Source organism: Primulina eburnea, chromosome 17 (genome assembly GCF_022965805.1).
Source record: "Primulina eburnea isolate SZY01 chromosome 17, ASM2296580v1, whole genome shotgun sequence".
In the NCBI taxonomy this organism is placed as follows: domain Eukaryota; kingdom Viridiplantae; phylum Streptophyta; class Magnoliopsida; order Lamiales; family Gesneriaceae; genus Primulina; species Primulina eburnea.
In genome coordinates this window covers 8,515,616-8,587,704 of record NC_133117.1, presented here as the reverse complement: position 1 = coordinate 8,587,704, position 72,089 = coordinate 8,515,616, and the positions used below count along the sequence as shown (strand labels likewise).

Genomic DNA, 72,089 nt, shown 5'->3' with positions numbered 1-72,089 from the left:
TTTCCTGAGCGTAGAGACCCAAAAAGGGTTTTAAGCCTGCTGATTCCAGTTGCTGAAATACTTTCTTTACATCAGCGTCTGTAATGGTCATAACTGAATTGAAGTTGATAGCCATGGCGTTCAAAAGATGTGCTGGAATCTGGTTTGCCATTTGAAAGTGTTAAAAACTCTGATATCTCTCAAGATGAGAATTCTTTAGAAAGATAAAGTGTTCGTAAAGAAAACTGAAATGAAGCGGGGAATTGTACTAATGTTTGTGACTGTTTGAATTTTCGGACACGTGTCAGTCCAGTAAAATTTTGAGTAAAAATATGTGTACGTGTGTTGTAATCGTGTGTGTAAAATAATGAGCGGTTAAAAATGTATACACGTTTTAAACTGAAATTCATCATGAATTAGCAGACAGTCACGTCATTTGATGTGGAATATAATAGGTTTAATTATTTAACTTATGAGAAGATTAGTTGAATAATCAACTGAATGATCAGTTAGGAAAAACCGATTCCTTTCAGTTCAGAATCCACTAACAACTGTCTTCTCAGTTAACTTTTTAAACCTTCATTCCCCCTAAATAGATGCATTAATTAAAATAATCCTGATTAAGCGAATCCCAAGGCTTGGTAGTGTAATCGTCTTTCAAAGAAGTGTCCTTTCATCTTCTTTGTCCTGGCCTATAAATAAGAATAGAGAAGTTAGTCACAAGCATTAGCAGAAGAGTTTCAAGGATAAATGGCAGGAGCAAGTAGTTCAAACGTTGATCCTTTGTCACTGGAAGCACAGAAAGCTGCTATAGAAGACAAAGTTTTCTATGCTAGTCTTCCCTACTGGGAAGAATTACTGGAGCTCGAGCTCTTGTATAATTCAGGAAGAGTGACTACGTTCAGGCGGATGGCTCAATTGAGAGAAGTGCGAGAGCACTTAAAAATTTCTGCAGAGGTGGATGCCTTTAAAGAAGGCCATCTCTATGAGCTGATGTTGTCTCCTTAACAGCATCGCTTCTTCACACAGTTTCTGCAAAACTTCGTCCTCAGCATTAGCTGCTTGGATGAATTTGTGGATAGCTAGTGTGAAGGAAACTTATGATCATGTAATCCTGTCAAATATTTATGGATGAATGAAATATTTATTTTATCGTTTTGCTTTTATTTCTTCATACAATTATCCTGTTATATGATCTAATGACATGCTAACAGTCATCAGTTTTGATAAGTAAACAAATGAACTGATGAAAAACTAATTTTTATAAATTGATAAACAACTAATAAAATTCAAACTATTATTAACTGATATCTTAAATGTCCTCGGTAAATGTGAGAGTCGCTTTAATTGACTTGTGATTCTTCAACTTCTTCAACACCTTTTTCTTATAAATGAGATGATAGTGGTGAAAATGTGATCAGTTCAACATGTCTGATTCTGATGCATGCAGTAGCACTCACGTTCATGTGACTGATCAGTCTGCCCCTCTTTTAGCTGAAATTAAAAGAAAAATGGAGAAATATGTCTTCCAGAAGGTATTGACAACCTGGGAAAAGATTTATGAGTTGAAGATGGTGAGTGACAGTGGTGTCATTCCTACTCGTGCTTAGGAGGCAAGAGCACTGAAATACCTTGCTCGTTTTGAGGTTAGGCACGTTAATGATTTGGTTGAAGATAAATGTCTTTTAGAAGCAATGCTATGGAAGGAGTGGCATGTTGTTGATAAGATCTCAAAGTCAAGGGCATTTGCTGGAGTTTGAATTTATGAGTTGAATGATTGGGTTAGGACATGGCTAGATACAGTTGGATCTATGATTTCTTCTGTAAATTGGGATCGTTGGTATTCTTAATGAAATATTATTCTCAATTTGTTTTGTTCTTATTTCTGCACTTAATTCTGTTAGTGAAGTTATATTACTAATAATTTCTTAAGATAAATCAATTAAACCAAGAATATTTCGGAAATAAGAAAACTTAGCCTCTGGTAACGGTTTTGTGAAGATGTCTGCTGCTTGTTGTTCCGTTGAGACGTATTCTAATCTGATATTCTTCTTCAGTGCATGATCTCTGATGAAATGATGTCTGACATTTATATGCTTAGTCCTGGAGTTAAGAACTGGATTGTATGTAATAGCAATTGTACTCGTGTTGTCACAGAATATTGGTGATTCCTTTGCATCAACACCATAATCTTTCAGTTGTTGCTGAATCCAGAGTAGTTGGGCACAGCAGCAAGATATTCTGCTTCAGTTGTGGAAGTTTCTATGGATGTTTGCTTTTTACTAAACCAAGAGATCAGTCTGTCTCCAAGAAACTGACATGATCCACTTGTACTTTTACGATCAAGCTTGCATCCTGCATAATCTGCATCTGAATAGCCAACTAAATTGAAAGATGAGTCTTTAGAGTACCATAATCCAACATTTTCCGTGCCTTTAAGATATCTCAAGATACGTTTGGCTGCAGAAAAATGTGATTGTTTAGGATTAGCTTGAAATCTTGCACATATACATACAGCAAACATAATATCAGGGCGACTAGCAGTTAGGTACAATAAAGAACCTATTAAACCTCTGTATAGTGTCGTCTCAACTGATATTCCCCCTTGTTCAGTGTCTAATTTAACTGATGAGCTCATTGGAGTGCTTGCTGCTGAACAAGATTCCATGCCAAATTTCTTCAGCAATTCCTTGGTATATTTGGTTTGACTGATAAATGTTCCTGAATCCAGTTGCTTCACTTGTAAACCAAGAAAGAATGTCAGCTCACCCATCATGCTCATCTCGAACTTATTCTGCATCAACTTGGAAAATTTCTTGCATAATTTGGGGTTAGTTGACCTAAAAATAATATCATCAACGTAAATTTGAACAAGTAAGATATGATCACTTTTCGAAAATTTAAACAAAGTCTTATCAACTGATCCAACAGAAAAATCATGATCAGTTAGGAATTTTGAGAGGGTTTCATACCAAGCTCGTGGAGCTTGTTTGAGACCATATAACGCTTTGTTCAAATAATAAACATGATCAGGGAAATTATGATTGACAAAACCTGGAGGTTGTTCAACGTAGAATTCTTCTTGCAATTGGCCATTTAGGAATGCACTTTTCACATCCATTTGATAAACTTTAAAGTTTTTGATGGATGCATAGGCAAGAAATATTCTGATTGCCTCCAGTCTTGCAACTGGTGCATATGTTTCATCATAATCAATTCCTTCTTCTTGTCTATACCCTTGTGCCACTAGCCTTGCTTTGTTGCGCACAACTGAACCATCTTCGTTCAGTTTGTTTCTGTACACCCATTTTGTACCTATAACAGTTTTAGAAACTGGTCTTGGAACTAAGTTCCAGACATTGTTATGAACAAACTGATTTAGCTCTTCTTGCATTGCATTAATCCAATTAGGATCACCAAGAGCTTCGTCAGTTTTTGTTGGTTCAATTTGAGATACAAAAGCTGAATGAATAAATAAATTAAGCATTTGATTTCTTGTTCTTACTGGATCAGATGGGTTACCTATTACCAGTTCTGGAGGGTGTGATTTCTTCCATCTAAGTTCAGCATTTGTTGCTTCACAGCCAGCAAATTCTTCGTTAGGTAACTGAATGTTCTCAGTTTGAGTTGGAGCTGATTCAGTTGTTAATTGATTTCCATTAGTTTGCTCCACTAACTGATTGTCGAGATTTGCTTCCAATTCAGCTGGTTGATCCAATATCTCAGGTTCAGGTGTATGAAAGATATTCTGATTATTACGACTTTCGTCTGAGTCATCATCTTCCAGACTGATATCTGTAAATCGATCAGCTAGCTCAACTTGATCAGTTGGCTTATCGATTAGTGCAGTTTCATCAAAATCAACATGTGCAGATTCTTCAACATTTAAGGTTTTCTTATTAAATACTCTGTAAGATATGCTAACTGATGAATATCCAAGGAATATTCCTTCTGCTGATTTGACATCGAATGCTTTTAGATAATTTTTACCATTGTTATGAATAAAACATCTACAGCCAAATATTTTGAAGTAAGTGATTATGCTTTTTCTTCCATGCCAGATTTCATATGGTGTTTTCATGTGATTTTTATTAATCATTGATCTGTTCTGAGTGTAGCATGCAGTGTTTACTGCTTCAGCCCAAAATCTTTGAGAAATACCAGAATCAGCAAGCATTGTTCTAGCAGCTTCTTTAAGAGTCCGATTCCTTCTCTCAGCTACACCGTTTTGCTGAGGTGTTCTTGCTGCTGAGAGCTCATGCTTGATTCCAGTATTTTCTAAAAAGTTTGAAAGTGTTTGATTGATGAATTCAGTTCCTCGATCAGATCTGATTCGATCAATCCCAACTGATTTTTCATTTAAAAGTCTTTTGAAGAGTTTAATCAGTTGTGCAGCAGTATGGTCTTTGGATTTGAGAAATATAACCCAAGTAAATCTTGAAAAGTCATCTACGACCACCAAGGTGTATTTCATTCCCCCTAAGCTCATGACTGGTATTGGACCAAAAAGATCCATGTGCAATAATTCTAAGCATCGGGATGAGGATTTACAGCCTTTGTTTTTGAAAGAGGATCGAACTTGTTTTCCATACTGACATGCTGAACAAAGTTTTTCTTTTGAAAAATTTATTTTGGGCAAACCAGTTACAAGTTCATGCTTACTCAGATAGGAAAGAGATTTAAAATTTAAATGATTTAACCTTTTATGCCATAACCAGTTTTGAGATGATTTAGAGGCAATAAAGCATACTGGTTTATAAGGTTGATCATTCCAGCTGACTTTGTAAGTGTTTCCACACCTTTTGCCAGTTAGAATAATCTCTTCAGTTGAGTTTTTGACTGAACAAGAGTGTTTGTCAAACTGAACTGAGAATCCATTATCGCATAACTGACTAATGCTTATCAGATTATACTTAAGATTCTCGACTAATAAAATATCATTAATGGTGAAGTTACCATGGATAAGCTTACCATTACCCACAGTTTTACCTTTGGAATTATCCCCAAAACTGATGTTTGGACCAGTGTATTTGACCAGTTGAGATAATAAATTTGAATCTCCTGTCATATGTCGTGAACATCCACTGTCCAGATACCATATTGATCCAATGCTTGTACCTACTATCTGCTCATAGCTGGATTGATCTTCTATGTTATCAGCCATTAGACATGTTACTTCTTCCTCATCCTCACTTGAACTGCAAGAACTTTCTGGTTCTGACTCTTCGCTGTCAGTTTCTGCCCATTTGGCTTTGCTATCTTCAGCTAGGAGTACTTCATGTTTCTTTCTGTAAGGCTTCTTTTCGTCCTTAGATCTCCTCTTGTGCTCATACACTTTCTTCTTTCTTTCAGTTGAGATTTGATTGTCCTTTTTAGGCTTGGGACAGTTAGCAATAAAGTGACCAGATTTGCCACAATTGTAACATACATTAGACTCTTCTCTGGAGTTGTTTCTTTGATAATTCTTCTGAAAATTTCCTTGATTTTTCCTCATGAATCTTCCAAATTTCTTAATGAATAGTGACATGGCATCATTGCTCAGTTGATCAGCAGTTTTCTCAACTGAACCAGTTGATTCATTTCTAACAGCAGTCAAAGCAGTAGTTGCTACTGGGGTAGATAGTTCTCCTTCTCGAGTTTGAAGTTCAAACTCATATGCTTTTAGATCAGCAAATAAATCATGAAGTTCAACTTTGTTAAGATCTTTGGATTCCCTCATTGCCATAGTTTTGACATCCCATTCTTTGGGAAGTCCTCTGATTACTTTCAACGCTACTTCTTTATCTGTATACACTTTTCCAAGTGCATTCAATTCGTTGATGATACAGCTGGTTCTTTCATCATATTCATGCATTGTTTCTCCCATCTTCATTCTGATGTTGTCGAACTTCTGCACAGCAACTGAAAGTTTGTTTTCTTTGGTTTGTTCATTGCCTTCGCAAAGTTGAATTAACTTCTCCCAAATTTCTTTGGCGGTTTTGCACATTTTGATTTTACTGAACGTTACTTTGTCCAGTGTCTTATACAATATGTCTTTTGCAACGTTGTCTAGATTTGCTTTTCTCTTGTCCTCTGTTGTCCAATCATCTCTAGGCTTTTCAATTCGGTGAGGTGCCCCTTCAGTAATAGCAACAGCTGTGTTTGCTTTCAAAATTTTCATGGGTCCGTCAGTTATAACGTACCACATGTCATCGTCTTGTGCAGCTAGATGAGCCTGCATTCTGATTTTCCAATCATCAAAATCTTCTCTGGAGAACATTGGAATCTTATTGAATGAGGACATAGTGATTAGATTGAGTATAGATAGTCTTTGATAGGATATGCCTCGCTCTGATACCACTTGTTAGGATCGGTTATTGACTAAGGAGTGTTTAGAAGGGGGGGTTGAATAAACACTTCTAGGAATTTAAATGTTGAAAAGGTAGTTCAGCTTTGTTACAAACTGAACTAAGTAACCCGTCGGTCAATATCAATCAGTTAAACTGAATAAGCAGTTGCGGAAAATAAACAAATTGAAAGATAGAATATCTAACTGAAAATGAAAAGCTGAAGTAAAGACAACACAATATGTTTCTGGATGTTCGGAGAATTGAATAACTCCTACGTCACCCCTTCTATCTCAAGGATAGGATATTCACTAAAAGACTTTGATCGAGTACAACACTTGTACAGACCCTCTTCAGTTAGGACTTATCTATTGCCTGAACTGAAACTCTTAGTATAATACAATGATCTCTGTAAGTAACTGAACTTAGCACTTATCGAATTATCAATATTACAGAGTGCTAGTTTGCTCAACGTGTAGCCTTGATTGCTACGAATAGATCTAATAAGTGTGAGCTGAGATTTTGACAGAGTAATAGCAAGTTTGAGATTAATCGATCGTGTATTTTTGTCAACTGCTCTTTAGTCATATTTATAGACTTATCTTTCAACGGTAATTTTGAATTTACGTATCCGTTGATTGCCACCTCATCATTTCTTAGACAATGTTCTTGATTGCCACTTCATCATTGATTGTAAGACGGCGTATTAATTTCAATAGCCGAAATACGTTGTTCTATGCAGTGCGGCTTTCCATATTCAGTTGCTGTCTGATATGTCTATCTGTCTATTGAATGATCTTTCCTGAGGTATCTTCAGTTGAGAAGCTTTAATGTTTTCGGCTGAATGTTTTAACTGATCAGTTCTCAACTGATCAGTTTGTGTCAACTGATTTCAGTTGAATGTCCAGCTGCCGAATTTGCTTTCATGTACTAGTTGATTTAATCGATTGATTTATGTTTTGTCAAACTCCAGAATTTAGTTTCCAACAGAGGTTGCTTATTAGCAGCTGTTTTAAACTGAGTAGTTTTTTTATAATATTTAGAAGGAACAATTCCTTCACTGATGCAATTTACATCAGCTCATGTATCTAATAATGCTTCAATTGTAATTTTAAATTTTTTATTAATAATTAAGGTTACTTTTGGATACCATTTTTTAGAAATAATCTGATCAATTTTATTGATCCAAACCATTTGATTTATTTCATTATCATTTTCATTTTTGGATAAAATTTCTTCTTCTTCTTCATCAGAAGTAGAATCTTTTTCCCAAATATGATTATTATTAATACTAAGAGTATTTACTCTTTCTTTTAAATATTTAATCTCAGATTTTATCTGATCTATTTCTCCTTTTAATTCGGAGATAGTAGGTTCTCTTTCTTTTTGTTTAGCTTTTTCTAATATTTTGTTATAAGAATATAATTCATGTTCTTGTACAGTATGTATTGGTCCTTCACATAATGAGGACTCTACTATTCCTAATAAAGAATCTTCAAATTTGTTATGCCTTTGGTCTCGTACTAAGATTAAGGCAGAATTATTTAAACCTAATCTGGTATGAGGTTTTAAACTTACTTGAATCATGTCCAGATGCATAAATCTATAAGATTTCATGAATATTTATAAGATTTTGAGATAATAAACTGAAAGAATCACAACCTCCTTTTAGGGGAATAGCTTCTTCTATGGTTTTTATAATATAATCAGATTTTAAATTAAATCCTTTGGATCTATATATCTTCGTATTAGAAGATACTGGTAATTTCCAGTTTTGAATATTTTTCTCGAAATTTTCAGAAATAATTAATTCTTTATTTTTAGTTTTACTACTTGAAGATTTATTTTTTTTAAAAGATCGTATTATTTTATTCATTCAAGAATTTAGTAGATACGTTCAAGGATTTACCCCTACCCTACCCTTTGGCTTTACAGGATTTATGGAACCCGATTTGTAGAGCTACTGCCTTCTTTAATAAGATAAAAGAATATGATATATTACAAGAATAAAACTTTATTGAAGTTTTCTTCAAGATTTGTGCCTCTGATACCACTTAGGAACACACACAATCAAAAACTTAGGAACACGCCTTTAATTAGGAACACACCTTTAAGGCTTTTACAATCAACAACTACCTTAATAAGGAATTAAAATAAAAATTGATCTTCAAATCTTCTTTAGCTTTAAGCAGCGAGTTGTGAACCTTGCTTCTCGTATGCCTTTAAGGTTATCTTGGATCTTTCCAAATGTGGATAAACAAACCACTGTTTATAAACAGAATTTATCTCTGGATCTTTTAATCGATTTTCAAGATCTTAAATTTGAGTTTTGATTAATTTAATTATGTTTTTTAAAATTAAAAGATAATTTGCAGATGGCATGATATAATCGAAAGGTGGATCATAAATATAATCATAAGACATATACTTACATAATTTTTGAAGCTGGAAAATTGCAGAGATAACTTCGAAACTTTTACTGCTAGAAAGATGTAGTAGTGTTTTCAGTGTGTGGTTCACAGAGGGCAACCACTCCTCTTATAGATTCTAAAAACAAACAGTACACCCATTTTCTATATTACTTAAACCAATACAATAAAGACACGTACACAATGAAAGATAAGATTACAGACTCAATTGATCACAATAATACACTCTTTTTACAAAAAGGTTTTAGTTGGTTATGGCATCCAGCTCACATATCCACTAAATTATGCATTAAGTAATGCAAAATTGTCATCCCCATCATAAGGATCTTGTGCATCTTGATCTTGATCTTGATCAACATTTTCTGTCATAGGAGTGTCGCTTCCATTTTATCTTTTCCTTTTGATGAGGTAGATGCTTGGGTGGATATATTTGATTTTTCACCGAATACTTCTGAAAACATTGAAGTAATAGTGTCTTTATCCAAATGTTGGAAACGTTTTTTTAAGTAAGGTGGTCTGAGTCAGGGTGTCATGATTCATGTTTCTCATAGTCTCTTTAGCTGGTCCGAGAGCAATTATTCCATGTCGATCATAAGTTTTACGTTCTGCAAAGAAATCTTCTTTGCCTCACCATTTTATTAAAAAATTTTCTAATTAAAATAGTAGGGGCGAATTTTATTTCAAATTTTTATTTCGCCATTTCCTGAAGTCCATATTCTCATCTTATTATCCAGGGAACATTATAATTTATAGCGAATTGAATCATTGCGGTCATTCCGTCAAACTGTGGATTGGCTTGTTGGAACTTAATCCATACGTTTTTAACATTTTTTGGAAGAATAGAGGGCATTACCCCCCACAAAAAGAAAAAAATTTTAAACCATGTAGGTATAAGCTGGTGAATATCATCTAATTGGAATTTTATCCACCAAGAATGTTTTCTTCGAGAATTCTCATAAATAATGGTTGTATCCCAAGCCATGATATAATCATGATAATTAAACATATTTGGCATTGCCTGAAAAGTGTTTAATTGCCTAGCTTGACCAAGAGGTAAACCCCAATTATTAGCTGGGATGATTTTCTTAATAATCATTTTAGAGAATGCAAAATCACGATTTTGGTCCATATGTTTTATTTCAACAGAACCGGTTTCGACTAAGATTGTTTCAAAATACACTCTAGTTTTTCTACCCAATATGGTTTGTAAATCTTTAATTAAATAGCTTTGAGCTATATGGATTGGTGATAGACCTTTTAGGTCTTTATCAACAGGACAACAATTAAGACATCCTGATATTAAATAAGGATATTTTAATTCTTCATTTGACCGTTTTAGGGAAAATATTGCATTACTATAATAATGAATTTCATAAGCAGTATCATCATCTGCAAATTCTTTAATTGGGTCAAATTTTTCTTCTTCTGCAGTAGCCACATTAGACTGGGGAACATTTGCACCTCTTTTAAAAGGTGGCTTATTCATAGGCTTTGTCCTCGTTGCTGGCCTTTTGAGGACTGTCTTCCAAGGTGGATCCCTGCAAAACTTCTCTAGTTAAGAAATCTGGCAAGGAATTAGATTTTCCAGAGATATTTTCAATATCGAAATCAAAACATGCTAATATAGATTGCCATCTAGCAAATATTTGTTTTGATGCTATTACTTTAACATCTTTTAAAAGAATATCTTTGGCAGATTTTCAATCGACTCTTAATAAAAACTTCTTGTTAACAAGATCACTTTCAAATTTTGTAATACATTTAACAATAGAAAGAATTTCTTTCTTTATTGTAGAATAATTCTTTTGAGTATTATTCCAAGTTCCTGAAGTATATCTCACAAGAATTTCTTTAGATGTATTATCTAATTTTTGTTTAAGTATTCCTCCATATCCAATATCAGAGGCGTCTGTTTCAACTATTTTGAATGCTTCAGGATTAGCAATAGATAAACAAGGGTCTTTCTTTTATTTTTTGTATTGCCAAAGTATGACTATTAGTCCATGGTTGAGGATTTTTCTTCAACCTTTGAAATAATAATTTCCAATCTTGTGCAAGATCTTTATAAAAATCTCCGATATAATTAAGACTTCCAAGAAATCTTTGTAATTGATTTATATCAGTGATTTTATCTGTAAATTTATCAGCAAAAACAATTGCTCTTTCTATAGGAATCATTATTCCATTTTCAATATAATGTCCTAAAAATTTTATCTTAGTCTGAAAAAGTTTTATTTTTTTATGATTTACTGCTAATCCAGCTTTTTTAGTGGCTTGGATAAATATATTAAGATGTTTAAAATGCTGATCTATAGTATCAGAATAAGTACATCATCAATGTAAACTATGATATAATCAATATATGAATTATAAATTTCATTCATTATATTTTGGAATTCCATTGGAGCATTTTTTAGTCCAAATGGCATTACATTCCATTCATAATGGTACAGTAAAAGCTGTTTTATATTTATCTTCTTCTTTTCGAAGAATCTGGTAAAATCCTGATTTTAAATCAAAAGAAGACAATATTTTCCCTTTAAATAATCTATTTAATAAATTTCTTTTATTTGGTAATGGATGCTTTATCCATTTTAATGCTTTATTTAGTGGTTTATAATTGATAACAAGCCTTGAAGCTCCTCTCTCAATTTCTGCTGCATTTTCTACGTAAAATGCTGGACAACTCTAAGGACTATTACTTGGTCTTATCGATTCTTTTTTAAGAAGGCTATCAATTTCTTCTTTACAATAATTTAAAAGTCTAGGTCCCATAGCTATAGGACTAGCTTTAGTAGGAATTTTATCCTCAGTAAAATCACCCGTATAAGATAGACTAACTTTATGTTTCTTCCTATTCCAAAAGGTATTAGGAACACCAGCACAAATTTCTTTAGATATATTTTCTGAAATAATTTTTATTGTTTCTTGAATTTTCTCAGAATTTATTTTTTCTTTTATATTTTTAAAAAGAACTTCATCTTTTTATGAAGTAACAAAATTTTCTTTATTATTTACTATTTTTTGTAAAATATTAATAGATTTTGAAATAGGCATAGTGGTAAATGGGAAAAATAAATCATTTCCTTTAATATTGGTATATAAACCTTTTTCGTTAATTTTATTAATAGGAAACAACATTTGGAAAAATGAGGTTCCTAAAATCACAGGAGTAGAGATATTTTTAATGAGAATAAAAGTAGTATTTAAAAAAACTCCAGAATTACATATTGCCACACCGGACAATTTGTAATTAACTATGAGAGGTTGCTTATTAGCAGCTGTTTTAAACTGAATAGTTTTTTTTATAATATTTAGAAGGAACAATTCCTTCACTGATGCAATTTACATCAGCTCATGTATCTAATAATGCTTCAATTGTAATTTTAAATTTTTTATTAATAATTAAGGTTACTTTTGGATACCATTTTTGAGAAATAATCTGATAAATTTTATTGATCCAAACCATTTGATTTATTTCATTATCATTTTCATTTTTGGATAAAATTTCTTCTTCTTTATCAAAAGTAGAATCTTTTTCCCAAATATGATTATTATTAATACTAAGAGTATTTACTCTTTCTTTTAAATATTTAATCTCAGATTTTATCAGATCTATTTCTCCTTTTAATTCGGAGATAGTAGGTTCTCTTTCTTTTTGTTTAGCTTTTTCTAATATTTTTTTATAAGAATATAATTCATGTTCTTGTACAGTATGTATCGGTCCTTCACATAATGAGGACTCTACTATTCCTAATAAAGAATCTTCAAATTTGTTATGCATTTGGTCTCGTAGTAAGATTAAGGCAGAATTATTTAAACCTAATCTGGTATGAGGTTTTAAACTTACTTGAATCATGCCCAGATACATAAATCTATAAGATTTCATATGAATATTTATAAGATTTTGAGATAATAAACTGAAAGAATCACAACCTCCTTTTAGGGGAATAGCTTCTTCTATGGTTTTTATAATATAATCAGATTTTAAATTAAATCCTTTGGATCTATATATCTTCGTATTAGAAGATACTGGTAATTTCCAGTTTTGAATATTTTTCTCGAAATTTTCAGAAATAATTAATTATTTATTTTTAGTTTTACTACTTGAAGATTTATTTTTGTTAAAAGATCGTATTATTTTATCCATTAAAGAATTTAGTAGATACGTTCAAGGATTTACCCCTACCCTACCCTTTGGCTTTACAGGATTTATGGAACCCGATTTGTAGAGCTACTGCCTTCTTTAATAAGATAAAAGAATATGATATATTACAAGAATAAAACTTTATTGAAGTTTTCTTCAAGATTTGTGCCTCTGATACCACTTAGGAACACACACAATCAAAAACTTAGGAACACGCCTTTAAGGCTTTTACAATCAACAACTACCTTAATAAGGAATTAAAATAAAAATTGATCTTCAAATCTTCTTTAGCTTTAAGCAGCGAGTTGTGAACCTTGCTTCTCGTATGCCTTTAAGGTTATCTTGGATCTTTCCAAATGTGGATAAACAAACCACTGTTTATAAACATGATTTATCTCTGGATCTTTTAATCTATTTTCAAGATCTTCAATTTGAGTTTTGATTTATTTAATTTTCTTTTTTAAAATTAAAATATAATTTGCAGATGGCATGATATAATCGAAAGGTGGATCATAAATATAATCATAAGACATATACTTACATAATTGTTGAAGCTGGAAAATTGCAGAGATAACTTCGAAACTTTTACTGCTAGAAAGATGTAGTAGTGTTTTCAGTGTGTGGTTCACAGAGGGCAACCACTCCTCTTATAGATTCTAAAAACAAACAGTACACCCATTTTCTATATTACTTAAACCAATACAATAAAGACACGTACACAATAAAAGATAAGATTACAGACTCAATTATTGATCACAATAATACACTCTTTTTTCAAAAAGCTTTTAGTCGGTTATGGCATCCAGCTCACATATCCACTGAATTATGCATTAAGTAATGCGAAAATGTCATCTCCATCATAAGGATCTTGTGCATCTTGATCTTGATCAACATTTTCTGTCATAGGAGTGTCGCTTCCATTTTATCTTTTCCTTTTGAGGAGGTAGATGCTTGGGTGGATATATTTGATTTTTCACCGAATACTTCTGAAAACATAGAAGTAATAGTATCTTTATCCAAAAGTTGGAAAAGTTCTTTAAGTAAGGTGGTCTGAGTCAGGGTGTCATGATTCATGTTTCTCATAGTCTCTTTAGCTGGTCCGAGAGCAATTATTCCATGTCGATCATAAATTTTACCTTCTGCAAAAAAATCTTCTTTGCCCCACCATTTTATTAAAATTTTTCTAATTAAAATAGTAGGGGCGAATTTGATTTCAAATTTTTCTTTCGCCATTTCCGGAAGTCCATATTCCCATCTTATTATGCAGGGAACATTATAATTTATAGCGAATTGAATCATTGCGGTCATTCAGTCAAACTGTGGATTGGCTTGTTGGAACTTAATCCATATGTTTTTAACATTTTTTGGAAGAATAGAGGGCATTACCCCCCACAAAAAGAAAAAAAGTTTTAAACCATGTAGGTATAAACTGGTGAATATCATCTAATTGGAATTTTATCCACCAAGAATGTTTTCTTCGAGAATTCTCATAAATAATGGTTGTATCCCAAGCCATGATATAATCATGATAATTAAACATATTTGGCATTGCCTGAAAAGTGTTTAATTGCCTAGCTTGACCAAGAAGTAAACCCCAATTATTAGCTGGGATGATTTTCTTAATAATCATTTTAGAGAATGCAAAATCACGATTTCGGTCCATATGTTTTATTTCAACAGAACCGGTTTCGACTAAGATTGTTTCAAAATACTCTCTAGTTTTTCTACCCAATATGGTTTGTAAATCTTTAATTAAATAGCTTTGGCTATATGGATTGGTGATACACCTTTTAGGTCTTTATCAACAGGACAACAATTAAGACATCCTGATATTAAATAAGGATATTTTAATTCTTCATTTGACCCTTTTAGGGCAAATATTGCATTACTATAATAATGAATTTCATAAGCAGTATCATCATCTGCAAATTCTTTAATTGGGTCAAATTTTTCTTCTTCTGCAGTAGCCATGTTAGACTGGGAAACATTTGCACCTCTTTTAAAAGGTGGCTTATTCATAGGCTTTTTCCCCGTTGCTGGCCTTTTGAGAACTGTCTTCCAAGGTGGATCCCTGCAAAAATTCTCTAGTTAGGAAATCTGGCAAGGAATTAGATTTTCCAGAGATATGTTCAATATCGAAATCAAAACATGCTAATATAGCTTGCCATCTATCAAATATTTGTTTTGATGATATTACTTTAACATCTTTTAAAAGAATATCTTTGGCAGATTTGCAATCGACTCTTAATAAAAACTTCTTGTTTAAAAGATCACTTTCAAATTTTGTAATACATTTAACAATAGAAAGAATTTCTTTCTTTATTGTAGAATAATTCTTTTGAGTATTATTCCAAGTTCCTGAAGTATATCTCACAAGAATTTCTTTAGATGTATTATCTAATTTTTGTTTAAGTATTCCTCCATATCCAATATCAGAGGCGTCTGTTTCAACTATTTTGAATGCTTCAGGATTAGCAATAGATAAACAAGGGTCTTTCTTTTATTTTTTGTAGTGCCAAAGTATGACTATTAGTCCATGGTTGAGTATTTTTCTTCAACCTTTGAAATAATAATTTTAATCTTGTGCAAGATCTTTATAAAAATCTCCGATATAATTAAGACTTCCAAGAAATCTTTGTAATTGATTTATATCAGTGATTTTATTTGGAAATTTATCAGAAAAAACAATTGCTCTTTCTATAGGAATCATTATTCCATTTTCAATATAAAGTCCTAAAAATTTTATCTTAGTTTGAAAAAGTTTTAATTTTTTATGATTTACTGCTAATCCAGCTTTTTTAGTGGCTTGGATAAATATATTAAGATGTTTAAAATGTTGATCTATAGTATCAAAATAAATAAGTACATCATCAATGTAAACTATGATATAATCAATATATGAATTATAAATTTCATTCATTATATTTTGGAATTCCATTGGAGCATTTTTTAGTCCAAATGGAATTATATTCCATTCATAATGGTCAAATGGTACAGTAAAAACTGTTTTATATTTATCTTCTTCTTTTAGAAGAATCTGGTAAAATCCTGATTTTAAATCAAAAGAAGAGAATATTTTCCCTTTAAATAATCTATTTAATAAATCTCTTTTATTTGGTAATGGATGCTTTATCCATTTTAATGCTTTATTTAGTGGTTTATAATTGATAACATCGGAAAATTTATAAATATTGCCACATCGGACAATTTATCAATTATAAACCACTAATTAAAGCATTAAAATGGATAAAGCATCCATTACCAAATAAAAGAGATTTATTAAATAGATTATTTAAAGGGAAAATATTCTCTTCTTTTGATTTAAAATCAGGATTTTACCAGATTCTTCTAAAAGAAGAAGATAAATATAAAACAGCTTTTACTGTACCATTGGGCCATTATGAATGGAATGTAATGCCATTTGGACTAAAAAATGCTCCAATGGAATTCCAAAATATAATGAATGAAATTTATAATTCATATATTAATTATATCATAGTTTACATTGATGATATGTACTTATTCTGATACTATAGATCAGCATTTTAAACATCTTAATATATTTATCCAAGCCACTAAAAAAGCTGGATTAGCAGTAAATCATAAAAAAATAAAACTTTTTCAGACTAAGATAAAATTTTTAGGACATTATATTGAAAATGGAATAATGATTCCTATAGAAAGAGCAATTGTTTTTTCTGATAAATTTCCAGATAAAATCATTGATATAAATCAATTACAAAGATTTCTTGGAAGTCTTAATTATATCGGAGATTTTTATAAAGATCTTGCACAAGATTGTAAATTATTATTTCAAAGGTTGAAGAAAAATCCTCAACCATGGACTAATAGTCATACTTTGGCAATACAAAAAATAAAAGAAAGACCCTTGTTTATCTATTGCTAATCCTGAAGCATTCAAAATAGTTGAAACAGACGCCTCTGATATTGGATATGGAGGAATACTTAAACAAAAATTAGATAATACATCTAAAGAAATTCTTGTGAGATATACTTCAGGAACTTGGAATAATACTCAAAAGAATTATTCTACAATAAAGAAATAAATTCTTTCTATTGTTAAATGTATTACAAAATTTGAAAGTGATCTTTTAAACAAGAAGTTTTTATTAAGAGTCGATTGCAAATCTGCCAGAGATATTCTTTTAAAAGATGTTAAAGTAATATCATCAAAACAAATATTTGATAGATGGCAAGCTATATTAGCATGTTTTGATTTCGATATTGAACATATCTCTGGAAAATCTAATTCCTTGCCAGATTTCCTAACTAGAGAATTTTTGCAGGGATCCACCTTGGAAGACAGTTCTCAAAAGGCCAGCAACGGGGAAAAAGCCTATGAATAATCCACCTTTTAAAAGAGGTGCAAATGTTTCCCAGTCTAACATGGCTACTGCAGAAGAAGAAAAATTTGACCCAATTAAAGAATTTGCAGATGATGATACTGCTTATGAAATTCATTATTATAATAATGCAATATTTGCCCTAAAAGGGTCAAAAGAAGAATTAAAATATCCTTATTTACTATCAGTATGACTTAATTGCTGTCCTGTTGATAAAGACCTAAAAGGTCTATCACCAATCCATATAGCTCAAAGCTATTTAATTAAAGATTTACAAACCATATTGGGTAGAAAAACTAGAGAGTATTTTGAAACAATCTTAGTCGAAACCGGTTCTGTTGAAATAAAACATATGGACCGAAATCGTGATTTTGCATTCTCTAAAATGATTATTAAGAAAATCATCCCAGCTAATAATTGGGGTTTACCTCTTGGTCAAGCCAGGCAATTAAACACTTTCAGGCAATGCCAAATATGTTTAATTATCATGATTATAACATGGATTGGGATACAACCATTATTTATGAGAATTCTCGAAGAAAACATTCTTAGTGGATAAAATTCCAATTAGATGATATTCACCAATTTATACCTACATGGTTTAAAACTTTTTTTCTTTTCGTGGGGGGTAATGCCCTCTATTCTTCCAAAAAATGTAAAAAACATATGGATTAAGTTCCAACAAGCCAATCCACAGTTTGACTGAATGACCGCAATGATTCAATTCGCTATAAATTATAATGTTCCCTGGATAATAAGATGGGAATATGGACTTCAAGAAATGGCGAAAGAAAAATTTGAAATCAAATTCGCCCCTACTATTTTAATTAGAAAAATTTTAATAAAATGGTGGGGCAAAGAAGATTTTTTTGCAGAATGTAAAACTTATGATCGACATGGAATAATTGCTCTCGGACCAGCTAAAGAGACTATGAGAAACATGAATCATGACACCCCGAGTCAGACCACCTTACTTAAAGAACTTTTCCAACATTTGGATAAAGACACTATTACTTCTATGTTTTCAGAAGTATTCGGTGAAAAATCAAATATATCCACCCAAAGCATCTACCTCCTCAAAAGGAAAAGATAAAATGGAAGACGACACTCCTATGACAGAAAATATTGATCAAGATCAAGATTCACAAGATCCTTATGATGGGGATGACATTTTCGCATTACTTAATGCATAATTCAGTGGATATGTGAGTTGGATGCCATAACCGACTAAAAGCTTTTTGTAAAAAGAGTGTATTATTGTGATCAATTATTGAGTCTGTAATCTTATCTTTTATTGTGTACGTGTCTTTATTGTATTGGTTTAAGTAATATAGAAAATGGGTGTACTGTTTGTTTTTAGAATCTATAAGAGGAGTGGTTGCCCTCTATGAACCACATACTGAAAACACTATTGCATCTTTCTAGCAATAAAAGTTTCGAAGTTTTCTCTGCAATTTTCCAGCTTCAACAATTATGTAAGTATATGTCTTATGATTATATTTATGATCCACCTTTCGATTATAGCATGCCATCTGCAAATTGTATTTTAATTTTAAAAAAGAAAATTAAATTAATCAAAACTCAAATTGAAGATCTTGAAAATCGATTAAAAGATCCAGAGATAAATCCTGTTTATAAACAGTGGTTTGTTTATCCACATTTGGAAAGATCCAAGATAACCTTAAAGGCATACGAGAAGCAAGGTTCACAACTCGCTGCTTAAAGCAAAAGAAGATTTGAAGATCAATTTTTATTTTAATTCCTTATTAAGGTAATTGTTGATTGTAAAAGCCTTAAAGTCGTGTTCCTAAGTTTTTGATTGTGTGTGTTCCTAAGTGGTAAAATGTTAAAACATATGGATTAAGTTTCAACAAGCCAATCCACAGTTTAACGGAATGACCGCAATGATTCAATTCGCTATAAATTATAATGTTCCCTGGATCATAAGATGGGAATATGGACTTCAGGAAATGGCGAAAGAAAAATTTGAAATCAAATTCGCCCCTACTATTAGAAAATTTTAATAAAATGGTGGGGCAAAGAATATTTCTTTGCATAAGGTAAAACTTATGATCGACATGGAATAATTGCTCTCGGACCAGCTAAAGAGACTATGAGAAACATGAAATGTTTATCAAGACCAAGATGCACAAGATCCTTATGATGGGGATGACATTTTCGCATTACTTAATGCATAATTCAGTGGATATGTGAGCTGGATGCCATAACCGACTAAAATCTTTTTGTAAAAAGAGTGTATTATTGTGATCAATTATTGAGTCTGTAATCTTATATTTTATTGTGTACGTGTCTTTATTGTATTGGTTTAAGTAATATAGAAAATGGGTGTACTGTTTGTTTTTAGAATCTATAAGACGAGTGGTTGCCCTCTGTGAACCACACACTGAAAACACTACTACATCTTTCTAGCAATAAAAGTTTCGAAGTTTCTCTGCAATTTTCCAGCTTCAACAATTATGTAAGTATATGTCTTATAATCATATTTATGATCCACCTTTCGATTATATCATGCCATCTGCAAATTATATTTTAATTTTAAAAAAGAAAATTAAATTAATCAAAACTCAAATTGAAGATCTTGAAAATCGATTAAAAAATCCAGAGATAAATCCTGTTTATAAACAGTGGTTTGTTTATCCACATTTGGAAAGATCCAAGATAACCTTAAAGGCATAAGAGAAGCAAGGTTCACAACTCGCTGCTTAAAGCAAAAGAAGATTTGAAGATCAATTTTTATTTTAATTCCTTATTAAGGTAGTTGTTGATTGTAAAAACCTTAAAGGCGTGTTCCTAAGTTTTTGATTGTGTGTGTTCCTAAGTGGTATCGTAGCCACAAAACTTGAAGAAAACTTCAATAAAGTTTTATTCTTTTAATATATCATATTCTTTTATCTTATTAAAGAAGGCGGTAGCTCTACAAGTCGGGTTCCATAAATCATGTAAAGCCAAAGGGTAAGGTAGGGGTAAATCCTTGACCGTATCTACTAAATTCTTGAATGGATAAAATAATACGATCTTTTAACAAAAATAAATCTTCAAGTAGTAAAACTAAAAATAAAGAATTAATTATTTCTGAAAAATTTCGAGAAAAATATTCAAAACTGGAAATTACCAGTATCTTCTAATACGAAGATATATAGATCCAAAGGATTTAATTTAAAATTTGATTAATATTATAAAAACCATAGAAGAAGCTATTCCCCTAAAAGGATGTTATGATTCTTTCAGTTTATTATCTGAAAAAATCTTATAAATATTCATATGAAATCTTATATATTTATGCATCTGGGCATGATTCAAGTAGGTTTAAAACCTCTTACCAGATTAGGTTTAAATACTTCTGCCTTCATCTTAGTACGAGACCAAAGGCATAACAAATTTGAAGATTCTTTATTAGGAATAGTAGAGTCCTCATTATGTGAATGACCAATACATTTTAGCTGCTTTCCTAATTTCCCAATTTCTCTTTCTGATCCAAATATCATGAAAGCCCTCACATTAAATATAAAAACTGAAGGATTCGATATGATAGATGGTACAGAAAATGTTGTTCTATTATATAGAATTTGTTATAAAGTTATGAACTCTACGATCTCTAATTTTAGAATTAATACTAATCAAATTAGTTTTAAAAGAGGTGAAACTACTCTCTTTATTACCGATATTAATAAAAGTAATATTATGATTCCCAAAACAATAAATTGGAATCAAGTTACTTTACCAGAAATCTGGAAGATGGAGAATATTGCTCCTACTATCAAAGAAGAATCTAGAAAACTAGAAAGTATAGTTCAATATGTAGATGGTGATGTTGAAATACAATTCTTATCCCAAAGACATTTACGAATCAAACTCCTAAAATAAAGTAGAAATTCTACTTCTTCTATATCTGATTTTGAAAAAATCAGTATATCTGGTCTTCAAAAGACTAAGGATAATATATCTCAACCAGAATATAAGGTTGATCTGCCTGAATCTAGCACTTCTCGTTTTCAAAGAAGTTATTTTGTTAATAATAGAAAATCATATTCTCCTACTTTTTCTGATATGGATTATAATGTTATGGTTATTAATCACAATAATCCTATTCAAAAAAGTTTAGAAAAGGTTAAAAATTTAGATAAGAAAAAATGGTTTTTAAGTTGTTTAAACTCAAAGCAACAAGTTTTATATTCTTTAAGATATAAAGAGTGAGTAGAAGAAACTAAATTAAATTTAGATTTTTTCAAATGGTTAAAAAATCTATATTTTCCAGCAAGAAATAAAATATTTCCAGATTTTACCAATGAGTCTTTTATAAATACTCTTGAATCAATATATAAATTATATGTTCATGAAGCTGGAGAAGAATCTTGTGAGATTCACCCCTCTTTTACTATTTTACAAATCAAAAAGGGAAATAAAGAGATTTATGCTACTCCCATAAAATCTGAAATAGGACATGGTAATTTTGACCATATAATTCAGCAAAATAATTTTACTAATATCACTTTACATTCTTTAAGAAATCAAACCACTAGGATAGAAGAAAATCTTTCTAAACCTAAACAAGAAATTTCTAGAGGTGAAAGTTCGAAAGCTTTGATGATAAAACCTCCCCCTAATCTTAAGCAAGAAAAATTTCTTTTAAGCTCCAACAAGGATGAAGATTTTATGGAAGGTCTAATAGACCGATTACAAAAAATAAATATAAAAGAAAAAGGTTCTATTTCGGTAATTACCAAAGATTCTTCTGACAATGAAATGCAGATTAATAAAATGCATAAAGTTTCAATTGTAAAAATTTTTTATAAAAAGGCAACACCAATAGATCTTCAAATTGAAGAAAAGAAAGATTACGTTCAGTTTAATGGTGAAGCAATTACTGAATGGAACATTGATGGAAAGTCTGAATATCAGATTAAAACTGTTATTAAACAAATGTTAATATACTCTTCTGCCGCAAAAATAAAAGGTAATAATGATAGGAAAATTGATCAAGCTATTATTACTGGTTTTATGGGCCAACTTCAAGGTTAGTGGGATTTCTATCTTTCAAAAGATGCAAAGAATATAATTCTTAACTCTTCTATAATTGATTTAAATGGAAGAGAAGAGTTTGATGCGGTTAATACACTTATTTATACTATTTTATCTAATTTTATTGGAGCAAATGAGCTTCAATTAGATATATCTCAAGAACAATTAATGAATTTAAGATGTCCAACATTATCTGAATTCAGATGGTATAAAGATGTGTTTATGACAAAAGTTTTAACCAGAAATGATTGCAATGCAAATTTCTGGAAAGAAAAATTTATTTCTGGACTTCCAGTTCTTTTTGCAGAAAGAGTTAAAAATAGATTGAAATCTAAATCTCCAACAAACTCTTAAGATTGGAGTATTCTTACTTATGGAGATTTATCCACAGAAATAACTGCAGAAGGGATTACTCTTTGAATGATATCAAGTTAAAAAGACAACTTGATATGCAAAAAGAAGAAAATAGAAATATTATTGGTGATTTTTGCGAGCAAATAGGCTTTCAATCAATACAATATCCTAAAAGGGATAAGAAAAGAAAAAGATTTCCTTTTAAAAAGAAAAAAACATTATCTAAAAGATAAAGAAAAATCTAAAAAATATTCTAAGAAAAGGTTTAGAAAACCTATAAAAATATGATTCTACTAAGATTCCAGTATGCTGGAAATGTGGAAAAATTGGACATAAAGCTAATAAATGTTATGTCAAGAAAAAGATTAATAATCTCAATATAACCAATGATTTAAAAGAATCATTGATAAATATTCTTCTTAATAAAGAAGAAGATAAACAAAAAGATTTTTATATCAACATTATTGATGAATTATCAGAATATTCTAATAGTAGTTCAGATAATGATTCTGAAATATCAGAAAATAAAATTTGTAATCCAGATTATGATTGTGATACTTGTCTCATAAATTTTATGGGATTAGAAATAAAAGTAATATCAAATGAAGAAACTTTCATTTTAGATCTTATAGATCAAATAAAAGATCCTATAGAAAAAAGAAAAGCTATAGAACATTATTTGAATATGGCAAATCACAAGCCTACTAAACTTGTAGAAAATACTGTACAAGAACATGAATTATATTCTTATAACAAAATATTAGAAAAAGCTAAACAAAAAGAAAGAGAACTTACTATCTCCGAATTAAAAGGAGAAATAGATCAGATAAAATCTGAGATTAAATATTTAAAAGAAAGAGTAAATACTCTTTGTATTAATAATAATCATATTTGGGAAAAAGATTCTACTTCTGATGAAGAAGAAGAAGAAGAAATTATATCCAAAAATGAAAATGATAATGAAATAAATCAAATGGTTTGGATCAATAAAATTGATCAAATTATTTCTCAAAAATGGTATTCAAAAGTAACCTTAATTATTAATAAAAAATTTAAAATTACAATTGAAGCATTATTAGATAAGGAGCTGATGTAAATTGCATCAGTGAAGGAATTGTTCCTCCTAAATATTATAAAAAAACTACTCAGTTTATAACAGCTGCTGATAAGCAACCTCTCACAGTTAATTACAAATTGTCCGATATGGCAATACGTAATTCTGGAGTTTGTTTAAATACTACTTTTATTCTCATTAAAAATATCTCTACTCATGTGATTCTAGGAATCCCATTTTTCCAAATGTTGTTTCCTATTAATAAAATTAAGGAAAGGGTTTATATACCAATATTAAAGGAAATGATTTATTTTTCCCATTTACCACTATACCTATTTCAAAATCTATTAATATTTTACAAAAAATAGTAAATAATAAAGAAAATTTTGTTACTTCATTAAAAGATGAAGTTCTTTTTAAAAATATAAAAGAAAAAATAAATTCTGAGAAAATTCAAGAAAAAATGAAATTATTTCGAAAATATATCTAGAGAAATTTGTGTTGATGTTCCTAATGCCTTTTGGAATAGGAAGAAACATCAAGTTAGTCTACCTTATACGGATGATTTTACTGAGGATAAAATTCCTACTAAAGCTAGGCCTATAGCTATGGGACCTAGACTTTTAAATTATTGTAAAGAAGAAATTGATAGCCTTCTTAAAAAAGAATTGATAAGACCAAGTAATAGTCCTTGGAGTTGTCAAGCATTTTATGTAGAAAATGCAGCAGAAATTGAGAGAAGAGCTCCAAGACTTGTTATCAATTATAAACCACTAAATAAAGCATTAAAATGGATAAAACATCCATTACCAAATAAAAGAGATTTATTAAATAGGTTATTTAAAGGGAAAATATTCTTTTCTTTTGATTTAAAATCGGGATTTTACTAGAGTCTTCTAAAAGAAAAAGATAAATATAAAACAGCTTTTACTGTACCATTTGGCCATTATGAATGGAATGTAATGTCATTTGGACTAAAAAATGCTCCAATGGAATTCATAAAATATAATGAATGAAATTTATAATTCATATATTGATTATATCATAGTTTATATTGATGATGTACTTATTTATTCTGATACTATAGATCAGCATTTTAAACATCTTAATATATTTATCCAAGCCACTAAAAAGCTGGATTAGTAGTAAAGCATAAAAAAGTAAAACTTTTTCAGACTAAGATAAAATTTTTAGGACATTATATTGAAAATGGAGTAATGATTTCTATAGAAAGAGCAATTGTTTTTGGTGATAAATTTCCAGATAAATTCACTGATATAAATCAATTACAAAGATTTCTTGGAAGTCTAAATTATATCGGAGATTTTTATAAGGATTTTGCACAAGATTGTAAATTATTATTTCAAAGGTTGAGGGTATGATTCGGGACCCACATTTTGTGAACAAAATTTTTAAAAAACTGCTGGACAGGGGGTGGTCATCCACGCTCAGTCTCTGCCTGCGGGTCAACTTATTGAGTGCAAGATGGGCATCTGAGTCGCCTCTAGTTTTTCTATGGCCAACTTGTTGCAGGATGAAATATGATATCTTTGCTATTTTGTTCCCTTTGGAATTCTGCATTTTGCCTGCACATGCATTTGTTATTTGTTGTCACCTTTGAGGTTGATTTAGTGACTGGAAAATGTACCAAATTATTTTTTATTTCAGGTAATTGTCCAATTGAAGGAGATGAATACATTGAAGATCAGATAGTCAAGGATGATTGTGATCTAGGAGCCTGACTCGTGGGGTTTGGATTATCATTATTATTTTAGTTTTTTAGGATTTTATAGTTTGTTAAGATACAGATCTGTTCCTAGTAATTGTAAAAATTAAATAATCCCCATTGAGCAACATATGTGTTGGATAAGAGAGAAGGAAACACAGAGGCTAATGCAAAAACTTGTGTGAGACGGTCTCACGGATCGTAGTTGTGAGACAGATCTCTTATTTGGGTCACCCATGAAAAAGTATTACTTTTTATGTTAAGAGTATACTTTTTATTGTGAATATGGGTAGAATTGACCCGTCTCCCAGATTATGATCCGTGAAACGGTCTCACATGAGACACACTCCAGAGCTAAATAGACATACTTGTAGGCAAAAAGTGTATCTGAAAATTAGAGCAAATTACAGGAAGAGAGAATCGACCCACACAAGAGACAACCAACCATGTTTCTCGAATTTTATTCATGTGCTCTCAAGAGTATACGTAAAGCAGGCATGATCGCCAAGGAGAAAGAAACCTCTGCTTCACTCAAAAAGTTGAGCCATTGTATCCAACGAATGAGCCCTAGAGAAAGAAGATCAGAAAGAATCTCAGTTACCATTAATTTTTTCTTGTCGAAAAATATTTTAGCAAGTTATCGATAATAGCATCAACATCTACATGAACGTCGTAAAACTTGATGTAAAAACGGGAACTGTCAATAGAAAGTTTGGTTTGCAGAATCTCAGCTATAATTGAACTGAGTTTGCCGTTGACGCTCGGGCTAAGACCTCCTATGGATATTAGTTCCCCATAAGCAGCTGGCTCTTCACTCCCGCCGAATGAAATTTGGACTCCTCCATTAACCAATATCAGCACATACTGCGAAACCAACGAATCCTTTGCGTAAAAAAAAAAAAAGAAATTGTGCTCAAGCATCTTCCAATCATCAATTGCATCACATGTTAAAAGCCACTTCTTGCGAAAATGGCCAACAAGCATTCAAGATTCTGTAAGATGTAGATGACACAAATCCATTTCATGCTGAGCATAAACAAAACAGTAAGAAAATGAGAGGCTTTACGGATTCAGGCTTGCCGATGGTTTCGGCGACAGCTTTGGTGGCGTCTTTGAGAATATCAGAAGCAACTACTCCATCAACTGGTGTATTGATGAACAAATTCAATGTGGGCATTTTCAAGCTTCGTTTTTATTGATTGAATGTATCTTTAACCTTTCAGGAACGCTGCAGAGATGGTTGAACTTTGTTTGGAAGAATGACAACAAAAAAACGTTTCTAGATAAGAATACATGATGTAACGCCACTTTTTTAACATGATTTGTACTGAAAATTAGAAATAAAAAATAAATTAAGATTAAAAAAAATAACAATTAATTTAATTAATAATATTTTTAATATCCGTGAGACGAATCAACATGACACATACCTAGAGTGATAAGTAATATTTTTGGCGTAAAAAATAATATTTTTCACGATTCGGGTCATGTAGGAGATTGGTCTCACAAAATTGGCTCGTGAAAGGATCTTACACAGGGACGGAGCCACCCTTGGACTAGGATGGGCTCCAGCTCCACCTATTTTTTTTTAAAAAAAAAGAGTTAGTAATTTTAAATTTTATTTTTTTTTCAGCCTATATTAAAAATACTACAAAATTTTTATCAGTTTTTTTAGTCTCATGTTTAAAAATTAAAAATAAAACAACTTCCACAAATCATATTTTATTACAGTGTATTGGTTGATTTATTATCGTATGTTTTGAAATTATGAAATTTTGAGATAAAAATTAAACGATTCTAAAATTATATTGAATAATTAGTTGTGATTATTCGAGTACTTGCAATAATATTGTCTTATGATGTATGTGAATTTTGGAGTTTGAATTTTTACCCTAAAAATCTATTGTTGTAGATTTTGGAATAAAAATCAATTGGTTGAAATGTTTGATGATTATTGATGTGAAATTATTATTGGACTTGTTTTGTGATTTTTCTATTTATAATAACAAAAAATTGAATAAGTATGAAATTTGAAAAATAATTCTTTGTTGTAAATTTTGGTAATATTGAATTTTTCTAATTAAGTAACTCAAAAAATGAAGAAAATAAAAGTTGTTAAGTTATTTTTATACCAAAAGAACATATATCAACAAATAACAGAAAAACATCAATTACAGTCTATGAGTGAACAAAATATCGTTTCAACCAAAATAACAGACCAAAATGAATTAATTTGAAATTTCGGTTCGGTGTTGAGGTGCAAGAATTATCCTAACAAGGTAGAGCGATCGAACCATGACGCTTGGGCTGCTGTGCGATTTAAAATATTTGAGTTGCACCATTACCACCAGCTATAACTTTTGGTAAAGAAGCAAACGTTTGGTCCTACATTCGATTTATTCAGAAGTTCGGTTTAAATTTTTTGAAATATAGGTTAGTTCGGTTCGATTTCAGTTTTTAATATAAAACTTCGGTTAACCTAACAAATTAAATTTTTGTAAATAAAATTAATATTATTAAATTTTCTAATAAAGTTTATAAGGATATAAATATTACAATTGCTAATAAAATTTATTAGAAAATAGTACTATACTTAAAAATATTTTTTAATAAATAAAATTTAAATTTATTTAATTTAATTTTTATATTGCATTTTTTTATTAAAACATGATTATTTAAAAAAATTCTAAAATTTCGGTTAATTGTGTTACTGACCGAAATAATCAATTTTTTCGATTTAATTTATTAGATTTTCGTAGCAAAGTCTGTCGAAAAAAAGTTCAGCTAATTCGATTTTAACTGAACCTATTACTGTCTAACACAGGATAGAGCCAGCCTCATGTACTTATGAATCCTGGCTCCGCCCCTGATCTTACATGAATTTTTGTGTTTATTTTATGCATTAAGGATGTTGACAAACTTAAATTAATTATTTGAGAGATTGATGTAATTATTTTAGGAATTTAGACAATTAACGAAGTTACTAAAAATGAGAACAATTATCATTGTCAATTTATGGTATAAAATTAAATATGGATTATATTTAACAAAAATTAGAGTGTAAATAACATTTTTTCATATTTATTAGAATTTTACCCATCCAATACACATAGTGTTATTTTATGTAATTGATTATTAAAATTAATAAGTATTATCGTTTGAATAATTATTTAAAATTATTGAGATATAATGAATATATTTTAAATTTTAAATATTATTATAAAAATTTATTATGTAATTTTTTTTTTGGTCATTTAAGATAATCCTCAAACGAATATATCAATCTTCTATTATTTAATTGAATTCTTATATTAGTTGGTGAAACTGTTACTAATTAAAAAAATATAAAAATATATTTAAAAAATAATTAATGATTTTATCTATCAAAATTTTAAATAATAAATAAATAATTTTCAAAAAAAAAAACAAAAAATTGTCATTTATTAGATGAATAAATTTTGATAAAAATTTTAATTATTTTTTGAAAATATATAAAAATTTATTTAGATTAAATTTCTAATCATAATAATAGCAATTTACATATAAGAAATATAAAAAAAATCATGACGAAACTCTTTCAAAAAGTTGAAAAACTTAGTATTATAAAAAAACACTGTATTTTATTTAATATGTTAGAGAGTAATAATAAATAAATATATAAAATGAGCACAAAATTCAAAATCATTACTAAAATTAAATGAATGATATAATCAATGCAGACCCTTAAATATAATTTAGATTTTCAATGGATATCATATTCAAATTGAATTTTAAAAATAAATTGAAAATATATAAAAGTAACATAAAACTCATGACTGAAATTAAATAAAATGATATAATTAATGAAAACACTTAAATGCAGTTTATATTTTCAAAGAATATCAAATTCAAATTTGAATTTTAAAAAAGAAATTAAAAAGACTTCACATTTAATTGTGATATTTATTTCTTCTTTGTTTTCAAAAATTTAATATGATAGATAAATACATACAATATCCCATCATGTTTCTTTTGACGAAAACTTTTCGATTACGAAAAAAATATTGTTTATATGTATATAGATGGTGAAAAAAATAAAATAGCATTTAATTATTTTAAAATCCAAAATTTAATATCATAACATATATATAGTGAGTAATTGAGGTGTGAGAATCTCAATAATATCATGGTAATCAAAATATTAAATGCTAATTATATGATCGAATGCTTGCCGTTTTACAAAAAATAATAGCTGGTGGTAACAGTGCAATTCAAATATTTTAAAGTGTATTGCAGCTCAATAGCCACGATTCGATCGCTTTCCCAACAAAGACAATTATTGCACTTCAATAATATTTCTCTCAATAATTGCACGTATTGCAATTAATGGCAACCGAACTAATGATCTTGGCTCTGATACCAATTGAGGAGCACATTTTTTTACAACAACATATGTGTTTGCTTTTATTATTTTCATTGGTCCATCAGTGATAACATACCACATATTGTCATCTTGAGCTGATAGATGTGCATGCATCTGAATTTTTTTTAATCATCATATTATTTTTTAGAGAACATATGGATTTTGTTAAAAAAAGTTATCAGTAGTCTTCTTCAATTCGGACGCATCCTTTTTTATATTTTTTAATCCCTCAACGTCATAAATATATACATAACTCACAGATGTACTAGGTAGCCGAAAATTGTGCAGAGGGTGCTACGTGTCCTTGTTGTGTTTCCAAAAATAGTCATGGTTACTTCAATGTATAGCTTTTAGGTTAGTGATAAGCGTTCGATCCTAACACTTGATATTAGAGTGAGGTCATGAGTGATCAAGTCTCTATAGAATCATATTTATAAACTTCTTGAGGAGGAGAATGTTGGCTCAAGCGTGCACGAGTGAGAGTGGTATTGGAATGAGTGACTTCCTTAGAAATTCTTATGCGTCAGATGTTGATGTTGCGCCGTTTGATCTGGTTGACTAAGTTGGCCGTAAAAGAGTGACGCCGGATCTTAACGGGTAATATTTTCTCTGCTGGAGACGGGGCCGATGATAGAAAGGGTAAGACTTATCTTTAAGAGATATGAGACAACATCAGTAGATAGACACACACATCACCTAACTCATGGGCCTAACAGCCAAACTCATTATCACCCAAGTAGGAGCACTTATAAATAAAGTTGCATCATGACTAACAGTTATAGTTTTTGACCTAGTGGTAAACATTTGATCCTAACATTAATCCATAATTAATGATGGTGGAATTAGTATCAAGAGTTAAACAAAGTTATTATAAAAAATAATTTTAAACACATAGAAAAGAATCTCAAAAGCATATCATATTCATTACTAATATAGTGTTAGGATCAAGGCTTACCACTAGGTCAAAAGCTATAGTTGTTAGCCAAAGCTCAACTTTTTTCCATATACTTATGGCAGCGCAGAGTGCACCTCCTTTGGTGCTAATGGGTCAGGCTGTCAGGCTCATGAGTCTAAAAAAATACGTGTCTATCTGCTGGTATTGTCTCATATCCCTTAGTGATCACTCTTACCTTTTCCCTACTGCCGGCCTTGTCTCCAGCAAAGACGGTATTATCCGTTAAGATCTGACGTCAATTTTGTTATGGCTCAACTAGCCAACCAGATCAAGAAGTGCAACGTTAACAGCTTGACGTACGAAAAATTCTCAGGATATCACTCATCCTAGTACCACTATCACTCATGCACTTTTAACCCAAAATCCCCCCAAGAAGTATAAAAATGTGCTTCTTGAAAGACTTGAATCCATGATATTTCTCTGATACCAATTGTTAGAGTCAAACACTTACCACAAGGTCAAAAGTTATAGCTGTTAGTCAAGGCACAATTTTATTTTCTTATATTTGTTGCTGCATGGAGTACACCTACTTGGGTGCTAATGGGTTGGCTATTAAGCTTATGAGTCCGGAGAAATGCGTGTCTATCTACTGGTGCTATCTCATATCTATTAGAGATTAATCTTATCATTTCCCTATAGCCTATCCTATCCCCAATGGAGATAGTAATACCTGTTAAGATCTAACGGTACTCTTTTACTGCTCAACTAGCCAACCAAATCAACATATGCAACATCACCATCTTGACGTTCGGAAACTTCTCAGGATGTCATTTATTCTAGTATTATTCTCCCTCATTTATGCTTAATCCAACATTCCTCTGCCCAAAAAAAAAGTATAGAAATATTCTTCTATGGCTCTCATTATTCTGTTTCTAGAAAGATTCCACTAGAAGATTTGATCAATACAACAAATTGTACAAACCCTTTCATCTCAGTTCAACAACCTTAATGAAATGAAAATCCTAGCACTCTTTACTCCGAATTGATCTGTTCAGAAACATGCTTCTGGCAATTAAAAATGATTTTCATAACACAACAATGCTCGTGTGTAAAAGATAAGTGGGAATACAAAGTATACATTATTGATCCTTAATCGATCTAATGAAAAAATTATTGTGTGTGCAAGAACAACTTAAAGATGAATCTTTTAAGATATGTCGTGCAATTTTAATGCTCGATGAAGATTGATAAAATAGTATCAATTGCGAGTGTAATCTTTAGTTTTGATGCATTCTTTATTTATAGGTAATGGTCTCCAACATTAATAAATATATATGGTACTCACAGATGTACTAGGTTGCCAAAATTATGCAAATATTGGCACGAGTCCTTGTCGTATTGCTGAATATAGTACTAGCCAATTCAAATTTGTTGGACGTTAGCTGAAAGGGGGTAACCAATAGTTCTCCTCTCTTTTGTCCTTGCTGACAACTTTGTAACATACTCGGAAATAGTTTGTTTGTCTTCAGAGAATGTTTATATAATGGTCTTCGAGTTGATATGTTTTACTTGTATAGCTATGTTCCAGTCTCGTTGATGAAGAAACTCCATCAGATCAAAATAGTTGGACATCTGGATTTGTATGTTCAATAAAGCTTGTAACAACGTAGGTTTATTAGAACGCTTGTAGTCTTGTTTAGTTCAGTTTAATGATATGCATTAATATATGTTTGAACTAAATCTGTTTAGTTTATGATTATCAAATAAGCAGTTTTCTCATTTTTGATGATGTCAAACTAAGCTGTGAGTTATAAACAAAAACAATTATTAAAAAATGAATTGTTCATAGATTAAGCTTTTTAATGTGAAAGAAGATATATAAATAAAGCATGAAAACTCTGTAAGAATTCTATCTCCTAATTTATCCTTTCTTGAACGGTCGATGAGAGGAGTGGCTTGGTTTTATGTGCTGATTGAGCTGCTGTGATGATGACCCCGACCACTACTACCAGAACTTTCACCAGATGTCTTCCTCTGCTGAGATGATGAGGAGGAAGGCTTAGGCTTCTCTTGTTCGCTGGGCTTTTCCTCTTTTTTGATATCACCCTTCCCTCTTCATAGAAAAGTAACCATCTGCTTCTCAATTCGGCAGATAAGATTGGCATTGTGTCTATTTTGATTGTGCTTTTCAAAAATTAGACTCGAGTGCATAGTCAAATCTTGAGCACCTAAGTAAGCTATTCATTGAGATTTGTTTTTAATAGTTCAAGGCCCGGAGAAGATGTCATCTGGTATGCTCTTAGTCCAATGATTTATTTATGCATATTGATAAGTGATTGATGAAAAAAATTCATACCATCAAATTGTGGATATTCTGGATTGTATCATTGGTCTTGTTCTTAAAACTTGAAGGTGAGATTGGCAGAGAAATGTGTGACAGCTCAAGTTCAGGTGCTTCATATTCTGTGAGAGATTATACAGGTATTTGTGGTACAAGATCATCAGCTATATGTTCTGTTTGAATTACTTGATCTTGTGTCAATATGACTTGTTCTTCTTCTTCTTCTGGAGTTGATAGCTCTTGAGGAGTAATGATGGGTGGAACTTGAAACGCTTTGTGAATCGATTCATCAATCGATGGGACTGGTGATGAAGATGCTATATCCAGTTATTTTGTTGTATTGATCTGTTGGGGTGGAGGTAAAGCATTCTTATATCCTGTTGATTCAAGATGTTGCACTGATGGGGATGAAATGTCAAACACGGGTTCAATTACTACCACTCTCTATAGTGGTATGAACATTTTTATTATTGCATCAGTTGCTGGGGTAGATACTTGAGTGATTTTAGGAATGATTGTATTGTCCAAGGTCTGCAGCATCTCAGCTGTTGTAGTCAAAGGTATTTCAGAGATTGCATCTGATACGGGCAAATATACTTGAACTTCCTTATGTTGTTCAAGTTGTTATGATTGATTGTGAAGCACAATGTCAACGATAATTTGTGCTACATTTTGAGTATCTTCTTCTACAGACTAATATGTCTGCTTGGCTGGTATTTCAACATCTGTTTGTTATGTTGTATGAGGGATCTGAATTTCAGATGGTACATTCTCCTTGTTATGTTCTTCAATATTTACTTGTTCTCCTGGGATGTCTTCTTCTTTTGCAACTTCAAAGTTAAATAGCTCTGTTTTTGCCGATATAGTTTTTCCTTTCAAAGGGAAGGTCAATTTGAGATCTTCTCTCATTACCTTGTCATTCATGGACAGGCCATTGGGATCGAAGTTTTCTCTATTTTTTTGTAAGTAAGAGTCTCCGGCAACTCTCCCTCAATATCATTGCTAGAAAATTTTGTTTTTTCATAGCCTCTGGGATCATTTGAGTTTCAGTCCATTCAAGGACTTTGTTTTCCTATTCAGCTAACTTCTGTAGTGTCTTAAAGGATTTGATATCAAAGTATTGTCCATACATTCTGAGATTAATCCACTTGTGAAACTTCTTGAGTTGGTTCTTGGTTCTTTTTTCAACTTCTTCCATTTTCAGGTTGATTCTGGTTTGGATAGCTAACAAAGGCTTGGACTTGGGTATTATAATATCTTTACCCTTATCTGGCGGTAAGATTTGTGGCAGTCCGGAATCATGAGTGGTGATATCGTATTTTTTTTTTATTTTGAGACCTGGTAAGACCTTGCTTATTGGAATAGCTAGGAAGGGAGTTGCTCTGAATGTCTCATTAAAGTGCTTGATCAGCTTGATTTTCATGGTATTGAGCTTTTTCTTTGGAGTAGGGGAGAACACTTGGGTATTAGGAAGCTTTTTCTATTTGGAATCAATTTTTTTGTGGTCAGATTCTTCAATCACATGTTTCCTCTTTACTGGTGCATTTTGGGTGTTTGCTTCTTCTGCTTTTCTCAATTAATCCTGTTTTCTTGTCTCAAAAACTTCTTTATTGACCTTTGATAGTTCATCTTTAGTTATGATTTTTTTTTATCTGTAGATGTCGATTGACTTTTTGTTGAGCACCTTATGAACGTGCAGATTGGTTGACGGTCCAAGTTGTCCTCGATTCTTCTCCAATAATTGGCAGATTGGGACATAAAATCCATGGTGCTATAAATCTGGATGAGAGACCATTGCCACCAAAATATTGTACAGGACAACAGACCAATTGATTTTGATTCCTGCAATGATAGCAATCATCATTTCCAGTCTCTCTACTATGAAGGCAGTGAAGGATACTGACTTTGCTGTCAGGGGCTTGGCCACTATATCGTTCAACATCCAGAATTCAATTTTAATTTCCTTCTTCTTTCCAAGGGATTTGATAGAAGCACAAGACAATGAAAACTTGACTTTCATCTCGTCAATAGTTGCAGAGGGAAACTTATTGAATTTCGTGATTCTTTTTGTCAGCAAACCGAAATTGACATTGAATATTTGTTGATTGATGGATAAAGTTTGATTATCGATAGTGTATTGTAGATGCAAATAATTGAGATAGTCTTTCTTCATAGATATGGTTGGAACATCAAAGAAATCCCTTTAATCTGTTGGCTTCTAGAGTTTTGAACATGGTTGCCAAATCATTATCAACGGTAGGTATACTGCATCGAAGTCAACTAGAAGAGCGTTGCTGACAAATGAAGACATTCTGACTGTTAGTAAATAATTTTTAAAGAAATAAAGATGCTTGTAAACTTGATTATCAAGAAAAAAGTTGATCAGAGACTGTAAAAATAAATTGGTGGATTTTTGTGACTATATATATGGTCGTGTAATACAACATGTCAGTCCATGTGTCAACATATTTGTGGAGAATTCAAAATTCTAAAAGTAATATGAAACATCATACCCATACAATTTAAAGCGGTAAATAAACGTGTCTTGTAAAATTAAATGAAATACATGTAAAAATAATATGGATAGTTGACCCTTTTTTATCAAATTTATTTTGGGTAACTTATCATAAGATAAGAGCTATATGACAAAATCGAGTTGATCAAAAGCTTGAGCTATCGGACAACTCTAGCTGTTGGACCATTTGAGCTATGAACTCGACTGTTGGTTATCAACTTAATCTAAAAGTTCTCCCTAAGAACATGCATTATTAGTTTAATCAACAAGTCCTAAGTATTTCTAAAATATGAAAACTTAGTCTCGGATAATGGCTTGATGAAGATATCCGCCACTTGTTGATTTGTTGAGACAAGTTCCAATATGATGTCCTTCTTTTTGACACGATCTCTTACGAAATGATGTCTTATGTAAATATGTTTGGTTTTTGAGTGCAACACTAGATTATATGTTTTCGCAATAACACTTATGTTATCACAAAAGATCGGAGACTCATCAACTCGAACATCACAATCTCCGAGTTGTTGTTGGATCCACAACAGCTGAGCACAACTCCCGATAGATAGTTATTCTTCTTTAGCTGTTGAGGTAGCAATTGATGTTTGATTTTTTATAAACCAAGAGATCAGTCTGTCACTTAAAAATTGACAAGTTCCACTTGTGATTTTCATGTCTATCTTTCAACCTACATAATCTACATCATAGTAAGCAGTTACATTTAAACTGAAATATTTTGGATACCAGAGTCCAACATTTTGAGTACCCTTAAGATATTTCAATATACTTTTAGCAGCAATGTCGTGCGATTGTTTAGGATTTGCCTGGAACCTAGCACATATGCAAATAGAAAACACGATTTTTGGTGTGCTGGCAGTTAAGTACAATAGTTAACTAATCAATCCTCTAAATATTAACACATCAATAGATGGTCTAATCTCACTTTTGTCCAGCTTGATTGAGGATCTCAGGGGTGTTTAAGCTGTGTAGCAATTCTCCATACCTAACTTCTTGAGAAGTTCCTTGGTGTATTTAGCTTGATTTATGAAAATTCCAGTATGAAGATGTCGAAATTGTATTCCGAAGAAGAATTTCATATCACTCATTTCAACTTGTCCTGCATCAGCTTAGAGAAATTTTAACAGAGTTTGGGTTAGTTGACCCAAATATAATATCATCTACATATATTTGAGCTAACAGATTATGATCTCTTTTACTGAATTTAATAATGTTTTATAAACTGTGCCGATGGTGAAATCATGCTCAATTAAAAATTTGGATTAGGTGTCGTGCCAGTCTCTAGGGGTTTGCTTCAGACCATATAATGTTTTATCTAATTTAAATACATAATCAGGTATTACATGATTGACAAATAGAGGATGTTGTTCAACAAATACATCTTCTTATAATAAACCATTCAGGAATGACTTTTAACATCCATCTGATATACTTTAAATTCCTTAAACACATCATAAGTAATAAATATTCTGATAGCTTCTAATCTTTTTACGAGTGCAAATGATTCATCAAAATCTATTCGTTCTTCTTGATTTTATTTTAGTGTCACTAATCTTGCTTTATTTCTGATTACAGTGTCATTCCATCGAGTTTATTTCAAAAACACATCTTGTTTCTGTGACCGATTGATCTATTGATATGGAAACTAAATGTCAAACTTTATTTCTATCAAATTGTCCTAATTTTTCTTGCATGGAATTTATCAATTTCGATTCAATTAGAGCTTCGTCAATTTTCTTATGTTCATTCTGAGATATAAATGAAGTATGAAAAAAATTCATCAATCATATGTTTTCTAGTTCTTAAAGGAGCAAAAGAGTTACCCATGACCAGCTCAGGTGGATATTTTTGTTCTACCGATTGCACGGTCCAAGAGGATTTGAATTTACAATATTAGAATATTGTTCTTGAATTGAGTCAGTTTTTTCCTCAACAAGATTTAGAACTTGATCTGTTGTTGGTTCACCTAGATCTGGATCAGCTTGGTATTTTACATTGTCATTTCTTTGATCATCATATTGATCTTTCGATTTTTTATTTATGTCATCATCAGCTTGATTTTTTGGAGTATTAGGTTAACAGTGCAAGTCATTTGTTCTCCTAATCTGAATTTATTTGTTCTTCTAATCTGAATCTCATCATCATTGTCAAATTGAATATTAGTATTTTCCTTTCCATTATAAAGATCATTTAAGTTTGTCTCTTAGGCATTTGGTTTTGCGTCGAAGGCAGTTAAATGACTTTTACTATTGTTATGAATGAAAAACTTACAACCAAATATCCTGAAGTATGGAATATCTGGTTGATTTCCATTCCACATTTGATAAGAGTCTTTCCATGTCTTTTTTTGATCATCTATGTTCTGAGTATAACAAGCAGTATTGACAGCTTCAGCCCAAAAGCACTGAGAAATTCCATAGTCTGCTAGATTGGTTCGAGTTGCTTCCTTATGTGTTCTGTCACATCTCTGCAACACCGTTATTCTGAGGTGATCTGGAAGCAGAAAACTCATTCTTGATTCCATTGTCCTCCAGATAAGTTGCAAGTAGTGTGTTAGTAAACTCAGTTTCTCGATCACTTCTTATCATGTTCACCGCTAGGTTTTTCTCATTTTGTTTAGGATCTTTATCAATTTTTAACTAGTTTGTTCTTTTGGATCCTAAGAAAATAACTAATGTGAATCTTGAAAAATCATCAATCATTATCAGAGTGTTCCTCATTTCCCCTAAACTCGTTATTGGTAAAGGGTCAAATAGGTCCATATGAAGTAGTTCATAACATCAAGTTGAGGCGTTATAACCCTTGTTCTTTAAAATCGATCTGACTTGCTTTCGAATTTGACATGCTGATCAAATCTTATCATTTGAAAAGTCAATCTTCGGTAGATCGGATTCTAAGTTATTCTTACTCAGGTTAGAGATAGTTTTAAAATTCAAATGATTTAACTTTTTATGCCACAACCAATTTTTGTTAGCACTAATAGCTATAAAACATTTCGGATCAGATGGTTGTTCAATAGACCAGTCTATTTTATGCGTATTACTAGTCATGTTACCTATCAACATAATTTTACCTTTTGGATTCTTGACACCGCAAGTGTGCTAATGGAATTATACAATGAATCTATTATCAAGTAATCGAGTTATGCGGATTAGATTATAAGAAACATCATTAATGACAATATTACCATGAATAATCTTACTATTACCTACAGTTTTACCTTTAGAGTCATCTCCAAAAATGATTCTTGGATCTTTATATTCAATGATTCTGATAAGAGATTGTCATTTCATGTCATGTATCTTGAACATCCACTATCTAGGTATCAAGTTGAATTTTTCAACAGTTCACTATGTTGTACTTGCAATCATAGATTAAAAAAATGAATTGGCACCCACATCTATTTGGGTCTATAATTAATTAGTCCTTTTGGAAACCACCCCTGAATTATCTTGATAGAATTTCCATCGTGTGTTTCAAATAAGGTGTGTGATTGTGCAGAAATATTGCTAGTGTTGTGTCGTGTGTTCTTACCAAATCTTTGTTTAGGACTTTTCTTCTAATCAGATAGTCTATATCTTTTTTGAATTGGCTTGCAATTGTAGTAATTGTAATTTCTAAACTTCATAGAGTTCTATCTATTGTAACTCTTATCAAAATAGCCTGACTTGAAATGATGATGATATCCATTCTTGCTTAGTCTATTCCTGAGTCAATCTGACTTAGAACTCTTAGGTTCTACATATCCAAGTTCACGATACATTCCTTTGTTCTTTTGATAGATTGGTTTACTGATTGGAATTTCAAGTTCTAAATATTTATATATTGTGCTTGATATGAAAAAATCTATGTTTTTAGATTTTTGTTTCTCTAGAAAAAACTGATTACTTTTTCGAAAGAGCTGCATTCATTTTGAACAAAGCCTAATCCTGATCTGTCACCAACTTTCTTTTGACTGGGCATATTTCCAAGTGAAACAGAAGACTTTGTCCAAGTGTTGAATAAATTAGTCAACCTTTCATTTTCAATCATTATTACCTATGAATTTATATAGCATGGTTTCATTTTCAAACGTGAGCATAGTAATTTTGTCTTAAGTCTGTCTAGTTCATTGAGTTGTTCACAGCTTGAGTTGCTAGACTTATCTGTCAGACATTTGTTTTATACTTTAACTTCCTCAAATGTTTGCGAAAGTTTTTTGTAATCCATTATCATCTCATTCAATGCAGTGATTAGATCATCTAGTGTAAATTTATCGGAGTTAAAATGGAATACCTTATCAATGTTGGATTTCAAAACTTCATCAGCCATCAAACACTTGACTAACTCTTCATCGATGTCACTACAGATCATCTGAGCTGGTGGTCTCTGAATCTGTCTCAGCGTAATTGCTCTTGCTTTCTTCTTCCATAAGCACCTTATGTTAATTTCACTTTTCCTTCTGAAGGATTTTTTTCCTCATCTTTGGTTCTTCTCTTCTCGAAGATTTTTTTCCATCTCTCTTGGTCTTGTGCAATCGGCAATGAAGTGATATGTTCTGACATAATTAAAACAAGCTATTTCAGAAGATTTTGATGCTTTTTTTTTTAAATTATTCTTTTCTAGAAATTTTGAATTTGGAGTGATTCTTCCTCGTGAATTTCCTAAAATTCTTCACAAATAATTGCATAATGTCATTGCTCTGTTGTTCTATGACTTGGATGGGGAATCTTCTGTTGTTAAAAGGGTATTTGTAATTGGTGGAATGGATGGTTCTTCTTCATTTCTAGTTCCCAACTGTAACTCATAAGCCTTTAGGTCAACGAACAGATCGTGCAACTCCAGTTTGTTCAAGTCCTTGGAGTCCCTCATGGCTATGGTATTGACGTCTCATTCTCTTGGTAAGACTCTCATAACTTTAAGTGCAACCTCCATGTTGTTGTAGTCCTTCTCTGGAGCTTCCAGCTCGATCAGTATCCTGCTTAAAACGACTAAAATTACTGAAATTCAGAATATGCGGGATTGAGTTTGAAATTTCATAATATATATAGAAGAACAAAATTACAAATAAGCAAAAATAAATTACCAAAAAATATAATTTTCTCTATATATTTTTTAAATAGTTGTGTTAAATAATTTATATTATTTTGTTTGTGAAACCATAGAACGGATTTAAAAAATTAAATATATTATAAAATACATAAATTTTAAAAATAAAAAGAAATGTCCCATTTAATTAGTTTATTGTATATATTTTTTCAATATAAGAGAAGATAAGATGGTTTCCGAATAGTTTTTCATTTGTTAACTATTTCGTACGGAATAGATAAATAAACTAGTAAAATAAGTAACTACAAATAATTTTTACACAGATTTGATTGTGTCAGTGATAGGTCATTGGATCCTAAAACAAGTGGGCAAATAATTTTTACACAGATTTGATTGTGTGAGTGATAGGTCTTTGGATTCCAAAACAAGTGGGAGACAACATGAATTTCAAGCTAGACCCAAGGGATCCAAAGGTTATCATTACGTGTGATGTCTTTATATGGGAGTAATAATTGTTCTTCTAAGGTGATCAACCAACTTTTCAACTTTGCGTATGAGTTGTCGTATATTTAAAAATATATTAGTATTGTACGATTATATAAATTATATATTTAGTTAAATAACAAACTTTCAATATTATAATTAATATTAGAGTTGAGGTGTGTTCGATTACTATATATTCAGAGGAATGTAATCATTGAAAGAATTATTCTTGGAGAGTCGGTACGAGAAGCTTGAGTTGTTGTTGTACAACAGTATTCACAGTTCAAGGATCAAAGGCCATTTAAAAAGAGAAATCATGAGGCCACACCGCGACCTCAAGGGAAACAACTGCTAGCTACCACTGCTCCTACAGCTGAAGACAAACCGTTTTGCCCTAAATATGGGAAGAACCATGGAGGACTATGCAAGATGAGGACAAAACATTTTCTTTAAGTGTGGAGAACCTGGGAACTTTGCCAGAGATTGTCTGTAATGCTCGAGATTATATTATTGTAATCAGAAATAATTAGTTGATGAGTTGACGTGATTATGAATGATATAGATCGAGAAAAGACAAGACGAAGGCATATTGTATGTGCGAGGGCAGAACACCTCGCGCATATGCGCGAGAAGAGGCGTGCATATGCGCGAGTATGGCAGAAGACCTCGCGCATATGAGCGAGACAGGGCGCACATATGCGCGAGCTGATGAATTCAAGAATGCCGAGACAGTAGGTTTCGAGCATATGTGATAAGGGCAAGATTTGCACTTAATTTACATTAAAATCCATGAAGAATTATGCTTGTTTCGAACAGAATTATGCGTTTTTGGTTTTGTTTTTGTTGTCATTTCAGAAAAGGAGAAAAGAGTGCACACGAGACCAAGTAGAGTCAAGAAAACATAGTGCCGTGAAGCCCTCGGACAGAACCTCACGCTTATCCGCGTGAGATCACGCGCAGCCGCACGCGATGATGTGCAAGAAGATCGACAGAAAGGCGCGCGCGACCGCGCCACTTCACGCTCGACCACGTGCGCGCAGACATGAGCCACCAGGCAGAAGCTTGCGCGCGATCGCGCGACTTCATGCGCGACCGCGCGCACACATACATGGCCAGCAAACAGAAAGGCATGCGCAACCGCGCGAGATCAGGCGCCACCACGCGCAGCCGCATTCCAGAATCGTATAAAAGGCGCGAGTTAGGTCAGAACAGGGATCGAGCCGTCCTTTGGAGAAAGTCACGAGAACAGCCGTCCTTGGAGAAGAAAAGACGGGAGAAATCAGAGCGTACACACGAGACGAAGATTCAGCGTGCAAAGAACAATCACAAATACGAAGAACGACGGATATGGGGACGGAGACGACACTTTGGATTTGTTATCTTTCCTTAGCTTTTACATTTTCGTTGTCTAAAATGTTGAACATGTCCTGTTATCGCTTGGATTTTGTGATGAACTAATTTCCATTGTAGAGAATGATGTAGCTTTGTGGACACGATGATTTGACGTGTTTATTTTATATGATTGAATTCCATTTCATATTTACTTGTGTTTCTCTGTGTTTATTTCACTGCAATTTACTGGCCATAAATTGTATGTTGTCTGATTTATTCTACAACTCGGGAGAGGGACTAGGATTATAGATCATTAGAAACACATCGTTGAATTTTTATAGCGTTCGAAGGCGTATAACTTTAGCGAGGCTTAGGTAAGAAGATTGTTTGCATTTATCGATGAAACTTAGATTTTAATTAGGAATATTAGAATCGAAGTTTGATTGGTACAGTTTATTCGTCACTTGGGAAAGGGGAAATAAAATAATTAAGTGTTCTTGGTCAGTAAATCATTGGAATTCATGAATGTAAATTTAACTAGGAATAATTATCGTAGAAACTTGGTGAAATCATTTCTCTAGATATTTTCTATCATTGATATTTCTCCATTCGGTAATTCGATTTATTATTTATTCGCAATTGAACTCGTTTAAACAAACCAATCTGATTATTGATTTTTCTAGATAAATTCTTGACTATATTAATTACAAGCATTGATATATATATTTATAAACATTCCTCGTGGGATCGACACTTGCACTAAAAAATACATTTTACTATAACTTGACGTCGTGCGCTTGCGAGCAATTAAGAAAACACGCAACAAGTTTTTGGCGCCGTTGTCAGGGAGTGTCAAAATTTAAATTTATATCAGTATTGTTACCAATTAGTCTAGATTTTAATTTAGATTTTTTTATTTTATTATATATTTATTGAGTTGTCATTTTTTCTGCTAGACAGTGCATGCTACGATCGCAAAGCCCTGACTTGATTATTTTTTATCTGGAGATCGAAATAACTGCGAGAAGGTTAAGAAAAGCAAGAAGAGAAGAGATCCAAGCAATAGCTGAGAAGAGAGAAAATGATAGACACATCCTGCCAGAGGCCATTCCTATCAGAGATCACTTCTGACCAGTGATCAACGGTCATTACTCTGGTATTGCAAGAGGGAACATCAACGCTAACAATTTCGAGTTGAAGTCTGCTCTAATCAATATGGTTCAGCAAAACCAGTTCGCTGGAACTGCTACGTCAGATCCTCACGTTCACCTGAGAACCTTCTTGGAAATCACAGATACGGTAAAAATTAATAATATTCCTGATGATATTATTAGAGTGCGTTTGTTTCCGTTTTCTCTCAGGGATCAAACAAGAGGATGGCTCCAATCGCTTCCCCTTAGGAAGCATCACAACATGGCAGGAGCTGGCGACGAAATTTCTAACCAAATACTTTCCCCCTGCTAAGTCTGCACAGTTGAAGATTGAGATTAACACGTTCAAGCAGATTGATTATGAGCAATTGTATGAGGCATGGGAAAGATACAAGGAACTGTTGAGGAAGTGCCCGAACCATGGCTTTGAAGAGTGGGTGTAGAATGAATTATTCTACAATGGTCTAAATGGGCAAACACGAGGAACAATGTACGCAGCAGCTGGTGGCACGATCTTTGCCAAATCTCCTGAGCAAGCTTATGACTTGCTTGAGCAGATGACTATAAACAGCTACCAGTGGCCATCCGAAAGGGCAGGAATAAAAAGGACAGCTGGAGTTTACGTTGTGGATCCTATTACGTCACTCACTGCTCAGGTATCTGAATTGACCACTCAAATAACAGCTATGAATAAAGTGAGCACATCAGAGACTGAGAACCCATCGACTGTTGCTGAAAAACAATCCATTCCTGAAGAAGCTCAGTACATCAACAACAGAAATTTTTTGTATTCGGAGGATATCGAGGTAACCCTCCCCCTAATACTTATCATCCAAGATTAAGAAATCATGAAAATTTTTCTTATGCAAATAATAAAAATGTGTTGAATCCTCCACCGGGGTTCAACACATCAAAGGGGAAGGAAAGCCTTCATTTGAAGATTTAGTGGGAACGTTCGTTGTTGAGTCAAGAAAGCGGATGGCAAGGACTGAGTCTCGTCTTGATTACATGGAGACTCACATGGGAAATATGGGTGCCACAATGAAATCTTTGGAAAATCAAATTGGACAGTTGGCTACCGCATTGAGAGACCAGAATAGGGGTCAATTTCCTAGTAACATTGAAGTTAACCCAAAAGAGCAGTGCAAGGCAGTCACTTTGAGGAGTGGAAAGGAATTGGAGATACAAATTCCTAAGAGAAAGTGGAAAGTGAGAAGACAGTTGAAGAAAATGAAACTGAGGGGGGCCCAAACACTGCAAGAAAAATGTCATACGACAACAGATTTAATCCGTTGCCGTATCCTTTTTAAAACTGTTGTTAAAGCCAGTGTTGTTAAATGGTTCGCTCAAAGACAACGATTTTTTGCTGTTGTCATAGCTACGATTTGCGACGGTTCTTCACAACCGTCGCAAATGATATTTGCGACAAAATTCATAAATAAACCGTCGCTAAATGTAGCGACGGAACTCATGTCCAAACCTGTCGCTACTGCGCGACGGTTTATACATGAATTCCGTCGCTAATATTTTAGGTAAAATAAAAAAAAATTAATAATTTAATAAATTATGTGTTGTAAATTGGTACAATCGTGTAAGAGATAAAAAATTAAGTGTCGTGAAGTGATAAAATAACGTAAGAGATAAATATTTTAAGTGTTGTGAAGTGGTAAAATCGGGTAAGAGATAAAAATTTTAAGTGTTGTGAAGTTGTAAAATCGTGTAAGTGAGAAAAATTTTAATTGTTGTGAAGTGAAGTGGAAGAAAATGGAGCGAGTTTGCATGAATTTATAGAGAGTGGTGGAAGAAAATGGAGGAAAATTTAGGCGGGATTTAATTTTTTTGAAATCGGCGACTGTTTTTCTTTAACTGTCGCTAAATTATAAATCGTCGACGGTTTGTTATAACTGTCGCTATATTTAGAGACGATTTAGCTGAATTTGTCGTCAAATGTAGCGACGGTTTGGGAAAAACAGTCGCTAGTTTAAAACATGCGACAGTTTTTCTTGAACTGTTGCTAAATTTATCGACGGTTGTCTTAAACCGTCGCTAAATTAGCGATGATTAAAGAAAAAACGTCGCTAAATATGCCGCAAACAACACTTTCCGGCAACGGTTTTCTCTGAAACCGTTGTCGAATGTCCCAAAAAAACGCTAATAAACAACAGTTCTATAAACCTTTGTCTTTGACCCTAAAAAACGCTCAAAGAAACCGTTGTGGTTTGCCCCAAAAAGACAATGGTTTTATAAAAACCGTTGTTTTTTTCTTAAAAAACACATTTTTAACAACGGTTTTTGCTAAAACCGTTGTTAAAAGTGTGTTGTTGTATTGGTTTTTTCTTGTAGTGAAAGCTGAAGTTGAAGTTGAACCACCTCCAGTATTTAAGCCAATCCTTCCATACCCGCAGAGGTTCAAAAAGAAAATTTTGGATGATCAATTTGCAAATTTCTTAGAGATCTTTAAGAAGATACACATCAACTTACCATTTACTGATGCTTTGGAGCAAATGCCGAATTATGCAAAATTTATCAAAGATGTGATGTCTAAGAAGAGGAAGCTGCAGGAGTTTGAGACTGTGAAACTGACTGAAGAATATAGCGCCATATTGCAAAAGAAGCTACCACATAAATTAAAAGATCCAGGGAGTTTTACTATTCCTTGCTTTATTGGTGGTTCTAAATGTAGTAAAGTTTTATGTGATTTAGAAGCAAGTATTAATTTGATGCCATTTTCTATTTACAGGGAATTGGAGCTTGGAGAGGTTAAACCAACTACTATCACCTTACAGCTGGCAGACATAAGTCTCACGTATCCAAGGGGGATCGTCGAGGATGTACTGGTAAAAGTAGATAAATTTATTTTTCCTGCTGATTTTGTGATTTTAGATATGGAGGAAGATCATGATGCTCCCTTAATCTTTGGGAGACCTTTCCTGGCAACTGGAAGGGCATTGATAGATGTGCATAAGGGTGAACTCACCTTGAGAGTTGGTGGAGAAGCAGTAATTTTTAACATCTATCACGCCATGAAGGGATCGAATGAGGTAAGCACTTGTAAAAGTATTGATGTTATAGATTCATGTATGTCTCTTGAATGTGCAGGAACTAGGGATCCATTGGAGAGCTTTTTGGTAAGCGCTGCAGGAACTGTTGATGAAGACAATTGGGAAGTGAAAGAGCAACTGGTGGCTCTTGAGGCACTGCAGAAAGAAAGAAGAAAAGATGCACCGCCTGAGGAGTTGAATGTAAATGAGAAAGTTGAGGTAAAATCACCTTCTCCTGACTTAAAGGAACTGCCAAGCCACCTTTGCTATGCATTTTTAGGTGAAAAGTCGACATATCCGGTAATCATCTCTTCCTCTCTTACTTATACTGAAAAAGATAAATTATTGAGAGTATTGAGGAAATTTAAAGCTGCTTTAGGATGGTCGATTTCTGATATTAGGCGAATTAGCCCCACTATATGCATGCATAGAATTTTGATGGAGGAGTCGTGTACTCCTTATGTTGATCACCAGAGGAGGTTGAACCCAGCGATGAAAGAGGTTGCGAAAAACGAAATTACTAAATGCTGGTGTGATTTATGTCATTTTTGATAGTAGTTGGGTGTCTCCTGTACAAGTTGTACCGAAAAAAAGTGGAATAACTGTGGTTAAAAACGAAAATGATGAACTGATATCTACTCGCACTGTAACTGGCTGGCGAATATGTATTGATTATAGAAAGTTAAACAATGCCACACGTAAAGATCATTTTCCATTGCCTTTTATTGATCAGATGCTTGATAGACTTGCTGGTTATTGTCATTATTGCTTTTTAGATGGCTATTCAGATTATAACCAAATTGCTATAGCGCCAGAAGATCAGGAGAAGACCACTTTCACGTGTCTCTATGGCACATTTACGTTTAGGAGAATGCCGTTTGGGTTATGCAATGCACATGCCACTTTCTAGAGGTGCATGATGGCCATTTTTGGAGATATGATGGAGGAAATAATGGAAATATTCATGGACGAATTTTCAGTATTTGGTTCGTCGTTTGATCATTGTTTACATAACCTATCCCTTGTTTTGCAGAGATGTCAGGATAAGAACTTAGTTCTTAATTGGGAGAAGTGTCACTTTATGGTCCAAGAGGGTATTGTTCTTGGACATAAAGTGTCGTCCAAGGGATTAGAGGTGGACCGAGCTAAAGTCGTTGCAATCGAAAAACTTCCCCCACCAAGGAACATCAAAGGAATAAGGAGCTTTCTCGGACATGCGGGGTTTTATCGTAGATTATTAGAGATTTTTCCAAGATTATTAAACTCCTGTGTAACTTGCTTCAAAAGAGAGTCGACTTTTATATTTGATGATGATTGTTTGCAGGCATTTGAGAAGATCAAAATGGCATTGGTGACCACACCGATCATGATAGTGCCGGACTAGAAAGAGCCCTTTGAGCTAATGTGTGATGCAAGTGACTATGCAGTGGGCGCTGTCTTAGCCAAAGAAAGGAAAAGATGTTTAGGGCGATTTACTAAGCAAGCCGCACGATAGATGCTGCACAACAAAATTACACCACGACCGAGAAGGAGATGCTTGCAGTAGTATTTGCCTTCGACAAATTCAGACCTTATTTGATTGGCAAAAAGGTAATCGTTTTCACTGACCATGCAGCCATTCGCTACCTATTCGCCAAGAAAGATGCAAAACCACGCTTGATAAGGTGGATCTTGCTATTACAAGAATTTGACTTTGAGGTCAAGGATAAAAAGGGTAGTGATAATCAAGTAGCTGACCACTTGTCGAGGCTTGAGCTGGAAGATAAGAAAGAAGAGGGAGCTATACAAGAAACATTCCCAGATGAGCAACTCTTTGAGGTAAACGCAGTACTTCCTTGATTTGTTGATATTGCAAATTTTTTGTCTTGTGGTACCCTCCCTCCAGATTTGAGCTATAATCAAAAGAAGATGTTCGTCCATGATATCAAGTTCTTTTATTGGGATGATCCATTTGAGTATAATAGGTGTGCTGACCAAGTGATTAGGAGATGTGTGAAGGGTATCGAAGCACATCAAATTCTGGAGAAATGTCATTATTCACCATATGGTGAACATTTTGGAGCGTCACGAACTGCAACTAAGGTATTGCAATCTGGTTTTTTTTGGCCTAGTTTGTTTAAAGATAGTTATACCTTAGTCAAATCCTGCGAAAGATGCTAGAGGTTAGGAAACATTTCCAGGCGTTACGAATTACCACTAACAAATGTCTTGGAAGTGGAACTTTTTGACGTTTGGGGCATTGATTTCATGGGACCCTTTCCCCCTTCTTTTGGTAATTCTTATATTTTATTAGCTGTGGATTATGTTTCGAAATGGGTGGAAGAAATTGCCACCAATATTAATGACGCTCTTGTTGTAGCTAAATTCGTGCACAAAAACATCTTCACCAGGTTTGGAACACCGAGAGCCATCATAAGTGACGAAGGTACGCATTTTTGCAATAGGATTTTCAACTCACTTTTGGCTAAATACAGTGTGAAGCACAAAGTGACACTAGCAGATCATCCTCAGTCGAATGGACAAGCTGAATTATCCAACCGGGAAATTAAACAAATACTGGAAAAGACTGTCAATACCAACCGGAAGGATTGGGCCACGAAGTTGGATGATGCGTTATGGGCTTATCGGACTGCATTCAAGACGTCTATTGGGATGTCTCCCTATAGGCTAGTATTTGGGAAAGCATGCCACTTGCCGCTAGAATTGGAGCACCGAGCATTTTGGGCAGTAAAGAAGTTAAACTTTGATTTAAAAGCTTCTGGCGATGTCCGAAAACTGCAGTTAAATGAGATGGATGAATTTCGAAACGAAGCATATGAGAATGCCAAGATCTACAAAGAGCAAACCAAGAAGTGTCATGACAAGATCATTGTACGGAGAAAATTTGAACCGGGACAACACGTGCTGCTTTATAATTCTCGTCTCAAACTATTTCCAGGAAAGTTAAAATCAAGGTGGTTAGGGCCGTTTACAGTGGAGGCAGTGCAACCATATGGAGCAATCGAACTCAAATGCAATGATGGTAGAACGTTTAAAGTGAATGGTCAGCGATTGAAAGACTATTTTGGAGATGAAGTGCGGAACATGGACAATATCTCGTTGGCCGAATCTACCTGAAGTATATCTGAGTCGGGCTGACGAAGTTAAACCAAGCACTGCGTGGGAGGCAACCCACGATTAACTTTCGCATTCATTTTTATTTTATTTCTTTTTAATATTTTAGTTGTTGATTTTAATTTTTTTCATTTTGTGTAGTGATTTGAATTGGTATAATTTTTCCAGGTGTGGTTTATATATATAAAAAAATAGAGTGAGAACAGATGCATGCGTGCCACCGTGCGAGATCACACGCAACAGCGCGCTCAAAGTTGAGGCATGACCAGTAGCGTGCGCACGGTCATACCACTTCACGCGCATCCGCGCGCGATTAATCATATACAGAATACAGAAGCTCGCGCGCGGCCGCGCTTGTTCTCGCGCTACACGCATGATCGAGCAAAACTTGCACAGTAAAATCCCCAATAAAAATATGATTTTGTATGCTCAAAATTAATCGCAAGTGCACGATGTCAAATAATAATATAGTGTACAAGAGTACGAGTATCGTTCCACTGAAGACTGTGTTTAACAATTATTATTTTCAGTTATTTAACATTTAGCAACGAAAATTGAGTCGTGTGATTCTTCCTACTATACTCAAGTAAATATGCAATTAAAATGATTCAACAAGTAATTAATGAGAATTTAATCTAAAATGTTGAGTTAAAATTCAATGAGAAATTGATTTGTTGGGAATCTCGGTTCACCTACCCCTCGTTTATTAATTAATTCGTTCGTTCGTGATCTACGCTTCCGACAAGATTTCCTATCTATTGAACATACTCTCTCGAGCTATGCCAAACTAATTCTACTCAATGAAGTAATTAAATGTCTTTAATTATTTATCAAGAGCAAATCGCATTTCGATCTATGAAATCCCCTAGTTTTCGACCCTAAGGACTATGACTATCGGCACGTATCCAATTTCATATATCTATGTAAATTGTAGATCCGCGAATTATACTACTCGTTCCTATCACAAGTTATTCTCTCGAACTCACTCGCAATAATAAGACGTTGTTAAAGTTAGCTACGCTCTAACAACACGATAAAACAGTAGTAAAATCAAGAATAATGCACAATCAAAATATAAATTAATTCAAATCAAGGTTAGGGGTAGGATCCCCTTAAATCCCAACAAATAATAAAGTTTAGCTACTAGAATTCATAATTAAAGTAAGCAAAACAAGGTTCAAATGATAAAACTAAATAAGAAATACTAGAGTTGACGAAAAACGCGAAGAACGACGCCCGGAAAACTTCAATCCTTCAATCCAAGCGCAAAGTGCTCTCCAAACTTGCGGCGGCTCCAGAATAATCTCTGAATTCGTGCATCTCTCCCTACCATATCTTCCCTCTTCAGAATTAAGGGAAGAAATCGTCCATTATTTTTTCCAAAAATACGAATGCGCCCGGGCGGATGTAAGTTTCCGCCCGGGCGGATAACTCTCGCAGATCTTTCCTTTTTATTTTTCTTTGGCGCGCCCGAGCGGATGTAAGTTTCCGCCCGGGCGGGTGGTCTTCGCAAATTCATCTTTTTTTTCTGTTTTTGGGCGCGCCCGGGCGGGCATGAATGTGCGCCCGGGCGCATGTCTCTCGAATTTCCCGCTTTGATTTTCATTTTTTCACGAATCTCCTGCATTTTCGTCAACTAAACACATGAGCAACACGAAGATATAAATTACTCTAAAATAACACACAAGGCATGCAGTCTAAATGATAAATGCAACACAATGCGACATAACATGGTACGAAAAACACGTAAAATCCACCTCTATCAACCCCCCAATACTAACCTTTTGCTCGTCCTCGAGCAAAACAGGTGACATGACAGAAGTGGAATGTGACACAAAGTGGCTCGACAGTGAATTCCTAGCCATCAACTAGCCTCAGCGAAACTCAACATATTCCCTTATCAAAAGCACAATTCTTCGCACTTTCCTTGGTCTAGACATTGTTTCAAATAAAACCTGAACACGTGTGTGTGTTGTTAGTCATAGCATCACCAATGATAGAGGGATCCATCATCAACCATTGTCAGAGATTTAAATCAGCCTGTTAGTGTAAATATCACTCTCCTGTATGTCTTTGCACTCAGTATCCATCAGCAATGTTTTTTTTTCTCTCTGAATAAGATTACAATAATGAAAGGACTATATTAGAACTTTTCATTTCAGATTCAAATCCAGGTGTTTTGCATTTTTAGCCGGGAATAGGATTTCATTCCCTTATTCGGCTCCTCAACACCTTACATCTCTAACTTTAGCCAGGAATAGAATTTCATTCCTTTATTTGGCTCCCCCACACCTTACATCTCCATCTTTTCTTTTTTTTTTTTCCGATGCTGATAGATACCTTGATTCAAGAGAATGTCGTCAAGTTCAATTTACACTTTCAAACATATTCGTTCCCTACTTTAGTTTTTAGTTTTTTTTTTATTTTACCCATCTTATATGCGTGCTTCTAGTTCTAACATTTGTGCAAAGAGAGTTCAATGTTTTAAATGACACTGTATGTCTTTACCATAGTATGTGCTAAAGGTGTGCGAATACACGACAGACAGGGCATGTCTCATCATTTCCTAATCATCCTCGGCTAACAATGTACTACTCCAAACACTGTCGGCTGACACACAAACTCATGCAAAACAACTAAAGCACAATACGACAAAGATGATACAACACCCATCCACCCCCCAATACTAAAGTCGAGCATTGTCCCCAATGCAACAGACGATAGAATAAGGACAGATAGGCACAACAAAATGAATGGACTATGATCTAAACATGCAACAGAAATAGCAATAAACGAAAATAAATAAACTGAACGAAACGAAATGTGATAAAGAAAAGAAGGGATATAAGTGACTCCCCTCTCACTGATCCTCCTCCTCGTGCTCCTCCAGGGGGCGACGCCAGCGTCTGGCTTTGGTGCACCGGCGTAGTGAAAATGGAACGGCGGCGGGAACGCTGGCATGGGTGGTGGGAGAAGGGCTGGGTTGATACCACTGTGACTCAGCGATAGGCGAAGCATGGCATCAGTAGCCGTCTGGTACGTCTGACTCACGGCCTGCCACTGTAGCTGATGGTCTGCAAAGGCAGCGAATTCGTCAGGAAACCAATCATTAATAGCTTGATCTACACAGTCATTACTAACAAGCTCTAGTCTAGATAAATGATCCGCCACCACATTCTCAACACCTTTCTTATCTTTTATTTCCAAATCAAACTCTTGTAACAGTAAGATCCACCGAAGTAAGCGTGGCTTTGCATCTTTTTTAGCAAGAAAATATTTCAGTGCAGAGTGGTCTGTGTAAATAATGACTTTTGACAAAACAAGATATGCATGAAATTTATCAAGTGCAAACACTAATGCAAGTAACTCTTTTTCAGTGGTGGCATAATTTAATTGTGCTTCATCTAGAGTCTTACTTGCATAGTATATAGTGTGGAATACCTTGTTCCGTCTTTGGCCGAGGACAACACCAACCGCAACATCACTGGCATCGCACATGATCTCGAAGAGCAGATCCCAATCCGGTGCCACCAAGACAGGAGCCGTCACCAAGCGCTCCTTTAAATCCTCGTATGCCTGCAAACAGTTAGAATTAAAATCAAAGGGCATATCTTTCATAAGTAGAGAAGATAGAGGTTTGGCAACTTTAGAAAAATCTTTGATGAACCGCCGATAGAAACCGGCGTGGTCTAAAAAACTTCTAACTCTCTTTACTGAGGCTGGTGGTGGTAGGTTCTTTATGACTTCAATTTTTGCCTTGTCCACCTCAATTCCTTGCTCCGAAACCTTGTGCCCTAAAACAATTCCCTCTTGTACCATGAAATTACACTTTTCTCAATTGAGCACCAAGTTCGTCTCCTCGCATCTTATCAACACGGATCTCAAATTCTGCAAGCACTCATCAAACGTTGCACCAAAGATAGAAAAATCATCCATAAATATTTCAAAAAAGGTTTCAATCATATCATGGAATATAGCAGTCATACAGCGCTGAAATGTAGCAGGTGCATTACAAAGACCAAAAGGCATTCGGCGAAAAGCTAACGTGCCATAAGGACAAGTGAAAGTGGTTTTCTCTTGGTTCTTAGGTGCAATTGTGATTTGATTATACCCCGAATACCCATCTAGAAAACAATAAAATTCATGCCCCGCTAATCTCTCCAACATTTGATCAATAAAGGGAAGGGGAAAATGGTCCTTACGGGTGGCATCATTCAACTTCCTATAGTCAATACACACTCTCCACCCCGTAACAGTTCTCTTGGGAATAAGTTCATTCTTTTCATTGGTGATCACCGTAATCCCACCTTTCTTAGGCACACATTGAACCGGACTTACCCAAGCACTATCGGAAATAGGGTAGATAATACCTGAAATCGAGAAGCTTAATAGTTTCAGCTTTCACTACCTCTTGCATCTTTGGATTTAGTCGTCTTTGAGGTTGAACGAGAGGTAAGTACTTTTCTTCCATCAATATTTTATGCATGCATATCGATGGACTGATTCCCTTGATGTCTGCCACCTTCCAAGCGAATGCCCTTTTGTGCTCTTTGAGAACTTGCAACAATTTGTCCACCATAGCATCTGTCAAAGCAGCAGAAATAATGACATGCAACGTGTTATTCTCACCTAGGAATATGTACTTTAAGTGCGGAGGTAAAGGTTTGAGTTCAAGCGTCGGTGGCTCCTCGATGCTCGACTTTGGAGGGATCAAATCTCTGCGCTCTCCTAGATCTTCCAGTTTCATCCTCATTGGCCTTCTCCATGGATGGTTGTCATTGAAGCATGCTACTATTTCAGCTTTTTCTTCATCCAATTCCTCTTCTCCCAATTCAGTAGTGATAGTGGCCTCCAAAGGGTCCCTAAAAACATCCTGCACATAGTGAGACACAAGAGAGTCAAAAGCATCAATTCTAAAACAACTATCAGAATGCAGTGTGTGCTTAAGTGCATTAAAAACATCAAAAGTAATCTCTTCTTCGCCCACTCTCAATCTCAACTTCCCTTCTTGTACATCAATTAGTGCCTTGCCAGTTGCAAGGAACGGTCTCCCCAAGAATAGAGGCATCTCTGTATCATCTTCCATGTCGAGAACCACAAAATCCGCAGGAAAAATGAATTTGTCCACTTTCACTAGCACATTCTCAATCACTCCGCGGGGGTACTTGACAGATCTGTCAGCCAGTTGCAAGGACATCCTCGTCGGCTTATGTGGGGACCCGGACGCTAATCAAGTTCTTAATCATGTTTGGGACTAATTAATCAATTATAAAACAGGGTCTAAATTTTTTCCAAATACAAAGCGGAAACGTAATGTAATCATATTAAACATGAACATACATCTCTGTATAAAAGTCAGTATAAAAGTACAAGTCCTGTACAACATACATTTATTCAACTAGGGTTTAACAACTAATATCAAGTGTCTAACCCTATCTCTACCAAGTCCGGAATCACCACGCTAAACTCGTCATCTCTCATCCTCTTCTTGACCCTGATCCAGCCCCACCTGTTGTCATGCACACATACAAAACAAGACAACAGCCGGATAACTCCGGTGAGATATAAATATCCCAGTATAAACAATGTAAACATGCAATCATATAAAAGCATATACGAAAGCATATATAAGACATATTCTTAACCTGTATCAAATCAGAATACATAAATCAATATCAAACATTCAATAATCATGAATGGCATAAAAAATGTAAATCAACATGTCATATCGGACTCAACTCAACCGACGCGTCGTCATCAGACTCGACTCCACTGACGCGTCGTCTCAGACTCGACTCAACTCTATCCTAGGGATCCCGATGTCTGGATATAGGAATTATATCGAATCTCAGTCGATAGGAATGAATCAATCCCTAAACGGCATCGATATAATTAATATCTCCAGTGTCTGGGCGAATCAGCCGCAGAATTGACGACTCAGTCAATAACCTGACGAATCAGCCAGTAATTAGGCGAATCAGCCAATAACCAGACGAATCAGCCTGTAATTAAGCGAATCAGCTTAAGTTTAGACGAATCAGTCTATAACCCGACGAATCAGCCGGTGACTAGGCGAATCAGCCTATAATAAGACGAATCAGTCAATAACCCGACGAATCAGCCGGTGACTAGGCGAATCAGCCTATGACTCAACGACTCAGTAATCCATACATACAGTCAGTATCTAAGCAAATCAGTCAATGACTAGCGAATCAGCAGTCATTACATGCAGTAGCTATAAATCAATAAGCTACAAATATCAATCTTATCACACAGTAGCTATAAATCAATAAACTACAATCATAAGTCTGATTAATTGCAAATATCAATGCAATAAGTAAAAGTATGTGATTTAGGGAAACTCGAGTCAAACCTCACTCGAGTTGTGCAATCCCAACTCAACATTAATTTATACCTTTCTTTCTGATATTCTGGCTCTGTCGAAGTCTCGAACTCAAAACCTGTCACTATCGATCTGACAAGAACAATATCGAGGAGTATAATATCAATACACCACTCGAATCAAATCTGTTCTGCTCAATACTTAACTTACTTCAATATCGATGGCATAACGGTATAATATCAATATACTCAACCATACCATATCAATCAGATATTAATTCTAATATCTCCTACTCAATAACAACTCAATTCTAATATCAACTCGAGTCCAAAACTACTCCGAAAATCATAACAATTCCATAATCAGTCCGTTTCTTAATCTGACTTCGATTCTATGATGTCTACTATGTCAAGCACAACATATATGAGTTCCATTCAATTCTGACAATATCATAATTTCAAAGCATGTCAAAACGTAGTAAAACTTACGTCCAGTTGTAGCCTACGTTGCTAGGAACTCGATACTGAAGTCGGATTCAAAATCAGACGGACGGATTTTTCACAAAAGGCGTAAGGATTTCTCGTGCCACAGCTTCGACCCTTTTCCTCAATTCTGAATGAATTTCGAATGGATTACCACCTATATATATCATTGCATGCATGTCAAGAGGTGGCGCATTCTTTGCAAGGCACGTCGTACCGCGGGTGCGGGAGGTGTAAGACCGCGGGTGCGCTCATGCGTCGACAATCTTATCCATCTTGCAATTGCACGACCGTGGGTGCGGTACATGTCGAGACCGCGGGTGCGGTACTGCACCGCGGGTGCGGTAATGTTAACACCGCGGGTGCGGTCACCCTTCGGTATTGATTCTTTCAAATTCCCGTAGCACCATCGCGGGTGCGGTCCTCCCCTTACCGCGGGTGCGGTCTGGCATGCTCATATCTTTCATAATTTTATTTCTGAATACATTTCTCGGTGTCCCGATTAATCCCGTCATAATCACATGAAATGATAAATCAATCATCGTTAATTGCAGTGATTAATTCTTGGGCATTACATTTCTCCAGCTAATCCGTTCTGTCTATAATCATTTCAGATTAATCTCAAATTACTGTAATAACATCTCGGGCCTTACATTTCTCCCCCTCTTAGATCTGAGTTCGTCCTCGAACTCGCAAGTAATCAATTCAGATTATCAGAAGAAATGTATACAGAGTTTAAATTAAAAACTCATCTCAATGAATCTGTTCTGAAATTTCAATCTCATATCAAATTCTATCTCTACAACTAGCTCTGATAAAGTCAATCTCGCAACACTGGCTATACATCATCCGTATATGCCAATCTGCAATCTATAACAAAACAATACCATCTGTAGTTGTTATCCTATCTGTTTATCCCAATCTAGAACATAATCAATCTTCATCTTCAATTACCAATCGTTATTATCCAACGTTGGTTTCTTAAATCTGTCCATTCTGAACTATCTTGATAGCTACTGTCATACAATCAATCATATCATGATAATAATCTATATCAACTAGTACTAACATCCAGTACCAAAGCTCTACAGTTATCTGTCAATATCTGATAATATACTCTGACTATCTGTCAATCTGTAATAAATCTGCACAAGAGAGCTTATGATATAATCTATCACAAGTACAACTCCGTCAAAATCACAATCTGATATCATCTAATTCTTGCATTCTCGTCAATCTGACTATTTCTTTGACATTGATCTATGTCATCTGGTTCTGTTTGTACGTAATCTGGTACAAACTGATAGATATAGATTGAATAATCTGTCAATCATAATCATATCATCTCATAATCTAAAGAAAAGGCGGTAATTTCATTACGAAAGCCATAGAAATGTACTCTCATTTCTATTCAGAACTATACAAAATCAATAATCTTCTGATTTCTATCTTTCTATCTTTTCTGTTAGCAATTTAGACATATCAGTACAATTTCTGCCAACATTTCAATACAATTCTGTTATAACTGATCTCATCTGTCTATATCACCACTATCTGTTCGAATATAATACAGTCTCAGTCATCAGACTGAACACTGAATCCATGACTGTAAGCTTCTAACAATATCTATTCTTTCTGATTCGAACTATTTGATATACACAAATCAGTTCATAACATAAAGTAAAGAGGAAATACCTACCTGGTATTCGGCTCTGACTATCACTATCAATCTTTGCTGTACAATTTTGACACATCTGACATCACAGAATAATCAATCTCATACAAAATACAAAATCACGTATCTGTTACTTTGATCGACACTCTGTTCTGACTATCGATATTGAGTTCTAACTATTCTAATCAGCTTTTTAAACTGCTATCGATTCGAAATCAACTCTGGTTCGGACTGTACAATATAATCTCCATTGTCTATAATCTGTCTCAAGCACATATTCAGAATAACATCAATATTCAATCAGATTCAAAACATATTAAATTCATAAACCGCAACTGTCTAATACTGATGTCAACCTCAGCTGACTAATCACGGTTTAATTCCGTGAAAATCAACGAATATATCATCTTCAGATATAACACATCCTGAATGCAATCTGTCTCAACCAGGATGTACTATATCAACAGGTTCTCATATCAGTTCAAGACTAAAATCAATCTCTCTGATTGAAATTAGGTCTGAAATCTTATCTGGGAAAACATCAAGAACTTTCTTATCATTGGTAAATCAGCCTATGATAGACTCAACTTCAGTAAATCAACTGAATACATAAGGAGTCACTCTGCTCCTTTCTGTAATAATCGAGTCATAGCTAGTACGAATATCAAAGGAATTCTCAATCTAGAATTCTTATCGTACTATATTCATCCCTTGGTCATCTCAGGTCTGATTCTTACCATCTTTTGGAATCAATCTAAGGTAGCTTCGTACTTGATCAGCATATCAATATCAGTAATGCAGTTCTAAAATCATAGAACACCAGTACAATACCATCTACCACACAATCTAACTCGATCTCATTCTCATCCGACTGTAGTATACAAGATCTAACAGAAATCACTGGTACAAGATCTTTTCTCAAGGAAAGAAACACTACTACAGTAAATAGGGACTCAACAGATAATGCATGCATCAATGCAAATCTCTCAGAAATAAAAATATGTGAAGCACCGATATCCCTCAATACATATGCAGGATAATCAAACAAATCAGTTACCTGCAACATCATCATCTGATGCTTCCTGAGCCTGCTCCTCGGTCAAAGCAAATACTCTGGCCTGCTGTCTAGGAGGCTGGCCCACTGTCTGGCTTCCTTCTGGCCTCTGCTGTGACTGAGATGGTGCTGGCTGAAATGAAGGAACGGCAGCTGATCGTCTACTCCACTGGGCCGCTGATCCAGATGCTTCGGTTCCCTGGGATCTTTGGGAACCCCTCTGTGGACACACTCTAGAAAAATGTCCCTGTTGCTTGCAGAAGTGGCAGCTACCAAGTACTCCTTGGCATTGCTCAGTGGAATGTCTCCATCCACAATTTCCGCAGTACACTCCTGTATAACTCTGCTGAGAACCACTAGAGCTAGAAGAACTGCCGCCAGACTTCTTAAATTGCTTTCCTCTAGCTTTCAGAAAATCTTTCGTTCCACCACTGCTACTACCACTCTCGAATCGGGGAAGTGGTTGCTGTGGTCTCGACACTGGAGGAACAAATTCAGCTCCTCTCTGCCTTATCAGGCCCGCTTCAGTGCCCTTTGCTCTATTCATGGCATCAGCAAAGTTATTGGGTCGCCCTGTGTTCACCAATGTAAAAATATCGGGGTTCAAACCATTGATGAACTGATCGGCAACGGCTTCGTCATTTTCAGACACATGAGGAGCAAACTTCAACAAGGTAGAGAACTTGGTCACATATTCTTCAATGTTCAGCTGACCCTGTCTCAAATTGGCAAACTTCGCCCCCTTGTCTTTTCTGTACGATATTGGGAAAAATCTCTGATAAAACTCAGTTTTAAATACATCCCAAGTAATAATCGTACCTCGCTGCTCCAAGGCCCTCTTCATTGTAACCCACCAGCTTTGTGCAACATCAAGCAACTGGTGCCCAATCAATTTAATCCGGCGCTCATCACTGTATTCCAGTGAATCAAACAGCAACTCAATGCTACCTAACCAACTCTCACACTCGACTGATGTCTCAGTACCTGTCAGAGTGGGTGGTTTGAATGACTGAAACCTCTTCAGCAAGGTTTCCATTGGAGTCGGTGTTACATCCATTGGAGGATTCGATGTACTACCCTGTTCTGGTATTCTTCTGGGAGGCATATCTGAAACTCAAAAGGATTAGTGACCCAATCCAACACATCTGTTTCAATTCAGTCTCTCCTCCGATCATCTTACTGCTGATCGAGAATCGGTTCGAATTCATTTCAAATAATACATATTACAAAATCAAATCAGATAAGTCAAGTAACATGTATTATATAAAGCAGTAAGAATGCTAGCAATCCTAAGCAAGGACAGAAACACATTCTACCCCGCTCACTAGCTTCTATCTCAATCTCAAGAATCTACAGTTCTGGTACCTACAGCTCTGATACCACCTGTTGTGGGGACCCGGACGCTAATCAAGTTCTTAATCATGTTTGGGACTAATTAATCAATTATAAAACAGGGTCTAAATTTTTTCCAAATACAAAGCGGAAACGTAATGTAATCATATTAAACATGAACATACATCTCTGTATAAAAGTCAGTATAAAAGTACAAGTCCTGTACAACATACATTTATTCAACTAGGGTTTAACAACTAATATCAAGTGTCTAACCCTATCTCTACCAAGTCCGGAATCACCACGCTAAACTCGTCATCTCTCATCCTCTTCTTGACCCTGATCCAGCCCCACCTGTTGTCATGCACACATACAAAACAAGACAACATCCGGATAACTCCGGTGAGATATAAATATCCCAGTATAAACAATGTAAACATGCAATCATATAAAAGCATATACGAAAGCATATATAAGACATATTCTTAACCTGTATCAAATCAGAATACATAAATCAATATCAAACATTCAATAATCATGAATGGCATAAACAATGTAAATCAACAGGTCATATCGGACTCAACTCAACCGACGCGTCGTCATCAGACTCGACTCCACTGACGCGTCGTCTCAAACTCGACTCAACTCTATCCTAGGGATCCCGATGTCTGGATATAGGAATTATATCGAATCTCAGTCGATAGGAATGAATCAATCCCTAAACGGCATCGATATAATTAATATCTCCAGTGTCTGGGCGAATCAGCCGCAGAATTGACGACTCAGTCAATAACCTGACGAATCAGCCAGTAATTAGGCGAATCAGCCAATAACCAGACGAATCAGCCTGTAATTAATCGAATCAGCTTAAGTTTAGACGAATCAGTCTATAACCCGACGAATCAGCCGGTGACTAGGCGAATCAGCCTATAATAAGACGAATCAGTCAATAACCCGACGAATCAGCCGGTGACTAGGCGAATCAGCCTATGACTCAACGACTCAGTAATCCATACATACAGTCAGTATCTAAGCAAATCAGTCAATGACTAGCGAATCAGCAGTCATTACATGCAGTAGCTATAAATCAATAAGCTACAAATATCAATCTTATCACACAGTAGCTATAAATCAATAAACTACAATCATAAGTCTGATTAATTGCAAATATCAATGCAATAAGTAAAAGTATGTGATTTAGGGAAACTCGAGTCAAACCTCACTCGAGTTGTGCAATCCCAACTCAACATTAATTTATACCTTTCTTTCTGATATTCTGGCTCTGTCGAAGTCTCGAACTCAAAACCTGTCACTATCGATCTGACAAGAACAATATCGAGGAGTATAATATCAATACACCACTCGAATCAAATCTGTTCTGCTCAATACTTAACTTACTTCAATATCGATGGCATAACGGTATAATATCAATATACCCAACCATACCATATCAATCAGATATTAATTCTAATATCTCCTACTCAATAACAACTCAATTCTAATATCAACTCGAGTCCAAAACTACTCCGAAAATCATAACAATTCCATAATCAGTCCGTTTCTTAATCTGACTTCGATTCTATGATGTCTACTATGTCAAGCACAACATATATGAGTTCCATTCAATTCTGACAATATCATAATTTCAAAGCATGTCAAAACGTAGTAAAACTTACGTCCAGTTGTAGCCTACGTTGCTAGGAACTCGATACTGAAGTCGGATTCAAAATCAGACGGACGGATTTTTCACAAAAGGCGTAAGGATTTCTCGTGCCACAGCTTCGACCCTTTTCCTCAATTCTGAATGAATTTCGAATGGATTACCACCTATATATATCATTGCATGCATGTCAAGAGGTGGCGCATTCTTTGCAAGGCACGTCGTACCGCGGGTGCGGGAGGTGTAAGACCGTGGGTGCGCTCATGCGTCGACAATCTTATCCATCTTGCAATTGCACGACCGCGGGTGCGGTACATGTCGAGACCGCGGGTGCGGTACTGCACCGCGGGTGCGGTAATGTTAACACCGCGGGTGCGGTCACCCTTCGGTATTGATTCTTTCAAATTCCCGTAGCACCATCGCGGGTGCGGTCCTCCCCTTACCGCGGGTGCGGTCTGGCATGCTCATATCTTTCATAATTTTATTTCTGAATACATTTCTCGGTGTCCCGATTAATCCCGTCATAATCACATGAAATGATAAATCAATCATCGTTAATTGCAGTGATTAATTCTTGGGCATTACATTTCTCCAGCTAATCCGTTCTGTCTATAATCATTTCAGATTAATCTCAAATTACTGTAATAACATCTCGGGCCTTACATTTAGGCTCTCCCAACCCGAGTTTCCTAAACACAGACAATGGCATAAGATTAATACTTGCACCAAGATCACATAAAGTTTTATGAAAAACAACATCACCAATCATGCAAGGAATAGAAAAACTCCCTGGGTCTTTGAGTTTCGGTGGGATTTTGTTTTGCACCAAAGCGGAGCAATTTTCAGTTAAGTTCACTGTCATGTGATCCTCCAACTTCCTCTTATTGGCTAAAATGTCCTTTAAAAATTTAGCATAACTAGGCATTTGCATTAAAGCATCAGCGAAGGGAATATTGATATGCAATTTTTTAAACACCTCAAGAAACTTACCGAATTGTGCATCTAGTTTAGCTTTTTTCAATGCTGCAGGGAAAGGTGGAGGAATAACAATTTTAGGTTGTGTAGTGGGTGCTAGTGTAGAGTTAGAATACTTACCTTTAGATGTCGCAGTTTGCTCATCTACGGTTTGAGTTTTCTCTTTTTCCCTTGACTCCAAAACTTTCCCACTCTTCAACTCGATGGCCTTCACTTGCTCTTTTGGATTAGTCTCTGTGTTACTTGGCAACGTGCCTGGCTCTCTACTTGCTATCATCTTCGCTAACTGCCCAATCTGATTTTCAATCCCCTTTATCGACGCATCCTGATTTTGAAGTCTAGTTTCAGTGGATGAAATAAACTTAGACATCATTTGCTCCTAGTTGGACTTTTCTTCTCTAGGAGGATCGGATCTGTACATCGGTTGTTTTCCATATTGTTGTCCTCCCTGCGGTCTATTCTGACTGTTTTGACCGCCCCATGAGAAGTTGGGATGTTGCCTCCACCTAGGATTGTATGTGCCTTGGGCGGTTTTGGACTCCCACTTGGTTCACTGGTGCCTCATTTTGCACATAGAATGGATTGTCATCTTGACAGTCCTTAGCATAGTGTTCCCCTCCACACTTTTCACAGAATATCTCTTGAAGACGCATCGCCGTGCCACCCACATTCAAGCCGTCTATTTTCCTGTTTAAAGCATCAAGTTGTGCAGTAATAGCAGAAAAATAAGTTACCTGGTGCACTCCTGCACTCTTCCGCTGGTTGTTTCTTTCAGATTGAGGATGATAGCTGCTAGCAACCATCTCCTCTAACAATTCATATCCTTCCTCCGCGGTCTTTCTCAACAGGTTTCCACAAGCAGCCGCATCTATCATAGTACGGTTAGGAGTAAGCAAACCATAATAAAATATTTGAACGACTAACCCAAGTGGTAACTCGTGATGTGGGCATCTTCGTAGTAGATCCTTGAAGCGTTCCCATGCCTCATATAGAGATTCCTGATCAAATTGAGCAAATGTTGTAAAGTCTGCCCGCAGCTTCATGGTCTTGGAGGGATGGAAGTATTTGATGAGAAAATCTTTCGCCATGTCGTCCCACGTAGCAATCGAACCTACAGGCAAACAATTTAACCACGCTTTAGCTTTATCACGTAAGGAGAGAGGAAATAAACGCAACCTAACAGCATCATCAGAAACTCCATTGAATTTAAAAGTATCGCAAATTTCAAGAAAATCTGCGATGTGCGTGTTTGGATCATCTACTGCAGTTCCTCCGAATTGGACTGTGTTCTGAATCATCTGGATTATGTCTGGCTTGATTTCAAAGTGATTTGCCCGCACGATAGGCCTCACAATGCAAGGGCGTGCACCTTCCAAAGAAGGTTGGGCATACTCCAGCATTGGTATGCGGCGCGGTATCTCAACTTGTCTATTGTCAGGCTGTTCCTCTCCACGTTCTTGCTCGTGTCTTTCCATCAGTTCTTTAAGTCTTTGTTGTTGTCTTCGCCTTCGGAAAGTTCTTTCAATTTCAGGATCAAATTCAAGCTCCACGTCAAGTGACTTTGGCATGCACTGGAAGAAATATCTGTAATAAAATATGAAGTGTTATCTCAAGAGAAATAAAATAATGCTAAAGGAAATAACTAAAAATAAAATTGTAGATTAACAGTCCCCGGTAGCGGCGCCAAAAACTTGATCGAGCAAACTTGCACAGTAAAATCCTCAATAAAAATATGATTTTGTATGCTCAAAATTAATCGCAAGTGCACGATGTCAAGTAATAATATAGTGTACAAGAGTACGAGTATCGTTCCACTGAAGACTTTGTTTAACAATTATTATTTTCAGTTATTTAACATTTAGCAACGAAAATTGAGTCGTGTGATTCCCAGATGAGCACTTGTCGAGGCTTGAGCTGGAAGATAAGAAAGAATGAGGGAGCTATACAAGAAACATTCCCAGATGAGCAACTCTTTGAGGTAAACGCAGTACTTCCTTGATTTGTTGATATTGCAAATTTTTTGTCTTGTGGTACCCTCCCTCCAGATTTGAGCTATAATCAAAAGAAGATGTTCGTCCATGATATCAAGTTCTTTTATTGGGATGATCCATTTGAGTATAATAGGTGTGCTGACCAAGTGATTAGGAGATGTGTGGAGGATATCGAAGCACATCAAATTCTGGAGAAATGTCATTATTCACCATATGGTGAACATTTTGGAGCGTCACGAACTGCAGCTAAGGTATTGCAATCTGGTTTTTTTTGGCCTAGTTTGTTTAAAGATAGTTATACCTTAGTCAAATCCTGCGACAGATGCCAGAGGTTAGGAAACATTTCCAGGCGTTACGAATTACCACTAACAAATGTCTTGGAAGTGGAACTTTTTGACGTTTGGGGCATTGATTTCTTGGGACCCTTTCCCCCTTCTTTTGGTAATTCTTATATTTTATTAGCTGTGGATTATGTTTCGAAATGGGTGGAAGAAATTGCCACCAATATTAATGACGCTCTTGTTGTAGCTAAATTCGTGCACAGAAACATCTTCACCAGGTTTGGAACACCGAGAGCCATCATAAGTGACGAAGGTACGCATTTTTGCAATAGGATTTTCAACTCACTTTTGGCTAAATACAGTGTGAAGCACAAAGTGACACTAGCAGATCATCCTCAGTCGAATAGACAAGCTGAATTATCCAACCGGGAAATTAAAAAAATATTGGAAAAGACTGTCAATACCAACCGGAAGGATTGGGCCACAAAGTTGGATGATGCGTTATGGGCTTATCGGACTGCATTCAAGACGCCTATTGGGATGTCTCCCTATAGGCTAGTATTTGGGAAAGCATGCCACTTGCCGCTAGAATTGGAGCACCGAGCATTTTGGGCAGTAAAGAAGTTAAACTTTGATTTAAAAGCTTCTGGCGATGTCCGAAAACTGCAGTTAAATGAGATGGATGAATTTCGAAACGAAGCATATGAGAATGCCAAGATCTACAAAGAGCAAACCAAGAAGTGTCATGACAAGATCATTGTACGGAGAAAATTTGAACCTGGAAAACACGTGCTGCTTTATAATTCTCGTCTCAAACTATTTCCAAGAAGGTTAAAATCAAGGTGGTTAGGGCCGTTTACAGTGGAGGCAGTGCAACCATATGGAGCAATCGAACTCAAATGCAATGATGGTAGAACGTTTAAAGTGAATGGTCAGCGAGTGAAACACTATTTTGGAGATGAAGTGCGGAACATGGACAATATCTCATTGGCCGAATCTACCTGAAGTAGATCTGAGTCGGGCTGACGAAGTTAAACCAAGCACTGCGTGGGAGGCAACCCACGATTAATTTTCGCATTAATTTTTATTTTATTTCTTTTTAATATTTTAGTTGTTGATTTTAATTTTTTTCATTTTGTGTAGTGATTTGAATTGGTATAATTTTTCCAGGTGTGGTTTATATATAAAAAAAAATAGAGTGAGAACAGATGCATGCGTGCCACCGCGCGAGATCACGCGCAACAACGCGCTCAAAGTTGAGGCATGACCAGTAGCGCGCGCACGGTCGCACCACTTCACGCGCATCCGCGCGCGATTAATCATATACAGAATACAGAAGCTCGCGCGCGACCGCGCTTGTTCTCGCGCTACACGCTTGATCAAGCAAAACGTGCACAGTAAAATCCCCAATAAAAATATGATTTTGTATGCTCAAAATTAATCGCAAGTGCACGATGTCAAATAATAATATAGTGTACAAGAGTACGAGTATCGTTCCACTGAAAACTGTGTTTAACAATTATTATTTTCAGTTATTTAACATTTAGCAACGAAAATTGAGTCGTGTGATTCTTCCTACTATACTCAAATAAATATGCAATTAAAATGATTCAACAAGTAATTAATGAGAATTTAATCTAAAATGTTGAGTTAAAATTCAATGAGAAATGGATTTGTTGGGAATCTCGGTTCACCTACCCCTCGTTTATTAATTAATTCGTTCGATCGTGATCTACGCTTCCGACAAGATTTCCTAATCTATTGAACATACTTTCTCGAGCTATGCCAAACTAATTCTACTCAATGAAGTAATTAAATGTCTTTAATTATTTATCAAGAGCAAATCGCATTTCGATCTATGAAATCCCCTAGTTTTCGACCCTAAGGACTATGACTATCGGCACGTATCCAATTTCATATATCTATGTAAATTGTAGATCCGCGAATTATACTACTCGTTCCTATCACAAGTTATTCTCTCGAACTCACTCGCAATAATAAGACGTTGTTAAAGTTAGCTACGCTCTAACAACACGATAAAACAGTAGTAAAATCAAGAATAATGCACAATCAAAATATAAATTAATTCAAATCAAGGTTCGGGGTAGGATCCCCTTAAATTACATATCAGTATATAAATTACAAATCCTGTATTTCAACATTTATTCCAACTAGGGTTTAAACTAAAGTCAAGTGTTTACCCCTACATCTAGTCCAAGTCCGGTGCCACCACTCTAATCACGATCTAGCTCTTCATCTCCTCGACCCTGGACCTGTCCCACCTGTTGTCAAGTACACATACAGACAAGACAACAGCCGGATATACCGGTGAGAATATAATTCCCAGTATAAATCAATGAAACATGCAATCATATAAACAATATAAAGCATGTAATCAGGTAACATGAATATGTATCAAAATCTGAAACATAAACAATCTCAAATCAAACTGTCGACATCAATCATAATTCAGACTAGACTCAATCCTAGTCTAGGGATCCCGGTTTCCAGATGTTGGCCTGTGTATATCGACTAACAGTGATAGAAAAGACTCCAGTTCTATCCACGCCGATATGGTATCGATCAACAGTAATAGAAAAGACTCCAGTTCTATTCACATCGATACGGTATCGATCACCAGTAATAGAGGAAGCTGTTATTCTATCCACATCAATATAGTACCGATTAACAGTAATAGAAGCAACTCTAATTCTATCCACATCGATATGACATCGATTAACAGTAATAGAAGAGCTACAATCTATCCACATCGATACAATACTGATTAACAGTAATAGAAAAAGCCACCATCCTATCCACATCGATAGCCAAACATCCAGTGACAGACTCTGGCACATCCGCCAATACACCATCTTATGACATCGTGCAATGTGCCCGTGGTGATCCCACCACTAACGGCACTTCTGTCATAAGATGACTCCTCTAATACCTGCTGTCTAAAATCAAGAGGACAAGAATATCAATCAACTCAATGCAATTATCAATGCAATAAAGTAAAGTATGTGATTTAGGGAAACCCAAGTCTAAACCGACTTAAGTCCATCTCCCAATACCACACTGACTTATACCTTTCGTTGCAGTCTCGGTTTCCCGCTCAGTCAAAGTCCTGAACTCAAAGCCTGTCTGGTACTGACAATATCAATAGTCTCATATCAATATACCAGTCAATTCCATAACAATCTGATCAATCTGGATTTAATTCAAAATTGACGGCATAACTGTACAATCTCAATATCCCCGTCAATACCAATTCACCAGATAACAGTTACAATCTATAACCCATATCCAATTCAATCTATAATCAATCCATAATCCATATCTGTCCAAGATCAACTGATTAAACACTGAAAATTCATAACAATTTCATAATCAGTCTATTTCTTAATCTGACTTCGATTCTACGATGTCTAACATATCAAGAACATCATATCTGAATCCTATTCATTTCTGACAATAGTATAATTTCAAAGCATGTCAAAACGTAGCAAAACTTATGTCAAGTTGTAGCCTACGTCAATAGGATTACCGTGTCGAAGTCGGATTACGATTTGGACGGACGGATCTCTCGCGAATCGAATTTTCCTAACAAAAGTCGAAGCTTTCCCTGGATTCTCGTTTTCCTTCCTATTTCATCTCTGAAGATTCATTTTGCATGTATATATATATATATATATATATATATATATATATATATATATATATATATATATATAAATATATATATATATCTCGCACATGCAATGAGCCAAGTGGCCGAGTGTGCCTATTGCACGTGTCGCGCATATGCGTGATTCATTGCGGCGCATATGCGCGAGAACAACATCTTCGCGCGTGTCTTGCACACTGCCTCGCGCATATGCGCGCACACTATCGGCGCATATGCGCGGGGCCAATCAAAATTTAGGGGGGCTACTGTCCCCTTCGCGCATATGCGCGCAATCACTCGTGCATATGCGCGAAGCCCACTGTTCGATGCGCGCATGTGCGCGCATTGGTCCGCGCATGTGCGTGAGTCCTTCGCACAAATACACACACTTTTCACACGTACCTGTATTTCATGTCCCGATTAATCCTTTCATAATCATATCAAATTATAATTCAATAATTACCGATTACTGGGATTAATTTTCCGGGCATTACATTTCTCCCCCCCTAAGATACGATTTCGTCCTCGAAATCATCGATAATCAAATCATATCATTAAGAAGGACTGTAATTACAGGCGAGTACGTATTTACATCAGTAAAATAATGCTGGGAATTCCTGTCTCATGTCAGATTCAGTCTCCCACGTAGCTTCTTCAACGCCATGACGAGTCCATTGAATTTTCACAAGAGGAATCGTCTTTGTTCTGAGCTGTTTTTCTTTACGATCAATAATCCGGATCGGTTTCTCGACATAACTCAATGTCTCGTCCAGCTCAGTCTCGTCTGGCTGAATCACATGTGAATTATCAGGGAGATACTTCCGCAGCATCGATACATGAAAGACATCATGTATCTCAGACAATGAAGGCGGCAATGCAAGTCGATAGGCACGATTTCCTATCTTTTCAAGAATCTCATATGGACCTACATATCTTGGAGACAATTTCCCTTTCTTTCCAAATCGGACAACACCCCTGAAAGGTGAAATCTTCAGGAATACTTGATCTCCTACCTCAAATACCAACGGTCGTCGTCGAAGGTTGGCATATTTGGCTTGTCTGTCCTGAGCTGCCTTCATTTTCTTTTGAATCAACTTTACTTTTCCAGTCATATCTCTGATCATATCAGGTCCAGTCTCAGGAACTTCAGAGATATCATCCCAGTAAAGAGGGGATCGACATTTCTTTCCGTACAACGCCTCAAATGGTGCCATCTCAATACTCGTTTGATAGCTGTTGTTGTACGAAAATTCACAAAGAGACAATGCATCTTGCCATCCAGTGCTAAAATCATGTACTACAGCTCTCAGCATATCTTCCAATGTCTGTATCGTACGCTCTGACTGTCCATCAGTCTGTGGATGATATGCGGTACTCAAATGTAACTTCGTACCAAGAGCTTGCTGCAGGCTCTGCCAGAAGTGCGAAGTAAATCGAGGGTCACGGTCTGAAACAATCGACTTCGGCACTCCGTGCAGTCTCACCACTTCTCGAACATAGATATTGGCCATCTGATCATATCTATAGGTCATCTTGTATGGAATAAAACATGCAGATTTGGTCAATCGATCAATCACGATCCAAATCGCATCACAACCTCGGGAGGATCTCGTCAACTGTGTCACAAAATCCATGGAAATGTGATCCCATTTCCATTCAGGAATGGACAACTCTGTAGTAGTCCTCCAGGTTTCTTCCTTTCAGCCTTCACCTGTTGTCAATTCAGACACTTGGCTACAAATGTAGTCACATCAGCTTTCATTTGTTTCCACCAATACTGTGTCTTTAAATCATTGTACATTTTCCTGCCACCAGGATGAATGCTAAATCGGTTGTTGTGCGCTTCGGTCAGTATTCGCTGTTTCAAATCCGAAACATTCGGCACAACTAATCGATTATTCACATACAAAATATCATTTCGAACCTAGTATTCCGATCGATGTCCAGCCCTAACCATAGCAATCGACTTCTGTATATTCTGATCACTTTTCTGAGCTTCTTTAAATTTCAAAAGCAGTTCTGGTTCAGCTCGAACAGCACACAATCTCAGAGGCTGACGATCTGTCTCAAATACTAATCCAGACAAACAGCAGTCTTCTATCAAATTGGAGACTCCTATAGTCGATAAGGATAACGAACATACCTTTCGACTCAGTGCATCCGCTGCTGCATTGGACTTTCCTGGATAATACTTAATCTCACAGTCAAAATCTTTCAATAAATCCAGCCATCTTCGCTGTCTCATATTCAATTCAGATTGTGAAAACAGATATTTCAAGCTTTTGTGATCAGAATAAATCTCGAATTTCTCCCCGTAGAGGTAATGTCGCCATATCTTCAGCGCAAAGACTATGGCTGCCAATTCAAGATCATGAATTGGGTAACGAGTCTCATGGGGTTTCAGCTGTCTCGAGGCATAAGCAATCACATGCCCCCGCTGCATCAAAACACAACCCAATCCTCGGTGAGATGCATCACAATAAACAACAAATCCACCAGTGCCTGAAGGAATCGTCAACACAGGAGCACTGGTCAGTCTCTTCTTTAGTTCAAGAAAACTGGTCTCATAGTCTTCAGACCAGACAAACGGAGCATTCTTCTGAGTTAGCTGAGTAATAGGCTTGGCAATACTCGAAAAATCTTGGATAAAACGTCGGTAATACCCTGCCAAACCCATAAAACTGTGTATCTCTGGTACAGATGTCGGTCTCGGCCACGAAATCACTGCCTCAACCTTACTAGGATCAACAGATATACCATCTCCTGATATAATGTGACCCAAAAACACTACCTGTTTCAACCAAAACTCGCATTTCGACAATTTAGCATACAATTTCTCAGCTCTCAGAATTCTCAACACAGTCCTCAGATGATTAGCATGTTCAATCATATT

General features: G+C 34.8%; 3 protein-coding genes and 1 non-coding gene across 5 annotated transcripts; 3 read left to right on the top strand and 1 right to left on the bottom strand.

Moving 5' to 3' along the window:
• Window positions 1–25,753: 25,753 nt before the first annotated feature.
• Window positions 25,754–26,696, bottom strand: LOC140818411 (uncharacterized). 2 transcript variants are annotated; one of them, XM_073178350.1, is made up of 3 exons: window positions 26,486–26,696; window positions 26,083–26,301; window positions 25,754–25,986 (listed from the first exon to the last, which is right to left on the bottom strand). In XM_073178350.1, the coding sequence occupies exons 1-3, from the start codon at window positions 26,594–26,596 to the stop codon at window positions 25,951–25,953; spliced, it is 366 nt and encodes a 121-aa protein (XP_073034451.1). In that variant the 5' UTR covers window positions 26,597–26,696; the 3' UTR covers window positions 25,754–25,950. The 2 variants fall into 2 exon arrangements, with proteins under 2 accessions (XP_073034451.1, XP_073034452.1); XM_073178351.1 differs by having other exon boundaries at window positions 25,758–25,986; window positions 26,083–26,283.
• A 22,578-nt stretch (window positions 26,697–49,274) lies between these two features.
• Window positions 49,275–49,739, top strand: LOC140817831 (uncharacterized). The gene has a single exon (XM_073177623.1). The coding sequence runs from the start codon at window positions 49,275–49,277 to the stop codon at window positions 49,737–49,739; it is 465 nt and encodes a 154-aa protein (XP_073033724.1).
• Window positions 49,740–64,190: 14,451 nt separating this feature from the next.
• LOC140818876 (small nucleolar RNA R71) lies at window positions 64,191–64,296 on the top strand. The gene has a single exon (XR_012115107.1). It is a non-coding gene; the product is annotated as a small nucleolar RNA R71 (small nucleolar RNA).
• A 1,773-nt stretch (window positions 64,297–66,069) lies between these two features.
• LOC140817830 (uncharacterized) lies at window positions 66,070–66,534 on the top strand. The gene has a single exon (XM_073177622.1). The coding sequence runs from the start codon at window positions 66,070–66,072 to the stop codon at window positions 66,532–66,534; it is 465 nt and encodes a 154-aa protein (XP_073033723.1).
• Window positions 66,535–72,089: the final 5,555 nt, after the last annotated feature.

Excerpts from the sequence above, each read along its gene's own strand:
- LOC140818411 (XM_073178350.1), bottom strand. The coding sequence starts at position 26,596 with ATGCCCACATTGAATTTGTTCATCAATACACCAGTTGATGGAGTAGTT. Across the intron at positions 26,302-26,485 it reads CCATCGGCAAGCCTGAATCC|GATTCGTTGGTTTCGCAGTA; the intron begins GTAAAGCCTCTC and ends TTTTACGCAAAG. Across the intron at positions 25,987-26,082 it reads TCAAGTTTTACGACGTTCAT|GGCTCATTCGTTGGATACAA; the intron begins GTAGATGTTGAT and ends TTCTTTCTCTAG.
- LOC140817831 (XM_073177623.1), top strand. The coding sequence starts at position 49,275 with ATGTCTCCCTATAGGCTAGTATTTGGGAAAGCATGCCACTTGCCGCTA.
- LOC140817830 (XM_073177622.1), top strand. The coding sequence starts at position 66,070 with ATGTCTCCCTATAGGCTAGTATTTGGGAAAGCATGCCACTTGCCGCTA.